A 72,089-nucleotide genomic window follows, 5' to 3' on the forward strand; every position below is an offset into this window, starting at 1 on the left:
TACTGTAATTGCTTCTTATTCCAAAAATACCGTTCGTAACAACTATCCCTTGTGTATAGACATTCATTATCCCTTCTGTATTGCCAAAATTAGTTTTTATGACGTAGCCCGTCTCGTTGTACTTGGGCACTATCATAATATCAAACAGCCTACGTGACAGCCCACGTACCTCCTGAAATTAACTTATGAAGGGGTTAAACAAGGTATAAAATTCAAAGGACAAAAACTTTAGCTGAACTTTTAATTTCTGAATGGTTTCTCTTGCTATTAATAACATCACAAGTTATGCTTTCTTTTTGCATGTTCATTTGTATGCATGCCGCTTCAATAAGAAATAGTGTTTGGTATTTATGCATATAAATCTATACTATACTGCGAACAAAATGAGAGTTAAGTTTACTCAAAATACATAATGGTACCATGACTTTTGTCAACTAGTTCGACAAGAATTGCTCAGGCTTGTCTGTATCAAGGGGATTGTTGGTTTTAATGCTAGAGATAAGATTAAAGAGTCTTTATGACATAAAAATCAAATCGTTTTCATATTTTTGTAACGTTTAATCAGAAGACAATTTGGAAGAGAATGGAATCTTCCCAATTATCACTTTCAATGAATTAGATAAAACTGTTTTACATCATCAAAAACAAACAAACAGGCGTTGCTATAGAGGCTGGGCTGAAATTTCAATGCATCCATACATCTTCTGTTACATGGCGTCAAGAAATGAATTAAAAATTCAAAATAAAGTCATTCAAATAAACATGGAGAGCAGACAAAATAACATAGACGTGGTATTTGGCATGCCCTGAAATCTCTTCCTCCACAAGCTTGTTTCTACTCATCTACAAGCTTGCCTTTTGTGTGGGCCTCTCTATTCCAATGATACAATGATTTTGAATAAATATTTTTACATAATGTTTGTATATTTGTATGACATTTATTTTTCGTTATTTTTGTATAGACAAAAAAGTGATATTGGAAATAAAAAGTTGGATAGATTTGAATTGAAATAATCCCCGATCCTCCTCCAATATAATCTTATCAGATAACCTGCAATGAATGATTCTTACATCGGTCACGACAGTGCATATCGAGGACTCACCTTGTGGACACTCTGTGGGGCTATCAACACCATCAAGAGGACAGTTTCCCATCGGAGTTTGATCAGCGAAGAGGTCGGGCGATGGGGAATTGAAGCTTTGCAGGGCAAAAGCGTTTTTGAAGGGAAAGAGGTTGGGCGCATTTTGGGCCCTCCTGGCTTGTTCGGCAGCATCAGGTGAGAGACACTGCGTACTGTCTGGCTGATTAGGGGGCAGGGGAATACTGGGCAGACCCCCTAATGGGGTCGAGGCGGCTAGCCCTGCGATGACGATCAGAAAGACGATAGTACACTGGAATCTCTGCGAAATACGGAGACCAAAACATTACGACAGATTAGCATTGTGATTCTTTCATTACTTGCATATTGATATTATCCGCGTTTTGCAAAATTTCTCAGTTGTGTAGTTTGCCTTTTGCAAACTAAACATCATAATTCATGATCAACCCTTACTGTGCCAGGAACTTTGAACCAGGTGTTTGAACAGTGCACATAATGCTATGGGGCTTTCTGTTGAAATCGACACTCTAAACAAACAAATAGTTAATTTTGAATTATAACAGACACATTTATCAAAACGTGGAATATCCATAAGTAAATTAGCATTAGATTGTATCTCCTCATATTACCAAATGAATCAACATCCCTGTTCTTCGTCATCTGACACTCATTTTGAACAAAAAAACAACAACAACAAAGACCAAAACAAAACACGCGCAACATCGACAATTCGAAGTCAAAGTACTAATCTACATGAGTTAATGCAGTGGGAACGAGAGACGGAGTCTTCATGAAAACACTTTTGTATCGGTCTTGGTGAATATTGATGAACATCACTTGTAGCATAAACCGTTGGGAAAAGAAAGGTGTGCAAATGATTCATGGATGTAGTAAGAAGCAGAAGTATCAAGAGGTAAAAATACTAGAGGTCAAATTCAATAAGTCAAAATGCATGAAGTATTATTGTAGTACTCCACAGTAGCCAATGGAGTCGCTAGTAAACATCGTAATAGGCAGAGCCATTTGAGTACAATGTTTTGACTGATAATCATGTGAAATTTCCGACGACGCTTTACCTCTGACATCTTATTCTGATTACGAGTATTCTATCTGGCATCACAGAGAACGAATAGCATATAAAGCTGGAGAAAACGCCTTACCACGATACGAAAGACACTTTGCAAAATGATCAAGCCACTTCATCTTCAACCCTGGACACATACATTCTGCTGGCGATTGTTCATAAATCTAATAGACTTCAAGTGTGTGGGTGTCTTTTTTTTACTCTCATTTGACAAGAATAGGTGGAGATGAGATAACAAATCAACAGTGGCCTTTTAAGACTCATACTTTTCGGAACCAAAATTCTATTAAAAAATTAAGGGTAATAAAAGTATGAAAATTCTTAGTAAGTAATATAAAAAAAAGTAGAGAAGACGAAAAACAACAACATTGTTTCTTCTCTCTCTCGAAAAAAAAAAGAGAGCATCCCTGTAAACTGATAAGAGAGGATCAAGAGAGTAAAAAAAAAAAAATCGAAAACAGAGAGAATAGGGATCTATAACGCGCTGCCAGCCTTACCTGTGCCATTTTGATACTCTCTTCTTTTTATTGGATACGATGAAATAAGTAGATGGAGATGAAAAAAAAACCCGAGAATATAGACTGCTTGGTTGTCAAACGATGTCAGGGCTTGATAGATGACCAGGTCGCCGCTCACTCCGGTTCGTTCCTCCGCGCAATGAGATTTCCTCTAGGAGTTCTTTCCTCGGTCCTGGATTTGCTGTCTGTGGAGATTTATTACAGAACGGTCTGGTTATATAGACCAGATTAGTAACGTGAGATTGGACTGGAGACCAGGAGGACTGTAACCTAGGTCTTCTTTCATCAAGAACTGGTATGTGTTCTTCCCAACAGCGTCATGTGATCAATTTAACATGGGGAATTCCCGTTTTCGGCGCAGTCGAAAAAAATCGGTGTTGGATTATGATGCGCTTGGCTAACTCGGCCTTCTACACACATGCAGTCCAGTGTGTACCCAAGCGTCCTCTGGAACCACTTCCTCAACAACATCTCAGGTTCTGCTGGAAAAGTTTCCAGTTTGCAATTGAAAACTAAGATAAGATTTTCCATATGATTAAAACGTAGATTGGAACTGTCTTCTCTGTATATTTGATGGAAATGCAAATAAGTTTGAATCTTGAATCTTGAAACTGAAAGCAACAACTTGTTCTTTTTGGCACTCTTAGTGATATGAATTAATTTTATTGAGTTTTGACAAGAAACAAACTAGTAAAAGAACCTAGTGAAGTTTAAAGCACAATGAGGATAAAATCTTGGAAATGTAGAGTCTGTGAGACTTTTACATTGGATTTTTAGGTCATTGTCAGAAGCAGAAAGACAGCATGAACAACGTTTCTAAAGACAAATCAAACAAAACACCAACAAGTAATGAGAAATCGGGTGCAAGACTAGCATAACATTCAAAACTCGTTATTATTTTTCAGATGGATTACACATTGTGATGGTTGTCATTTTCTGTAGATGGATCGACTACTTACTTTTTAACAATTTGTCAAACTCTCCGGCCATTAACAAGAATAGAAGAAGCATCAACTTTTTTTTTCTGGATAGATCACATTCTAAGATCATAAGATTATAGTGATGTAAGTTAATAAAAAATGATTTAATTTCTCTTAAAATCGATAATTAAATGGCCTCAATTCGTTCATCAGCTAGTATAAACTTTGCTCAAATGTCATGCACTTTTACCCTTGTGTTCCTGGAACTGGTATTCATTTTTAACTTTCCCACAGGAGTTCGAACGCAATGAGTCATATTCCCAAAGTCGAATAGCCCATCAGAAGGACGGTTTGTCCCTCCGACAGGTTTTACACGGGATTAAACCCCTTGCAGTTCCGGTTTGTAACATCATCAGCTACTGAAATCTCACACTTCTCCCCCGAGGGATGGATAAAGGGTGGGCGGTTATGTACCCGCTGGAAAGTGAAAAGCGGAAGAACAAACACTGGCCGGTTATGATTTCTGAATACATTAACTATTTCTATATCCACGTAGAAACGAGTCAACTTTGAACACAAACAAAATAGTACTGCGTTCCCTTTTTGCCAGCTACAGAGCCGAGCTTTCGCATTTTGCAACACCCTGTATGCCACTGCACTGTTTCAGAATTAAAATAACCTGCTTCGTTGTTGAGACTGTACGCTCCACTGCCTCACAACACACACAACAACCGCTTTCAGAGTGATCAATTATATTGGTAACAATGAGCTGCGAGAGAATACAGGTGGTTCCACCCTTTTACTAGTTTCTAGCCAGCTAAGTCGAAAAGTCGGACAGTCAAAATGCTGTGTGAATCTGTTCAGCAAAGTGTTTTCCGAAGCTCAAGACCATGATATCCCCTTAGTGAAGAAATAGAAGAGGAAGAAGAGCTAGAGGGGGGAAGTACTTGAACATTTTCTGGACATTCACAACAGAATCAAACCAGAGTAGATTCACATACAATTTGTTTATAGAACAGCATTTTCTCGTAATGGGCAGATGAGAAGTTGTCATCCCCCAACCCATTCCCTTCTTCCGTTAAGATGCTATGCGATACAACAGTCATTGGACTTTTCTTCTTTTAATGTTTTTTGCTCAATTTTCTTTTCAAAAAATGAAAGAAGAAGAAAAGAGAGAAAAATAACTTTGTACACAATTTGAAGAAAATGCCAATTAGATGTTATCGGCGCTATTAGATAACGTGTTGTGAGCCAGAATAAATTAGAATGATGTTTATGTCAGCTCTTTGTCTGTCTGTGTCTGCGTACGATAGAAAGGATGATGTTATACATCAGTCTATTGATTAAAGTTAGCAAATTGTGAATAAATACAAAGCGCACGAGGATACGATACCAGGATTCCCTCCTGCTCATTCAAAGAAATGTCATAGGAGACGTAATTTAACAAGCAAAATAAAAAATAAGTACCACCCATCACTGGGAATATTTTGCAATTGCTTTCATGGTCATGGTATTCCTGTTCATAACCAGCAACCATAGATATTGCTTCTGGTAATTTTTATTTTGTTGAACATTTATTGAAACAAATGAAGTTGAAATAATTTGTCTACAGCTATTAAGCTGCAACTATTAGAGTTTCAGTTTGATACAAATGACTTTACTAGATGAATACATAATCATTACGTACATGTAGTGTCGTGGAGTACAAGTTAAACAAGTAAAACAAACACGAGATAATGGTTAAACTCATGCATTACCAGGGGATCATGAGTTGTTTTTCACCAGTCACATAGAGTAACCATTGTAGAATCATGGAGCTATGGTGGAATGTTAATCATATATCACAGCGACTACTGCATCGATCATGCACGTGTCTACGACTATTCATTTCTTATTCTTCAGCGGTTGTTGACAGATTTGACTGTAATGATTGGCATATGTACGTAATATACTATGTGTGCATTGGTACTAGCGAAAAATTTTGATGGAATATTATACATTCACTCTAAACGCCAAAGAACATCACGACGTCAGTAAGAATGGTGATTATATATATCAAAGTTACTGTGCACTTATGAAAGTCAAAACCAGTAAGAAGAATAGCTGTATAGGTGTGCTATTTTGCATGTACAGAAATCAAAATCAGTAAATGTAAAGGTATTCTGAGTGATATTCTGATGCCAAAGAATCTGTGAATAGGTTTCTGAAATACAAAATGAGAAAGAAATGTCAATAATAAACGAATGAATATTGAAACTACTTTACAGTTGAACAGGTTTAGCCTTAGAAAAGGTGTTTATGTGGTTTTTCTTCTCAAGACCGATCGAATGCGAAAGCGGACGATATGCAATGACAAAAAGAAGTGTGTTGATTAGTACCTGTCAAATTTTTCAAAGAGATTATTCCCTGATGTCGTAATGCGCATACGAACAAGTGTTTGTCGATTATTCCCTCTTATTCTAGAGCCGTTCTGGAAATCGCACCCAGCGTGAAAGAGGACGGAAATGCGCGGAATTGTTTCGCTAGGGTCTAAGTCGGGAATTCACACTTCTAAAAACTTGTTGACAACGCCGATCCGTGTGTTTGGCGCCAGCCGTTATAGAGCTTGTCATGCATTTACTGTTTGAATCCGGTTTCACATTAGACTTAAGACACGCTTTGCAGAAAGCATGCAGATAGGCTGCACATCACAAGCGAGGTGACAGTATTAGCATTCCAACTATACGCAATATTCGAACGGCTGTGCATCGAAATGAAATAAAAAATATATTTGTAGCCCATATGGCTACTAGCACAAATAATAAAGAATAGAATAGAAGAAGATAGAAAGTTAAAGAAAACAGAAGCATTACAGTTGTTTTCCAAGTCACCCTGTGACATCAATATGAATCAGTCTTTTCCCTTCTTGGAGTTTATGAAACCCATTATTTTGCTTCCTGCTAGACTTCCTTTGTTTTGTCAATTCTCCTCTCCCATGAAAAGTTATTGGTCCTAGGAATTTATGAGTTTGGCATTGGCTATACTTTCTCCAGCTAGTGGTCAGTTCCCCGCACTCTCCATCCCCAAAGCCCCAATCCAAATTATGGGAATGACGTGTTTTTGCCCTCTGATCCCTAAAACATGAATGACCCTCGCTGGTCTAGAAGGTCGTTCTCCAGCAGAACTTCTCCTTTATTTTGACGTACTTTAGTGCATTAGGTCAGACAAGAATTCCAAAGACAAATTCAGGGACAACAACCCAGAAAAATGATGACGATCACGTTGGACGTCATAAGGACACTAACATTCATTTGTTTTATGATTTTATTATCCAAGAAACAATAAGTCTTGACCAGTAGTTACAGAGAAGAAGGAAATAAAGAAACCAAAAGACCGTGGGCGAGTTAATCAGAAATTGAGATGAATCAGAGAAAACGGAGTTCCACAGAAACGAATGGGAGGAGCTAATGGAATATCTGACCAATAAGAAATTAATTTCCAGTGAAGATCACACCCCCAAAATAAGATTTAGCCAATGTAATAATTTTAGGGAAAGGATGCCAATAGTAAATTTGTTATAAAAGACCATGTTTGAGGAGAGTTAGATTATTGATAGAAGAGAGGTGACACAACAGAGGAGCTGCGTGATTAGAGAGACCGGCACATAGAGAAGGGCCATGAATAGTTGGAGACCACATCTGAGATAGAGTCAGGAGATCCCCTTTCCTTGTACATCATGCTCCCCTCCATATTAATTAACTAAACTCTATCGACGCTGTGAATGTGACGAGGATCTCGATTGGACTGCCCAAGAGTTAACGAGTTAACTGGCGGACAACGACAAGTTGAGAAACTGTACATCACGAGAGTGCAGAATTTTGGTTTACACCAATCTGGGGTGTAAAGAACGCCGAATACAGAAGTCAACTGATGTCATTAGAGATGCTGAAGCGTCCTGTCAGGTTGCCACAACGTGGACAGCAATGGTAACGAACTGTTTAAAGAAGCAGTGAAAGCAGACCGGTTAACAGACGCCCCAGCCCCGTGGACGAGCCCGACATGCAGGCGAGAACCTCATCCCGCGACCATGCCGACGTCGAGATAAGTGGCCACACCCATTAACATCATTATATCCCTACTAACAAAACCCCTCCCCTTCCCTTGAGAAGTGTTAAAGAAGTAAAGGTCTCCACAGGTGTAGAAGAGTTAAGTGATAAGTGATGTGTTCAATTGTGTAATAAGAAAAGGAATTTGTTTGTAATCAGTATCTATATTTCAGACCTACGAGAAGGCAGGTCGGTGAATAAATGTGCTGTTCGCAGCATTGACATTTTTGAACGTAAATTCTATCCTTCTCCCGCATTTTATATTCACTGTTGTTGTGAAGCAATAATTAGTCTCTTTCTGACGTTTGGAAATTTGTTGATGATTGGTGTCTATGTGATTAGCTAACCCCCGACCAGTACAGAGAGAAGCTAACAGACCAGACCAAAATTTATCCGCCTCTGTACAACATTGGTCGCCCCCTTGAGACAGTATAAGGGGTGTGGGGGTTGCATATTGATATATATATAGTTATGTATATATTTGCTGACAAAATAATGTCTTAAAAACTCGACATAACGTCAAATACAGATATCATTGCGGGTTGCATAATGCGGGCAGCTTATAATTATTCATTATTCAAAAATGATACAAACAGGAAGTAAAATTGTCTTTTTTTAATTCAATTCCGTTTATTTGATTTCAAGCAAAATATAATCGCAATAAAGCATTTGAATACACGTAATGACACACACAGAAAAAATATATGTAGGGAGGTAATTAAGAAAAATTGGCTATTGTGAACTGAAATAAATTAAATGTTGTGACTTGTCTGTCTAATACCGACTGTAAGTTGTTGGAAATGGACTGGAGTACCAAAAAGCAGGGCTTTTAGTTTACAATCTCTCCTCATAAAAATAACTAATTGCCAAACTACCAAAACTAGGCAAACTGCCTATGGAAAAAAAAGGAAAAGAAAGAGAAAAAGAAATGCATACACATCCAGCAATATACACAAATAACGATGGAGGTGATCATAATGATACACATACGCACTCCCATTCACACCAAGTATCCAGATGCAAAATAGATAAATAATTATTAGACATTAAAAGAGCGTTTTTCTTACATATTCAATATTGAACGTAACTTGAGAGAATTTTCAATTTTGTAATTAAACTACCAGACAAGTATACTGCATTATGACACTTTGTCAAGTAAGCCTACACACTGTTCTTTTTCCACGGTCATTTTTTTTTTAATAATTTTGTTTTTGTTTTCATTATCAGATTATGCACCGGCCTCTTCTGATAATCTCACAAAAAGCGATACATCTATGGCGATATAAGACTATGAAATACCACTCAGTCATACTATTTATTTCCCCCTTTCATGATAAGGTTTTTTCTTTAATTTTTCATTCTGCTTCTCCGTTGTAATTGCAGCGGCCATTGATCAGATACAAGCGCTTAACGTTAATGGGCACACAGTAACCGTTCGTTAAGTTTTTCTTTTCTTGACCGACATAATGGAAGAGTCTAACATCGCTCGCATAGTCTTTTGTATTAGTCAGTATGAATCAGCGACAGGCTAAAGAGACATGATGAAGAGATGAAGAAAAAAAAAAACACCCTTGGAGCCCTTCGAGGGTGAATCGGTGAAATTCTTTGTAAAAAGGGACAACATAGTTAAAAAAAAGAATTGCATCGTGTCTTCGCTCTTTTAGGGACAAGTTTACCAAAATAATGTGACGTGGATTAAATGAATGCGGCAGCATTACTATAACACATCAGTGAAACTTTGTAAAAACATGGACAATCTGTATGAAGGTTATGAATCTTTAAAGATTTGTTGCCGCCATCTTTAAATGAAAGACTACTTCAGTTTGTGTACAACGATATAAAGGAAAATTACAGACAATTTCACGATATGTCACTTTTCATGAAAGTACACATTCCCTCGACTTATTACTGGCACATATTAAGGGTCATATTGTCTCTTGCTTTCTGAAAGAGGTAAGTCTTTCTTTTCGCTAGAAATATGAAAATATGTTAAATTTTGTTTATGTCTACTTTGCATTGTTTTCTTACAGTGACGTTTCAAACTGTTGTAGTCTTTCCAACCAGTGATGATGGCAGTGAAACTTTAAATATTCATAACTTTTAAACTGGCTGCACAGTATATACAACAGGTGGTCCTTTAACCATATTTATTCGATGGGATCTTACAAAATAACTATTATTCAAAAGGACTGTACGACGGCACGATTTACTCCAATACGTAAAGGGGATCTTCTGATATTGATAATTTTAGACCAATATCTGTGCTACCTACTTTGTCAAAAATATTGGAGAGAGCAATAGGCCTACATGATCAACTTAATACGTATCTGAATGTTTAATAGACTCCTTGCAATTTATTAATCAAGGTTCAAACCATCTTATTCTACTGCTACATGTTTAACTGCAATTACATATTATTTTTGCTATGAAATTAACTAAAAACACGTAATCGGAGGTATATTCTTAGATCTGCGCAAAGCCTTCGCTGTTATTCCACACAATTTTATTCTTGCAAAGCTTTAAGTACTGTAGTATTGAAGGGAAAGAATACAACAGGATGGAAACCTATTTAAAGGACCGGAGACATATGTTACAGTGAATAATAATTATTGCTTTCGTGGTTTTTTTTTTTTATAGATCAAATCAGGTGTCCCGAATTGGTCTATATTAGGACCGTTGATATTTTAATTATGTGTAATGTTAATTTGCGTTTAAATTCTAAAATGTCACTTTATGCTGGTGATAAAGCCTTGTTTTATCATGGAAGAACAATTAAGGAGGTACAAAAAAAATGCAAGATTATTTTGTTAAAATATGCAAACGCTTAAACATGAATAATATTCACTTTACCCACAAAAGATTTGGTAATGAGAAAAAATTGGGGAATGATGTTTTGTTAATAAAATTCAGAAACTCACCTTTAGAAAATATGAATAAGATCAAATAATTGGGTGTTTTGCTTGCTCCGGTTTGACGTGGTGTGAACGGGTTTTTACTATTGTCTGTAAAATCTATCAAGCAATATGTTTTATACGGAGGGTTAAACATATGACAAGTTGGTTATTTTTAAAGCAGATCTATGCAACATTCAATACAATTTGACTTTTCTATTGTAAAGATGATAGCTCAAATGGTATTACAACACGTATGAGACATTTCTCTCTTTCTCTCTCCTTCTTAAATACTAGTAGGTATAAACCTCGCAAATACTGCCTGTCATGGACACCTGTTGCGACACGGATTGTCGCCCCTACACGGATTGTCGCCTCCTGCTCGGGGCGACAATCCGTGACGAGGGCTGGCGGCACGGATTGTCGCCCGCCCTCGAAGCACATTTTGCTGGGTAATATCGTTCTGGACATAATCATTGAAATACTAACACATAACTTACATGGCTACATCCATGCAAACATGCCATGTAAAAAGTCATGGTGAGGTTTCAAGGAAGTGTGTATGTGCGCGTGCACATGATAATTTAGTGTCCGTTTGTGCGTGTGTGTGTGTGTGTGTGTGTGCGTGTGTGTGTGTGTGTGTGTGTGTGTGTGTGTGTGTGTGTGTATGTGGGTGTAGGGAGAGGGGGCGAGAAGGTGTGCGGTAATTCCGGCCACCACCGTTATCGGGGACAGCCCCGGATAACGACTGGTATGATGACCGCGATTGTTAATACACGTATACATGTATTTGATGTGTAGATGTATGTTTGTACAGCACAATTTTGATTTGTAGAAAACATAATGAATAGATTGAAATCAAATGAAATGAGACGCCTCGGCACAGAAAGAAAAAAAAAAGACGATATCCACAAAAGATATAGAACCTTTTTTGAACCATCCGGTAAAAGTATCGAAAATCTCCGAGAAATTGAATTTAATTGTTGGGAATATGAGACACAGTAATGATATATTTCATCAGATTTTGAATTTTACAGTTTCTGCGTCATTATTTCGCCTTAGAAAAAAGAAGGGAGACACAGTCTGGTGTGCATGATGCATGGATCAGCCAGAAAACACGTTTTTAAATCCATCGTCACACATATTAAGCTTAATTATTTCATGTATCTACTTGAAGCACCCGTTTGAATGAAAGCACATAGCAATATGTTCACTCTTCTGCTTACCGGTAGGGATAGAATTAAAAAAAAAAAAGAAGAAGAAAAAGAAGAAAGAATACATGTACAACTGTTCATCAAGACCCTTTATTATTTTTTCTGCAGGAAAAGTTTGAATAATATTGATTCTAAATCATTGAAAAAATACATCCTTCAAAATAAAACGTGTAATTATCAACTAAAAATGCATTAAGACACTGCAGTGTATAGTTTCAAACGGTGACGGAGACACTAACCAAATATATCAAAATTTTCCCTCCTTATATCCGGTCATATACTCTTGATTGATAAAACTTACATCATAGATATTACAATTATGCTTCATTACTAAAAAGAAAAATGCGAAATTTTCCTTAAAGAAAACTTAAGAAATATGAATATATGATACATTCTAAATGACATTATAGCATGCACACAAACATTATCAATAGACTTCATGGATCATACGGAAGAGTGTAGCTTGAAAAGTTCAGTCCGAAAAAAAAAGAACAGAAAAGATGGAGGCAGAAGGCAGGAAGAACGCCCAAGATAACACATATACAGATAGGGGAAGTACAAAGAACAAAAAAGGCAACATGCTATGAGGTTCTATAAAACTTAATTTTCATAAACCGCATATTAATACTGATTTCGAAAACACAAAGGGAATGGGGAAAAAGAGGAAGCCAAAAAGAATTCAACGTATGACTGAAAGGTAGTCAAGGACAAGCTTTTCAACTGTCATGTAGGACAAGTGCAGTAAAATTACGAATCTAAATAGAATATAAAAGTTATTGTTTATTGAAAAGGGGGACTACAGATGGAATAGTTTATCTGTTCGGGGTTTCCCGCAGATTTTGCTCATGTCGCATATCGATAAAACGAGGTCTTCAAGACATTTTCAAATCACCAGCCAGTGCGCGGAAAACGTTCGCAAAAAAAATTTCAACATTTATGAAATTACCGCCGAACTTAAAACGACACCCATGAACAGTTGCCAACGCTTCCGAACCCCCGCGCCGGTTTTTCCAATCTATCGCAGACTTAAATAAATGAACTTTGGATTTTGCCATTTTTATACCCTTGAAGGACAAGCGACTTTATGCGAACAACGCAAATTTTCCAATAACCATGGGCAAAATGTTTCTAAAAAGACTTAATAGATGTAAGTTGAAGTCTTATGTGATCTCCTCTCTTTCTCTTCTCTCTATTTCATTTCTCTCGTTGTTGTTTGTCAGTTTGTGCACGCATGCCTGTTAATTGCGTGTGTGTGCCGATTTCTTTTTCGAGGACTTACGCCTGCAAGCATCTGCTCGTCATACCCCTTACAATATCTTCATTTTCAAATATAGATATGGTACTCTGAAATGATTTTAAGTGTATCTGATACACAATAAACTTCAGTGCAATGTCTACACGGTTTTTTTCTTTTTCTTGATGTGTAGATGGATGTTACGATTTTTATGTGAAGAACATGTAATAAATGTAAAGAAATGAAATAAAGGCATGATTGATATTAAGTCAGATATCTCTGCCGTGCGCAAACAAACCATTTTTGTCATTACGTGTGCAAAATGTGAACCCGTGCCATCATTATTATTCATATAGAGATATCATTCAAAGATTGTTATGCTATGTGTGTACCACCCCCCCCCCCCCCCCTCCTAAACGCGCACATGAGCATGTGCATCCACAGGCACATGTAATAACTTTTTGGTGATAGTTTTACCCGCTATTACAGCTACTTTGGGGATTTATTTCAAACATATATACCCATATGACCTAATCATGTTGTAATGCATATCATGATTGGGTCAGCATCTTCTAAAAATGATTACCAAAACGGATACAAAGAAAACACTTTCCTTTAAAGGCTGCCTTGAATGTTTCTTACGTGGATGGTGTTCTTCTTTGCTGTGGGCAACTTAAGTCTCATGTTTAAGACTAAAAGCGCCTCGCTAGCTTCTCTCATTCTTGCAACCAGTCATTACAAGGGCTGGCCGGAACTTCCGTTTCACGATTCGTGCTTCACAAAAGACTATAGTGAATGGCTCAGCACCGCGGATTCGCTTCATTGGATGTGAGCATAGTTTTACCATGCTCGCGGAAGTTGATGTACGTAAAAATTCCCGATTTCCAGGCGGGTAAAGCATACTAGAAGCAGTAATCTTGCTATTTGGGGTACATCAAAATCTAGCACTTCTCGGTGATCATTCGTCTCCCCCCCCCCCCTCTCTCTCTCTCTCTCTCTCTCTCGCCATTGAATTTTATGCATTCGCTTCCCGTATTTTATTTGCGGTATCCCTTTTTGTCCGTCTCCATTAAATTTGATGCAATCATTTCCGGCATAATAGAACACGCGACAGAGGGAATGGAACAAACATCCATTGTTAAACAAAAACAAAACAAAACAAAACAAAATAGATAGAAAACCCCCTAAACTATTCTAAGCCCAAGATTTAATAAGTTGGCAAACATGGTACCTGTTGCAATTATCTCTATCTGCGTTCCTTTCGTTTTTATTTTCTTTTCCCGCATCTATTTGTCAACTGAACCCGCATTCTTTAGGTCGATTGGATGCAGGGGGTAGACGTTGAAGCATAAGTGCATTGAATTAAGAATAGAAGAACGGAAAGCGAGAAAAAGAACAGGATTTCCTGAAAATACCTCGAAATGCACGTCACTGTAGATTAAAATGAAAGCCAAGTGGGGATCGATGCTTATCGATATTGAAAGGAGTTTAAAACAATTACTACGAAGATGAGCAAGAGAAAGAACGAAAACACGTAAAGCAAAGTCATGAAAGGAAGACGAACAAAAGTGAAAGTCAGATGAACTTTGTCTAAAAAAAGTTAAGAAAGAGGAAGTTAAAATGTAGGAAGAACGAGTAGAGGAGAATGATAAGAAAATGAACAAAAAGAAGACAAAAGTCGAGAAACAGATTCTTCAAACAGGCACGACATTTACAGCAAACTGTGGACAGATATGATTACAACAAACAAAAAATTAGAGCATTCACTCTCAAGACTTTTTGAAGAACCTTTAAAAAACAGAACATCTAAATTATGGGCGCGATTAAGTAATTATCCGAGAGAAAGCAGCATCAGATAGGGATTACTGTGTAATCCACTGCCCATGTATGCTTCCTCAGGAGACAAGATGGTGAGGTGTCTGTTGCGACACGGATTGTCGCCCCTACACGGATTGTCGCCTCCTGCTCGGGGCGACAATCCGTGACGGGCGTTGGCGGCACGGATTGTCGCCCCCGTCACGGATTGTCGCCTGGCGACAATCCGTGACGCTTGTGCAGTTCCCAGTTTTTGACCTCGAAGGCGACAATCCGTGTTGGCAAAAAATTTGTTGCGACACGGATTGTCGCCCCGTCACGGATTGTCGCCCCGGGCTCGGGGTGGTTCCTCCGGTGTTAAGCTTTGGTGGGATGGGTATGACTGGTATTAAGTTATGCGTATGTGTGTGTGTGTGTGTGTGTGTGTGTGTGTGCGTGTGTGTGTGTGTATGTGTGTGTGTTTGGAGTATAATAATACTCCAAGTTCAGAGTTAAGTTCAGAGATAAGTATTGTGTATATAAAATATATATGCAGGTATGTGGATATGTATATTGTGTGTATGATATGTGTATGTGCATGCATGTATTGTGTGTATGCAGCATATATCCTAAGCATAATTAGCATAATTATGTTCTGAATGCGAGCAGAAATAACTGTGTGTTGTGGTGAGTGAATGTGTGTGCAGGGGGTGTGGAAGTGTGTTTAAGTGGATGTGTGTGTGTGTGTGTGTGTGTGTGTGTGTGTGTGTGTGTTAAGCGGATGTGTGTGCAGGGTGGGTGTGTAAATGGGTTGGTGGATGAAAGGTGGATGAGATGAGAGGTGGATGAGAGGGAGTGTGTCTGTCTCGGGTAAGGAGGTGGATGTGGTGTAGAGGGTGGGGAGGTGGTTTAGAGATGAGAAGGACGTTTTTGTTTTTTTTTTGTTTTTTTTTTTTGGGGGGGGGGGGTTAAAGTTTAAAGTTATGAGTAGTTGAGGGTTGGGTATGGTGGAAAGGTGGGAATGAGGGTGGTTTATGTTGTTGTTGTTGTCATCGTTCTTTTGATATAATAGAAATTTCATTTCCTGTTTTTTTTTTAGTGTTTGGCTAAATTGCTCACAATTGCATATATGAATTCTGCTTGTTTGTTTTGTAGTTAAAAAGGAATGATCGGATAATTCATTCTATTTCCTCTCTTCTGTTTGATATCTGCCTTAAAATGAATTGAATGATTATTCTTGTTTTATGGATTATGGATTATGTCTCATAACTGTAGGAATATCTACATGATTTATGACAGATGTTATGTTGAATGTGTGTAATTTTTTTTGAATTGTTATATTCTCAAAGGAAATGGAATTAATAAAAAGATCACTGAAAACAAAAAAAAAAATACAATATGTAGAAACTGTGCATGTGTGGTGGTTGTATAGTGGTAGTGGTTTGTCTGTGTGTATACGTGTGCCTGTATGCTTACGTGTGTATGTGGAATATAGTGGCGCTACTGTGGCAATACAAACGCCTTCAGAGTGTATGAGCACGTGTTTAAAGAATTCACACCAGCGTTGATCTAAAAGTGTAGTATGGGTGTGACAACCAATATCAGCGGTGAGGCGGGCTAGACGAGAGAGAGACCGAGAGAAAATACATACGAGGGAGGTACCCTCCCCAAATGTTATTTGTCTTTGTTCATTTTTCACTGCAGTCATTTTCTTCCATCAGTCTTATAAACTAAAACGTCCATACCACTATCCTTTGTCCCAGAATAGGTTTGGCATGCTTTATGCATGAGCGAATAATTTCCACACGCCGTAAAAAATTTGTCAATCGTTAGTTGATTTTAGCACAAACGAACTGCCATTGCACACCGCTAATACATACGTAATACAAACAAACACCAACAAACACTCAAACAAATCCTCATATGCAAATAAACCAACTCAACACTTTTTTCCCTTGATATTTATTGATTTCATTCAAATCATTCATAAATCGACCCATTCTGGGTGTAACATGAACAAAAAAAGTTACAAATGGCAATTCGAAACACAAACAAATCCATTTGTCAATTTATGCCACAAATAATCTCACTTCAACATAGATAACTCGATTATAGACCAACCCTACTAATAATTTCTTCACGAGAAAGTTTTGACATGTAGGGCCCTACCAAACCTATATTCCTTGAATATATTGGTTTTGATCATGTAACACCTTCTTACTTACAAGGGCATATACATAAAAAGAACATTACACAAATCTAGAATGAAATCAGTCTTAAAAAAAAACCCGACCACCCCTCCCCTCCCCAACCGAAACAAATCTAGGGCCTACATCTATCCTAAATATTAAATCCTACCAACATCTGTCATACCATTTATAACTATCCTTCTTCAAATCCAATCCCCAACCCACCAACCCCTGATTAAACAAAACCTAAATCATCCCACACCCACATTCACCAACCCAAATACACACACACACACACACACACACATATATATATATATATATATATATATATATATATATATATATATATATATATATATATTAAATGCTTATGCTTTATCACCTTCGTATTGAAACAGGCCATCATATCTTGTTTATTTTTACACGTCACCCTGAAGACATATAATTACGTCGAAAATTTGGTTTTAATAAACATTTCTGCTAGACATATAATGCGTTATGGAACCTTCTCTACTTTTTCTTTTATACACAAACACACACACACACACATACATATGTTTATATATCATATATTCATATATATTGAGGTATCCGCCTTCAAAAGGCGTAGGACAAAGAAAATTTGAGTCGAATATACTCATGCTTTATTGGCCGAAAATGCACTACTACAATTGTAGTTTGTTTTTTCATATGTATAATATATATATATATATATATATATATATATATATATATATATATATATATACATATATACATATATATGTTGCGAATTCACATGTTAGCTCCAATATAACGAAGAATCATGAAATAAACTAGTAATACATTATTTCGCCAATAAGAATGAGTTTATTGTACTCAAATTTTTGGTGGCCTCCACCTTCTTGTTTCCCCGTCGAGACTCCTGAAGAAGGTGGAGGCCACCGAAAATTTGAGTACAATAAACTCATTCTTCAAATTCATGAAATTCTTCCGTCGAGTTCTTTTCATTGCAATTGATTGACAAATTGCACTACATCGATGTAGGGCAATTTGTCAATCAGTTGTAAACTCATTCTTTTTGGCGAAATAATGCATTACTAGTTTATTTCTTGATTCTTCGTTTTATAATATATATATATATATATATATATATATATATATATATATGTGTGTGTATGTGTGTGTGTGTGTGTGTGTGCACGTTTGGGTTTCATTTTTTTTTTAGAGCCAGAATTTTTCATTTTTTGCACACGCGCACACACACACACACACACACACACACACACACACACAGGCTATTTAAGGTAGCCATCTCGGTTGTTATGGCTTGACAGAGATGGATGGATAGACAACCCTGAGGCAGAACCCTAAGCAGCAGAAAATACATACAATGTAATTAACAGGCAAAGTACCAACTCCACCACCACCAAAACAAGCACACAAGAGACAGGCCTTTTTTCTTGAAAAAAATATTTACAATTGTACATTGTTTAATCATGGAATACCATGAATACAGTGTATATGAACACATGAGAAATTTCACACTAAAGCAGACATTCACTGGTACAGTTTGAAGTTGTACTGACATTCACAAACATACTGGTGCAAACAAACATAAAGATCTCGCTAGCTGACTCTGTAGATACGTGTAGGCAGTGCTGCAAAGTACAGCATACTGTACGATAGAAGGCATCAGAAGTAAAATGGATACTTGAAAACAAGAAGCATTCAAGCTTCAGTTTCAATATTTTCACATTCATCACAATGCATGAGGGTGATGGGGTGTTCAAGTTGATGTCATTATATGCCTGGCAAAGACAAATCTCTGAACAAAATTTGGTCACACTAGAGCAACAAATCCCAAGTCATCTGTCATACAAGAATCTCGAGATGCCATGACTTTTATAGCCTTTGACCTCAGTATGTAAACTTGCTCACTTCACACGTATTGGATGACCCCTTGAGAGTATCTCTGATCCTAGTTTTGTTACATGCAGAGAAACTGTAGCAAAGTAATTTGTCACAAAAAAGTCTTTAAGCAAATATCGAACTGTTAGGCATTTCAATGGCCTTTCAATGACATGACAAATTACTTCTGCTGAAGAGAGATGTGGCTTCATACTAATGACATCAGAAAAATACAAGCTAACGAAAATATGACAAGTTACTCCCAAATGGGCATTTACATTTAGACATTAAATAATGTACACTCTACTACCATACACATAATTCAAGACGTGTGGGATGAAAATTTTATGACTTGACATTTTTGGTATACTCAGTTTCCCATCCCACTCTAATGGCTTGTTAAGAGGCTGTGTATACCCCCTCTAGTCTCCACATCATGGGATTAAAGTAAAAGCAAGCAAAGCAATTTCATTTATTTACATCATACAATGTGGTTGACATGTGCTTAAGAGCACTTGAGACCATCTAAGCTGACACACAAGTAATCAATAACAACATCATCCATTTGGCTGGAAAAGAAAAATGTCAGTGTCAGTGTCAGTGTGCTGACTGATGCAAGCTGCAGCATCTATTTACAAATCTGCTCGATAGTGGCCGTGTATGAAGTGACTGGCTGCCACCTTGACTCAGCCAACTTCTGGTAGAAATCTTGATTGGCTTGGATGAAGGCTAGGTTTGTGGCAACCATGTTGACAGGTGTACTGTGTTCTGTGCGTAGGAAGAGGAGACAGGCAAAATGATGAAATTAGGTTACAAATACATTACTACATTGTATATATACAAAAAGAGAAAAATGTGTCTTTTGTGAGGCTGTAGGATACTGAGTCATCAACATGTATTTCAGAGTTTCCACACAGTCCCACAAGACATTTGTACGTGTATGAGATCATTGTTTATTATGAACATGTTGCACACCATAAATCTAATTTCATCACATCTCTTCTTCACACAATTTTCATAGTACAACGAATTTGGTATGTACATGTATACAGCAAAGGCCATGTCACAACCCAAACTAGAACCAAATCTACCTGTCTAATTGAGAGAGTTCCTTTACAGGATCCCCTTTATGTATGCTACAAATGTCTTTCCATCATCTTTCTATCACAAACCAGCAGATGTTAAGAAATAATTCTGGCACAAATAGGCATGGCAGATGTGGAGTTTCTGTTCAAATCTTTCATGAGGTCTTGCAATGACAGTTGGCAACCTACAATAACAGGGACATAATGTGAGTCCTCATAGCAGCTAACTTGGTGAAAGAACAATAAAACACATGTACTGAAAAACAAAAAACAAACAAACACGCATACAAGTATACCACTGCCTAGAAAGGTCACAATTCATTTGGATTCTAAAAACTCAAGGGCTCCTGGAACTCTGATGGAAACTTTATCACATAACAATAAAATACATACTTAATAAAAAGTCTCCCATGTAATTGCTGAGGGAATTTACCCTTTACCTGGATTCTAAATCAAGAGCTCCTGGAATTATGAGGAAAACTTTATCAAGTAATAATCACCAAAAATATATACACAAAGCCATAATTATTATTAAAACAAAAATGAAATTTGTAATATTCATTGAAGGAAAAGTTTGTTAGTACCTTTCAGGGACACAGTACTTACACATTTTGCCTTGTGCTCTGGTTAAATATTACGAACAAAGTATCCATCACAGCCTGTGGTGGAAACTAAATTCATTTTGTTCAGCTGAAATTTTGTATGATGATTGTGCAATGTGTTACCTGTGCCATTTAAAAATAGATTGCTTTTAACTGGCGAAGCCAACAACCACACTGCATCTTGGACATACAGTAATTCAGCTAGTGTAGTATAATTACAATGCATCAAATTCAGATTTTAAGAGGTACACACTGTGGCTGTGCAGGCAGCCAACTTTTAACAGGCCCTACGAAAACAGCCGAGATGGCCAAATATATCCAATAAAAGATTTCAAATTCTAGATTTATAAATTCATACTGTTTGCTCAGTGTACATGTTTACAAGCATAAACATGAAAGGTTTCATAGAGGTCTGCATCCATAAGACCCCAGGGCAATATACATGATTATGTTCCAAGTGTCTCTTATGTTTTCAACTAATGAGGTTCTGCCATGCACGTCATTCAGAGGTACTCCAGAACTAAAATGTCAAAAAGTCAGCCATGTAGAATCACTTACAGGAAGGATTCACTTACCTTCTAGAGCCTCATCATCCTCTTCCTGCTGTTGAAATGAAGAGGGAAAGAGACAAAGACAATCATCTCTACAATCTCATTGCCTATTAAAGGCTTTGCAAGTAAGCCTCATCAACAGAATCTCATGAGATTCCATACAGATATTGATGGAAAGCAACCTAGCTATTTGCCTGTACAAATATTTCAGCAATCCACTTACACAACAACCAAAAAATTATTACAAGAATTTGAGCAGGGTGCAATGCACATCATTTTTAACCATCCCTGTTTCTGTGGTCCCATTAAATGTATCCATAATAATCATTAGATAGACAAACTTTCTCCAGACAGACTTGGAATTTCTCGTGTGGGCATTTGTCTAGACAAGTGGGCAATTCAAGTTTGTTTTCTCAGGTTAGGAGGTGGCATGATCATTTCTGTGACGTTATGAACTCGTAAAATGTTTTTACTTCTGGAAATATCCGCTCACGTGATCCTCATACAAAGGATGACATAAAAAAAAAGATGGAAAGAAAGAAAAGGGAAAAAAATCCCACATGTTAAGAATATGAAAGGAAATGCACACAAAGGATGCTTAATGCAAATACCACTGAGAGATTACCTTTAAAATATTACCCTTAAATTGCTTTCTTACAGGATCATTGGACTGGACCAATGATATAACTGCACATTCATTGGATCATTGGGTTAGACCAACGATATAACCTCGCACATTCATTGGCTCATTGCATTAAACCAATGATACACACTGTAACTGTACATTCTTGCTGCCCACAAATATCTCAGATACAATATCTGTGTGTAGGCCCTATTTCCAAGTATTGACATCGGTGAACTCAGATTAGTCATACATTGTGTATCAAAAAAAAAGAAAAAGAAAAAGGTAATCCAACTTTGGAGGTTACTATTTTATAATTGTCAGCTATGGAGAGTGCAAAGTTGGTTGTGAGGAAAGAAGAAGTCTTCCTCTTTCCATTGGTACCTAATTATGTTGACAAATGTTATGCATGACTGAGCACATGAACTTTAAAGACAACAATGACAATGTGTACTTCTTCCAAGTTTGCGTGTTATTGTGAAGGAACAATGCATGTCTCACTGCACGGATGAGCTCTGTCAATGAAACTGGTCAAATCATCAGGCCAGCCTGCACGACTGCAGGTTCGTGTTTAAGGTTTTTTCTAACATTTTATGGTTCATAACCTTCAACATGGCCCTGTTGTCAATAGCTTGGTCCTTCCCATAAAGGCCAAACCACTACCCACTTTTCAAGACATGGTTTGCTCCTGCAAGAGATGTGTTGAATATGAACATCTGGGAAAAATGGACTGTGTGGGTGGGCCTCTTGTGGGAGTGACAAGTTATCAGACAGGTGGCCATGTTAAAGGTTACGGACCATAAAATGTTAGGAGAAACCCTAAACACAAACTCTTAACATAAACCTGCATTCATACAGGCTGGCCTTCTTGGCCACTTTCATTGACAAATCTCATCCATGCAATGAGACTTGCATTGCTCCTTTACAATACAGTACTCTCCGCGTAATCAGGTATCGCTTAAACGGGTACTCCGTTTAATAGGGTAGTTATGTCAGAGTCAGTTGCAATGCACATTAAAATTACCTGATAATCGGGTTGCCTCTCCGCATAAATGGGTAAATAATATTCTTCTAATCTAATTTTTACCCACATTCTATCGCAGATATAACACTTTAAGGATTCATGCATGTCAAATTTTCCACGGCTAATCGCATTCTCTGCTTAATTTGCTAAGAAGACCGACCATTTTGGGAGTAATTAAACATGAAAACACATGTACACGTACCGACTTGTCACACGAAAACGAACATTACACATGTAGCTTGGCACTCACAATTGCATAGACAGACAGGAGTTGAACACACTTGCGCTCCTCCCTTGCTCCGCAACAACATTCATCATACGAGAAGTTTAAAACGAAAATCAGGCCATGTACCAGCTCCATGCATAATCTTGCTTTTCCCCAGTCACTTCTCAAATTAACCCGACGTTCTACGTGACTAGTGCATGCAAAGAGACGTGTTCATTTCGGAAAACGCCTGCGTGTTAACGAGGAGTCTATACGTCAAACGACAAAGTTTTCTGAATAAATATTTGTCCATAAATAGGCCTAGAGTGTAAATTAGTGCTCGTGACTGAGCAAGTGTAAGGTATGTATAATGTGCCGTGCAAGCACGCGTGTTAAGCATACAGTGGTGTTTGGTGCAGTGTACAACGCATGTAAATACACAATGTGTGTGTCAATTGTGAATGAGACGTGATCTTCTGTTAATCGGGTACTCCGCTTAATCGGGTAAGAAACGCTCTGCCCGAGCCTACCCGATTATGCGGAGAGTACTGTAACAAGCAAACTTGGAAAAAATGCAATTTGCCATTGTTGTCTTTAAAGTTCATGTGCTCAGTCGTGCATAACATTTGTCAAACCTAATCAGGTACCAATAGAAAGAGGAAGAGTTCTTCTTTCCTCACAACCAACATGCTCTTCATACCTGACAAGTATGATATAGTAGCCCTCCAAAGTTGGATTACCTTTTTTTAATATGCACTGAAGTTCATAAATCAGTGAAAACTGGTAGTTTGCTATTACATATACTTCTGGTTGGCTGAGAATAATGTTTCTGTCTTTAGAATCATCAAAGCTTTTAAAATCATGAAGAGTCTGCACATCTCTTGTAGCATCCAACAAACAAAATAACCCTGCCAAAATAGAAACTGGTTTGGAAAGAATTAGATGTTAAATTTCTTGACCATCAACTGGGATGCCTCTGTCTTCCAGCACAAATTACAAATACAACCAGTTTTCTACTACAGAATTAAATGGATATGCTTTGTTTTAGACACCTATCACAAAATGACAAGATGACTAGATGTCAAGCCAAACATTATGTCTGACCTTCAATTATATTTTGTCATGTACTGCCCCCAGCCCCCAGTTGGGGCATGGTGCCCATTTGATGGAATTGAGATTCTATCCCCCTAGGGATGCTACCTGCCAAGTTTGGTGAAAAATTGTTTTAGGGTTTTCAAGAAAAAGACAAAAATTTACAATTTCGGGCCAAATTTAGCCTCCCCCCCCCCCCCCCCCCCCCCCCCCCCCCCCGGCCCCCCCAGGTGAGGCATGGTGCCCATTTGATGGAATTGAGATTCTTTCCCCCTAGGGATGCAACCTGCCAAATTTGGTGAAAATTCATAATGGCATTTTCAAGAAAAAGATGAAAATGTACAATTTGGGTCCCAGTATGACCCCTCCCCACCCCCTCCCCTGGGTCCCACAAGGGCCTAACTTTGAGTTAGGGGGCACCCCTGATTCCGCCATGAACAAACTTGAAACTAGAGTCATCAATGTACTAATTCATAGTACTAACTTAGCTCTATCACTTCTGGTTCTAGAGAAGAAGATTTTTTAAGATTTCTTAATTTGGGGGGGGGGGGGGGGGGGGGTTTGGGGCCCCTCTGGGGGCCCCCAGGTGGGGCATGGTGCCCACTTGAACAAATTGAAATCCTATCCCCCTAGGGATGCTACCTGCCAAGTTTGGTGAAAATCGGTCAAGGGGATCTCAAGAAGAAGATGAAAATGTAAAAAGTTTACGCATGACGCACGACGCACGATGGACACCGGACGAAGAGCGATCGCAATAGCTCACTTGAGCCTTTGGCTCAGGTGAGCTATTAAAAATGTACATATACAATACATACATGTAGGCGATGCACACAGAAGTCCGATAACCTGTCTAAAGCAGCCACCTGCCTATAACTGTCACTCTTTTTGTCTCCCTTGGAAGGCCCCTATAGACAGGTTTGTCTGTATACTTATCTAAACTGGGAATAGGAGGGATCTACATGACACTGTGACACCTCAACAGCATTTTCTCTCCATAAATCGGTAATTAATTCAACCACCTCCATATTTCAGTTGCTTTGTTGATCATGGAATTCAAGATTGGGGTCATGTTTTCTAGTTCCATGAAAAGTGAACAAAATTACAACTAATCTGAACCTCTTTTCTCTTACTTTACTCCCTTAGATACATAATACAGTGTTACTTTTCGCGACATGAAACTTTCACGAGTTGGAGCCGATGGTCTTTTTTCGTTGTACGAATCTTCCGCGAATTGCCACTGGGATTCAATGTATTGTTGAGAATCGTGCGCATTTTGATTTCACGAATCTTAGCTCCTCATACAATTTGCAAAAGTTTCATGCCCCAAAAGTTTTCTGCGAAATTAAATTTTATGCAAAAAGAAATTCAGCATCCATACCATGAAAATAAAAATTTACCAGAGGGCTCTTACTATGAGTAGGTTCTGAGGGGTCACCTCTCTAAAGTTGGTGCGTTTATCCACTGTGTAACGGTAATTTCACTAAGCGACCTGACTATTGGGAAATTAAGCTTTTTTGATGACCTCTATCACCCCCTATGACATTTTGGCCCTTGAAATCATGACCCCGGGATTTTAATCTTTCCTTTCTTACCTAATTATGAACACACCCTATAAATTTTGTGAAAATTCGTCCATCTGGTCTCGAGTTGTCTTGCACAAATCAAAAAGCAGACAGAAAAGCATAAGGAAAACAAAAACATCTGCCACCTGCGGTAAGTTTCACCTGATGGCAAAAGTAACAAAAAATCTTGTTCTCAAACTAACAAAAAAAAAATGTCAAAGATGAGATTTTGGAGGAAACTCTTACTTTACGTGATTGCTGATTGCTCTTGTCATCTTGGTTCTGAGTAGAAGGGTACTGGTTGTACTGCTGCCCATGTGTTTGGCCATAAGGCTCTGTGCCTTGCTGGTATGGATACTGGCCAGGGTAACCCTGTTGCTGAGCACCCACTGCAGCTGTTGAGCCGGATGAAAGGGATGCTGTGCCTGCACCATACTCTCTTATTTCCCTTTATAGACATATATACGAATCAAATCAAATTATCTTACCATAGACATAAATGAAGCATTTAATTCAGCTTTAATACAGCTGAGGAATCATCAATTGCAAAAATAACATCACACATGCCCAGTTTTGCAAGTCACAGTTCTCATGACCCTCTCCTCAGAATAATATAATGTCCAACAATGCTCTTGATGTAGTCTACAGCTGACACATCACAGTTCATTGAATGCTAGCTCTCACAAAATGTACCCAGATACTGTCACCACCTAGAAAAGCAACAAGATTTCAAGGTACAATTTGTAAAGAAATATTCAAGAGAGACATTTTAGCCCATAGATATTAGGATAAGAATTTCATTTATGAATTGGCACTAAAGAAAACTGACATTGATAGAAGAAACTCTAATCTTTCTATTAAAGCTGCTTTCCTGGGCAGCATAATGCAAATAAACATGAATTTAGGCCACAAATGCACATTTTTGTCGACATTTAGGAAACTGGTATACCAGGTTAATGTAAGGAACGGGTTACGTACCTATCAGTACGTACATATCAATGGGGTCTAGAAAGGGATCTTGAAGAGTAACATGATACCACAACAATGTTCTACACTGATACATAGAGAAAGCAAGAGAGTGTACAATGATTACAGGGTCTCAAAGGCTGTGAGAATGGAAGGGTTAAAAGGAGGAAGATGAACAACAAAAAAAAAAAAAAAAAAGACAGAAAAAAAAAACCAAGAATGAAAAAATCTTAACCCTAAAAGGGCCGGGGGGGTGGGGGGGGGGGGGGGGGGCAGAATCCACCTCCCCCCTCGATGTTCGGGCTATAATTCTGTAACTCGAGAAGGCCTCGTCTTTCTTTGTTCAAGGCTCATGCAACTTTTGAGACCAAATTTGCAATGTCTGCGCGCACTTTTTCGAAGCCATGCCCATTTTTGTAACGGCATGTTGCTCCACAAAATGGGCAGAATTTTGTGATTTTGTGTTTATTTCCTAAAGAAAACAGTGCTCTGTCATGAAAGTCATAAAAACCTGATTATCTTTACAATTAGTCACTTTCATTTATCAATTTTATGCTACAGTAGAAAAGTGGTCAGTGACAATTTCCAATAAAAAAGAAAGAAAAAACAAAAACTGAAAAACATAAAATTACACAAGAAATTCCAAAAACAATAAAATACATAAGAATTGAAATGATTCGGACTAAGATTACCGTAGACACTAGCATCTAAATCATCCACTAAAATTCATGAGAATGAAGTCATATGTATTGTGATGCATTCTGTGAATTTTCATAAGTAATTGTTCTACAAAACATATCATTGCTACGGAGTCTATGTAGGCAGTATTTTCCACCCCATAAGGCAGACAATCTTGGCACAAAAGAGAAAAAAAGAGCGAACTTTGATAGTGATTTTCTCTGTATTTTGTTGTCAAGAAATTCCCATGCACGCCACATTCGATTTGAAGTATCTCTGGATATAATTGTAAAGCCACTAAGCGCATCTTTTCATAAGCTATACATCAAATTAAAGCTTAGAGACTGAACTAACTAGATATCTTGTTAACATAAAATTTGAAGAATCCGACTTATGGCTGCTTTGGACTTGACGCATCACATATATGTCCTCCACTCGAACTGGCTCGAGCCTCACTTGGGTAATGGAGCTGACATAGGGATTCCTATGGATGGTCAAAGGACACTGGAATATGAAGTGCCTACAACTCAAGTCAAAGCTTCATCTCAGTCAGGACTGAAGAACCCAAGATGATGACAAGTGAAACTGGCCACAAATCATTCACTCAAACAATGCCAGTACAAAGTCATCAGGCCTACAAAATATGAGTAAAACACTTTAAACTTTACACCCTTCTTATGCTTCACATGTCCTTGTCAACTCAGGAGCACGTAAGTGCAATATCAGAGTAAGGTTTGCCTGTAGAACAGCATACATACTCTATGTAGTGAGCTTATATAATCTTATGACACTTGAACTGACCTTTTAGGCATGGCTTTGTCCACCTTGAGGGTGACACCAAGAGGACCAACAGCTCCATTCATTTGCAAGATGGCAGCCTCCTGGTCCATTTCCGTGTAAAACCGCACAAAGCCAAACCCCTTTGACTTCTGATTGTCATCCCTGACAACTGGATAATTTCATCAAGTTTGTCATGATATTTATAGGGAGGGGGAAGAAGAAAAAAAGAATAAAAGCACATTGTAAAACAAAAGATTAAACATTGCTACTAGCCAGTATGGAATTAGAGTGGCAAAATTTAAACAACAGCTAAACTTGTCAATGGAAGATGTTTGCTACCTATGACTAATCAGACATTCATACCAAAACTGATGAACTGTTTATCCCACACCTTAAGGAATGAATAAGGAATGATTCTCCCATGAACAAACTTGAAACAACAGTCATCAATGTATGGACTCCTCATTGTATTAACTTACTTCAGTCACTTCTGGTTCTAGAGAAAATCGGTAAAGATTCCTTACAAGGGGGGTTGGGACTCCTGCCCCCCCCCCAGGTGGGGAATGGTGCCCTTTTGATGGAATTAAGATTCTGTCCCCCTAGGGACGCTACCTGCCAAGTTTGGTGAAAAATTTGTGATGGGGTTATCAAGAAAAAGATGAAAACTGACAATTTAGGTCCAAATTCAGGCCCCCTAGGGCCCCCAGGTTGGGCATGGTGCCTATTTGATGGGATTGAGACTCTTTCCCCCCAAGGGATTCTACCTGCCAAGTTTGGTGAAAATTCACAATGGCATTTTAAAGAAAACTAGAAATATCACTTAAGGTGATTAATACCCCCGCCCCGTGACAGTCTTACCCAAGGAATGATCTTTCCTTGATCTTCTGCCATTTAAATGCCGTTACCATGGCAACGCAGCTTCCGACACGTCCGAAAAATATGTCTTGCACATCTTCCCACCAAGACTATTGTGTGTGCCACATTTCATAAGCTTTTGTCAAAAACTGAGGAAGTAGTTCAATCCACAAGATCTTTCCTTGATCTTCCGCCATTAATATGCCGTTACCATGGCAACGCAGCTTCCGACACGTCCAAAAAATATGTCTTGCACATCTTCCCACCAAGACTATTGTGTGTGCCACATTTCATAAGCTTTTGTCAAAAACTGAGGAAGTAGTTCAATCCACAAGATCTTTCCTTGATCTTCCGCCATTAATATGCCGTTACCATGGCAACGCAGCTTCCGACACGTCCAAAAAATATGTCTTCCACATCTTCCCACCAAGACTATTGTGTGTGCCACATTTCATGAGCTTCAGTCGAATACAGAGGAAGTAGTTAAATCCGCAAGATCTTTCCTTGATCTTCTGCCATTTATATGCCGTTACCATGGCAACGCAGCTTCCGACACGTCCGAAAAATATGTTTTGCACATCTTCCCACCAAGACTATTGTGTGTGCCACATTTCATAAGCTTTTGTCAAAAACTGAGGAAGTAGTTCAATCCACAAGATCTTTCCTTGATCTTCCGCCATTAATATGCCGTTACCATGGCAACGCAGCTTCCGACACGTCCAAAAAATATGTCTTGCACATCTTCCCACCAAGACCAATGTGTGTGCCACATTTCATGAGCTTCAGTCGAATACAGAGGAAGTAGTTCAATCCGCAAGATCTTTCCTTGATCTTCTGCCATTTATATGCCGTTACCATGGCAACGCAGCTTCCGACATGTCCGAAAAATATGTCTTCCACATCTTCCCACCAAGATCAAGGTGTGTGCCACATTTCATAAGCTTTGGTCAAAAAACTGAGGAAGTAGTTAAATCCGCAAGATCTTTCCTTGATCTTCTGCCATTAATATGCCGTTACCATGGCAACGTACTTTCGGGTACTGTCGAAAAATGCGCCTTGCACATCTACAACCAAAGGCACACATCTGTACCAAGTTTCATAGAAATTGGGCAAAAACTGAGGAAGTAGTTTGCAACACAAAATTTTCCATCATTTTGGCTCATAATATGTGAGCTGTTACCATGGCAACATACTTTTTGTCACTGTCAAGAAATGTGTCATGCTGACCTATATCCTAAGACAAACATTCAATATGAATTCCATGAGAATTGGAAGAACACTGATGAAGCAGTTTTGCCATGAACCATTTTGCCCTATATTTTACCAATAACATGCCGTTACCATGGCAACGCACTTTTTGCCACTGCGGAAATATGTGTCTTGCACATTAACATATTCAGATGAACATCTGTACCTAATTTCATAAAAATTGATCAAAAACTGTGGGAGGAGTTCGCGACGCAAGATTTGTACCCATTTTTGCCCATAATATGCCGTTACCATGGCAACGTACTTTTGGGTACTGTCAAAAAATATGTCTTGCACATCTACAACCCAAGGCACACATCTGTGCCAAGTTTTATGGGAATCGGTTGAAAACTGAGGAAGTAGTTCGCGACGCAAGATTTGCAACGGACCGACCGCCCGACCGCCCGACCGACCGCCCGACCGCCCGACCGCCCGACCGCCCGACCGCCCGACCGTCCGCTGATTCCTATATACCCCCTTCAAACTTCGTTTGGCGGGGGTATAAAGACGAAAATGTACAATTTGGGTCCCATTAGGACCATTCCCTACCCCCTTCCCTTCGGTCCAAAAGGGGACACCCCTGATTCTGCCATGAACAAACTTGAAACTACAGTCATCAATGTACTAACTCATAGTATTAACTTAGTTCTATCACTTCTGGTTCTAGAGAAGAAGATTTTTTAAAATTCCTTAATTTTGGGGGATTTGGGCTCTTCTGGGGGCCCCCCAGGTGGGGTATGGTGCCCACTTGAATAAATTGAGATCCTATCCCCCTAGGGATACTACCTGCCAAGTTTGGTAAAAATCGGTCAAGGGGTTCTCAAGAAGAAGATGAAAATGTAAAAAGTTTACGGAGGACGGACGCCGGACGAAGCGCGATCGCAATAGCTCAATTGAGCCTTTGGCTTAGGTGAGCTAAAAACTAATGTGTAAAAAGTTTACTGACAAAGCATGACAGGCATGCACAACAGATGCAAACCCAAAAGAAACAACTCATTTAATAAATATGTCTCAGGTGAGCTAAAAATAAGATAATGACTTCTGACATTGTTTTTTCTTGTGTGTGTGAAAGCACAAACTTTCAGTACCAAAAAACCCCTCACATAAATATTATACAACATACAGTTGTATATATATGGGCCATGATGCGAGAAAAGGGCCCTTAGGGCATTAAATACTGAAAATGAGTTTTCACTTCCACATTGTAGAAGGAACTCTGACATATTTAGATATGCAAACCTTTTTCTGAAATTCCACTCCTCAATGGCCATGTTTTGTTTAAATCCTGCCACTTTTTGATGTATCTATGCATGTGCGCGCAGTTAGCTAGTTGATCTTTTTTTTTTTTTGCGCGTATTGCTTTGTCAAACTTCCGTGCCATTTTCTGGTGTTTGTGCGCAGCGGCGCTAAGGGCCCTTTTCTCGCGTCATGGCCCACATATTTATATATATATCAGGTCCGTGAAGCGTGAAAAGGGCCCCTAGGGCATAAAATACTGAAAATGAGTTTTAATTGTAGAATGAACTTTGATGTATTTAGATATACAAACAGTTTTCTGAAATTCCACTCCTAAATGGCCAAATTATGACATGAAAAAAAAGCATGTTTGATCCAAATTCTACCTCTTTTTGATGCATCTATGCATGCGCGCACAGCTAGCTAGATGATCTTAGTTTGCACATGGGTAATTCCATGAAGTTGGGGCAGTGTCCATGTAGCATCGTGATATTTGAAAAATACATTTCAGCATAACTCAATATTAATTATGCTATACATTTATTGTTTGTAGGCTTTACATCTGCATTGAGGCCACATATTTTCCAGGAAATTTTGTGCCATTCAGACTCAATTTTGATGAAGTTATAAAACAATATGTAACGGCGTCCTGTAGCATCGTGACGTGTCCATGTAGCATCATGAAATTTTAAAATTGGTCCTAAGAGACAAATTATAGCAATTAGCTTGACCAAAATTTGATGCAATATGCATATTTACTAAATTAGTCAGATAGCTAAATATCTCAAATTTCCTGTACACAGTTTTAATTTTAAAAGAAAATTACAAAATGTATCACGATGCTATGCGGTGTCCTTTTTTGTGACAATTGGTGGACACCGTGTAGCATAGTGACACATTGTGTAATTTTCTTGTAAAAGTAAAACTGTGGAAAGGAGAGTTAAGATATTTAGCTATCTGACTAATCTAGTAATTTTGCATATTATATCAAATTTTGGTCAAGCTAATTGCATTACTTTGTCTTTCAGGACCAGATTTTAACTATCACGATATTACATGGACACGTCATGATGCTACAGGACACCGTTACATTTTTTTTTTATAACTTCATCAAAATTGAGTCTGAATGGCACAAAATTTCCAGGAAAATGTATGGTCTCAATACAAATGTAAAGCCTATAAAGAATATATGTATAGCATAATTAGTATTGAGTTATGCTAAAATGTCACACTTTGTGCCCCAACTTCACGGAATTACCCACGTATTGGTTTGTCAATTATCCACTCTGTTTTATGGCATTTGTGCGCGACAGCGCCAAGGGCTCTTTCTTGCGTCAAGTCTCATTACTTCAAGACATATTATAGTCATAACACAACAAGGGGTTATCCTGGGTCATCAAATACTAAATGAACTTGTGTCTAATCAATGGACACATTACTGAATTATGACTGCTAACAATATGTTGATGTGTCTCTAAAATTAGGATATTATTCCACACAAGACAACAGAATTGTTGCACTTTGTGCCAATACTCACTTTTTGCTTCTTTGATTGATTTATAGTGACGGAACACGGAAAGCAGCTCTTCGTCAGTTGTAGATGTAGACAGGTTTCCAACATAGACAGAATACTCTCGTCTAAATGATGAATATGAGAGTAGAGACATTTTGGATGTAGAATCTTTGATTTCCTTCTGGCACATGAGCAAAGATTTTTCTTCTGTAGTTTTCTCATTCTTATAATCTGACACAATCATTCCTTGCTCAGAAAGACTACTGAGCTTTTCTTAAAGACCATAGTTCAAAAAAGAATATGCAGCTCGATTGAGTGTGGTTTTGAATGTAAATTCAAAAGGAACATTCAAGTATCAAGTGAATTCAGAATTTGCAGGAATTTTACCTGTGTTTTCTCCTCAAAAACAAGGAAGAAAAAACTAGAACTATCACTGATGGTGATTAATACTCCCGCCCCTAGTGTTGCCCTATAGTATGTGATGTCATGAGGGCAATGACGTTAATACCAAGTTTGTGCACTTGTTGAATTAAAAACAGTATAATTTTAGTTTACTGTACAATTACAGAGTTGACACTGAGTTCCACAAGGTTTGGGTAAAAAGTGTGGTTACCATGCCAATGCATTTTCTGATACAAACGCAAGGGACATTTTGCATAACTACACTTAAAGACCACCATACACACCAAATTTGACCTTCATATAGCCTGAATGGTTTATTTTGATACAAAAATGAGTGGTTACCATGGCAATACATTTTCCTTAAACTAACACATCGGTGTCTTGCAAAACTACACTTCTAGATCATGATACAATCGTACATACTAAATTTGACTTTAATTGCTTGAATAATGGACAAGTTATTCAATCTGCAAGGTTTTGGTAAAATTGTGGTTACCATGGCAATGGTTTGTGTGACAAACACAAAAATTATGTGTTCCACATCTATACCTCAGGGCCATAATGCCTACCAAATTTGGTTTCAATTGCTCGAAAACTGTGGAAGAAGTTCACTCCACAGGATTAAAAAAAAAACATGCGGTTACCACGGCAATTGATGCATTGTCCGATACAAATACAAAGGACATTTTGCAAAACTACACTGAAAGAGCATCATACACACCAAATTTCACCTTCATAGATTAAATGGTTCAATTTGATACAAAAATGAGTGGTTACCATGGCAACACATTTTTCTTACATTAACATATTGGTGTCTTGCATAACTACACCTCCCGATCATCATACATACATACTAAATTTGACCTTAATTGCTTGAATGATGTGGAAGTTATTCAATCCAAGTTACCATGGCAATGCTTTGTCCGATACAAATTCAAAGGACATTTTGCAAAACTACACTGAAAGAGCACCATACACACCAAATTTCACCTTCATAGATTAAATGGTTCAATTTGATACAAAAATGAGTGGTTACCATGGCAACATATTTTTCTTACATTAACATATTGGTGTCTTGCATAACTACACCTCCCGATCATCATACATACTAAATTTGACCTTAATTGCTTGAATGATGTAGAAGTTATTCAATCCACAAGGTTTTTGTAAAATTATGGTTACCATGGCAATGCTTTGTGCAACAAACACAAAAAGTATGTGTTCCACATCTATGCCTCAAGGCCATGCCTAACAAATTTGATTTCAATTGCTTCAAAACTGTAGAAGTTGTTCACTCCACAAGATTCGAAGGAAACATGCTGTTACCATGGCAACTCTTTGTCAAGTACAAAAACAAAGAGTGTCTTGCATAACTGCACCTATAGATCATCATAGATACCAATTTTGAAATTGATTGCTTAAATACTATGGAAGTTTTTCAATCCACAAGGTTTTGGTAAAATTATGGTTACCATGGCAACGCATTGTCCGACAAACACAAAAAAACATGTCTTGCACATCTATACCTTAATATCATCATTTACAATAAGTATCATTTAAATTGCTTCAAAACTGTAGAGGGAGTTTGCGACGCAAGATTTGCAACAGACCGCCCGACCCGACCGCCCGACCAACATCACGGTGATTCCTATTACCCCCTTCACACTATGTGTGGCGGGGGTGTAAAAATCCCGCGATAAATACTAGTGTGGCTATGCAAAACTACATTTCACCTAAGTGATACATGAGTTTATGGAAACTGTCGGCTCATTTGTCTCTTTTAGGCACCACATTCTCTTCAAGTCAAAAATCATCCCCTCAAAGCAAAATTTGAAGCAACACCAACTTCTTTTTGAGTTAAAAATTCAAGCTCCCCAACCCCCTTGGTGCAGAAGTGATGGACGGGAAGTACTCACCCATATGGTGATGGTGTGGAGCCTGCATCTGCTTGCATTTGAGTTTGAGCGGCATTGTGATCACGTAATGAATAGTTAAGCTTGAACCGTTTCTGTAACAAAATACAAAACACATGCACACACACACACACACACACACACACATAGAGAACATAAGGATATTACAATGTATGAGGCAAATGTTCGTACAAGGTAAATGCTCATTAAGAGAAACACAACACCAAAGACTTTCTGGCAACAGGGCATGTGTAGGGAAGGCACAGGGGCAGATCTAGTTTTATGCCAGGAGGTGGGGGGGGGGGGGGGGGGTAAGCCCGACGAACCCTCCCTGTACATTCGCCACTGAGGGAAAAGAATTCATGAAACATGCAAGATGTGACCAATGAAATCTTCATCAGACTACGAGTAATTATCCATATTTGGAAAGCATGATGGTTGATTTTTTTAAAGGATTTGTAAGCAGTAATGCTATCTGACCGACTATACAAGGCTGGTATCAACAATATGTTTTAATTTCAATAATAGAATCCATCAGTCATCTAATTAAGCTGCGTTCTACTGCTCTACCCTTGTTTATATGCGATTACTATGTGAAACAGATCAGGAAATCCTACAACCTCTGATGGTATGACATGGGAAGATCTAATCTTGTCATCATGTAAAGATATTCATACCAAAGGAGCACATTTCATTCTGTGCATCCACCAAAAACAGAAACAACAAATACCATCTCTCATTTGTTGAAAAATGATTAAATACACAATGGAATATCATCAACAATTTTCAAAATTGAAATCAGATGCATACACAGTAGCCTCTATTAAAGTGTGGTTACCATTTATGAAGGCAATGATACAATGAATTTGAAGGGGAGTAGTTACAAGTTTGTCTCACTGGCATTATTTCAATTTCTTTTGAAGAAGATGACATGTTTACTTACAGCTGGGTAATTGGGGAGTGGGAGACCATTGAGTCTCCTGAGAGCCAAATTCACTGCTTCCTTTGATGTCAGCTCAACAAAACAGTAGTTCCTGTTCTGCCTATAAAACAAGTTAAGAAAAAAAGCAAGAGAGAAATCTTCATTCATGCTATTGATGATACAAACTATTGCTATGGCATTGCATCCAAAAACATGAATAATGAATTAGTATGTTGTAACCATATGCACTCCACACCAGTCCACTAACCTCTGCCTAACAGAAAAGTAAAAACAAACAAACAAATAAACAAACAAACAAACAAACAAACAAACAACGAAACAAGCACAAAACTAGCCATTATGCAAGCCAGACAAACCTACTAAAATGTAATGATGGGAAACTTTTACACCAATGCCATTCATTAAGGGAATAGTCAGATTGCATGACTGTATATCTCGTATTCACTACCAATCTGGATCCTAACTCTAGTGCAAATCAGAGATTAAATCTCATCCTGTAAAAGTGGAAATTTTAGTGCATTTCGTGCAACCACACAATAGCGCGAAAATAAAAACAAGCAAATATTTTTGCTTGCCATATGTTCCGGTACTTGGTGTCTTGATTCCGCTGAATTAAAAACATGCGAAACTCTTCTTAACTGGCTAAGTACGAAAAATTAGTCACGCGAAAATATCCACTTTTACAGTATTGGGTAGATTGCAGACTTAATGTTTGTGCTTGCTGATAAGATCAAGTACATGTCACACTCATTAGAATATATACTAGTACTCAATATTCAATTTTGAGAGAACACCTAAACCAAACAGTTACTGCAATATTGATCTTGTATAGATTTCTTGTTAGATAAGTCAGCACTTTCTTGGCTGCATGCATTCATTCATCTCTGCAAATGTAGCAACAGGAAGAGGAGTGCAGAACTTCCACAGCAATTGGAAGGAAGCTCCTGTGAAATGACTAAAGTGAACAATGGTTATTTTCATGGGCAGCTATCATAAATAATCTTGTCCACATTCTTGTTTTTTTTTTCTCTGACATACAAACCTACCTACAACATCCTCAGAACAAGTTGAGTTTTGATTAATGTGAGTCCCCTACAGAGTGATTGGACCCTGATAAGCCAGCAGTCACAGGCTACACTGTTATGATTCTTTTCTGAATGACCAGACAAACTATAAGGAAAGTGTTCGATGTGGACTTGGGACAAAATTCATTGCAGAATTGAAGTATGCTAATGACAATAAACATTCTTTGATATGATTGCTCAATGCTCATACAAAAGACGAGCTGAGCTCCATTTAGTAACCTACTAATCGTCATCTGAAATGATTGAGTTCAGATCAATTTGCACATTCCATTTCCAGTGTTCTGAGGGTGATTCTATAGTAAGAAATACCATCCTGCTAGCAACAGGAATTGTACATAGTGTGGTTTGGAAGCTGTAATGTCGATAACACCCTCACCCTGTCTTGTGGTCCTTGAGAAGCTTGACAGCCATGACATGCTCTCCCATCATACTGAAGGCCTCGTTGATGACTCGTTCATCCATGTAGGCATCAATCTGGATAGAGGAATAAGAATGCATAATGTGATTTTTTTTTTGGGGGGGGGGGAGGGCACATAAAACATGTGATAAAATATGAAAAATAAGAATGGCTCCACCATTTCACATGACTCTCCCAATAGTTCTAGAGTCTTGACAATGTGAGAGGACAGTATCCCATGGTTGGCCTTCAAAACATGCATAATTAACACACTCGCCTTAAATGTCTACTTTCCTTGAATTAGGCATCATTTGGATAGATGGCTAAATTGTTTAATAGAGCACATACAGTACATGTATCCAGGAATTTGAGCATTTTCACTTGATCTTTGACCATATGAGACCCACATTTTTTCATAAAATCACTAACTCGAAACATCCAGTTTTAATGACAATACTTTGAGATATTCTAATAGGAAATACTGTAACTTTCTAAACTATTCACTTGACCTTTGACAGCATGACCAAAATCTTTCAATACAGAATCATTGTGCAGTAGTGCATGTGTCCTAGTTTGATTTAGCCCTACCAGGTACCAGATGCCATGTGACACTTCTGTACAGTGACAAGGCTGTGTATATACATTGTAGTCAGGTCGCTTAACATCAAATTTTGAGATTACTGTTACACGGCGGATAAAAGCACCAAATTTGGAGAGATGACCCATCAGGACCTACTCGTTGATATTTGAGGAGGAGCCCTCTGTAAAATTTTTATTTTCATGGTATAAATGCTGAATTCTTTTTTGCAGAAAATTTCGCGGGCATGAAACTTTTACAAATTTCGAGAGGAGCTAACATTCGCGGAAGAAAAATGTGCACTATTCTTAACAGTGCATTTAATGCCAGTGGCAATTCATGGAAGTTTCATGCTGCTAAAAAGACTGTCGCCTCCAATTCGCGAAAATTTCATTTCGCGAAAATAAAACTGAATCTATGTATCTGAGGAGGTAAAGTAACAAAAGAGAGGTTTAGATTTGTTGCATTTTTAAAATTTTTCATGGAACTAGAAAACATGAATTTCAATCTTAAATTCCGTGATCAACAAAGGATACGAAACATGTAGGTGGTTGAATTAATTACTGATTTATGAACAGAAAATGCTGTTTAGGTGTCACAGTGTGATGTACTATTGCCAGTTCAGGATTACATGTACATGTATACATAAAACATAGACCTGATATAAAAGGGGCTGCAGAACGTTTTCTACTAGGGATCTTTAGATTTTAGATGTGCGGACGTTCAAAGGGAAAAAAACATGGTCTGAGCATGCGCAGAAGCGTGGGTCAACTTGACCCGTGCTTCTGCGCACGCTCAGACCATGTTTTTTTCCCTCTGAACGTCCGCGCGTCTAAAATCCAAAGGTCCCTACTATTGGGGGAGGGGGGCCGCAACCATTGAGGGGATGTTCAAGGGTCAGTGATCTCTCCCCCCCCCCCCCCCCAACATTAGAAAACGTTCCAAGCCCCTTTGATGTTACTACTATACGTTACTTAACTGGAAACAGTAGGGGCCTTCATCACACTGTGACACCTCAACAGCATTTTCTCTTCATAAATCGGTAATTAATTCAACCACCTCCATGTTTCAAATGCTTTGTTGGTCATGAAATTAAAGATTGGGTTCATGTCATCCAATTCCATGAAAAATGAAAGAAGTACAACAAATGTGAACCTCTTTTTTGTTATTTTACCTCCTCAGATACATAAATACAGTGTTATTTTCGCGACATGAAATTTTCCCGAATTGGAGGCGACATTCTTTTTCGCAGCATGTAACTTCCGCAAATTGTCACTGGCATTAAATGCATTGTTAAGCATCGCGCATATTTTGCTTAGACTGCCAATATTAGCTCCCCAAGAAATTTGCGAAAGTTTAACGCCCGCGAAATTTTCTGGAAAATGAAATTCAGCATTTATACCATGAAAATAAAAATGTTACAGAGGTCTCCTACAAAAATAGCAATGAGTAGGTCCTGAGGGGTCATCTCTCCAAATTTGGTGCTTTTATCCACCTTGTAACGGTAATTTTGCTAAGCGACCTGAAGTGTATGCATTAACTATTGCATCTCCGAGGTATGGCTTTGTTTGTAAGAAATTATGTATATCATTAGCCTGACCAGACGCTGTGCGAAGCACGGTGTCAGACGTTCTGTGATACACCAATCTACTGAAGACCCTAAAACACAGTCACACAACAACAAAACTGTTAAAAATTTCTTATCACATTACGAATCACTGAAGTGAATTGAAATGCTTGGACTATGAGCATGGTATATAGTGAGCCCTCTTGCAACTGAGCAAAAAGTCCAATCTTAACCCGGAATGCTGTGATCATCGCTGGGCGATTAGAAAAAAAAATCTTTCCCAGCTTTGAACCAGGCAAATTGCGCTGCTAGAGTTTGTACGCCCACACGGTCGACAGTGCCCCCTTTGCCCACCATTTTGCAGAGCTGCACTGACATTTCGAATCATTTCTGTGATTTCTATGATTTCTGCGGCGTATACAATTAAAAAAGGCTTCACTTTTGGTAAGTTGTGATATCTGTACATGTAGGCCTATGTCAATATCGATAGCTAAAGACGGAAGCTAAATAGATAAAATTTTCATTTTACATAGTCTGAGTAACAAATATGGTGTAGTAAATTCAGAATAGTGTCTGGGCCAAGAATTTAAAGATTACGTGGCCTCCAGTCGGTACAGCCCTGTTGCGACACTTGTGTACAGCAGCAGGGCTGTGCATAGCTGATAGTAAGTACATATATCATAAAAGTAAGCTTTTTGCTGGTAAAATATGAAATTTAGGTTCTATACTACAGGTGCGAAAATTTGTTTCTTTTTCACCGTACAGAGATAGCATTCTTTTGAATCAGGGCGATCCCACAGTATAACTGTGTTAAGGAGCTCCCTGGGGCAGGGTTAGTATTTTATAGGTCATGAATAGATAGAACGATCCGTCTGTCCGGAGGAGTCTTTGTTGTATTTTTTTGACGTTATCGCTCTCCTCCAGAGGGAATCAGTGAAGCCAGACTCAGTCTCTGCGGAACATATCCCTGACGACCAGATACAGACTGATCTTTCAGTCAAGGTCATGAAAGGAGCCTACAGCTGTAGCTACATGTACAGTTGTAAAAAAAAAAAAAAATATATATATATATATACATTGTATATAGACTAGTGCTAGGTGTTCTAGATCTATATAGAGTAAAAGTCCTGGTTTGCGGCCGCATAAGGGTTTTTCCACTCTGAAACGCAAACGTGCTAATTGCTTTAACCCAAGTTACAGTTGTATATCATGTAGCGGTTGACCACTTACCAGTTTACAATATTGAGAAAATCGCAAGACTAATGTTCATCGCGATAGAAAAAAAAGACCACGGCCGCGATCCGGTACAGCGTCCGCCGGTTCGCGACTGTGGTAGTTCGGTTCGTGGCCTGATGAACAATTCCTATGCGATACCCGCGTGCTCCGCGATCTGCTGAACGGCTTCATTTTGGCTCGCGAACGTTGCGTAAGCGCCAAGTCCTATTGCGAAAGCACATGAAAAGGGCTCGCGCGCTTGCACTGACTGCGAACAGGCATGGCGGTGTTATTGTTGTCTTTCTCATGTTTTTCCTATTTTTTCTATCGTAACATCCACTTCCGGAAAAAAAGGGCGGCCCACATCGGCTCGCGAAAGTTCTATTTCTATGTGAGGACATGTATTCAAAATCCACAAACATCGGGAAAACGACAAAATATCCTATTTCTTAGACCCTTGATCCTTAACTGTGATGTTAAGAAGTACTGAAAATGAAGTTTTTGATGCGAGATGTCATCATTTAAGTGAGAAAATTTCATTTTTGTTGGAGATTTTTTCCATGTTATCGGCTGATTTTTGTAGAATGACAGTATGTTTAATAGTGAATGTGTGGTATACATGTATAAAGTGCGTGGCTGGGTTCAGCGTTATAATAATACCAAATATGCTGTAGTGGCCGCAAACTGCAACAATTACTCTAACGTTAGGCCTATAACGTTCGAACGCGCATCTATAAGTTTAATAATAATTTTGAAGTAATTTTATGAAGTTTATTTTTTGAGAAATCAATTATATGTAAAATAATGATATAAATTACGTAAATTTAGATGAAGGCGCAAATATTCATATCTGAATGACGAGCCTCAAACACAACAACAACGACAACAACAATAGGGGTTGACACTACTCTACACAACTCAGACACAACATAAAATTTACAGGACTCTCACAGCTCCAAAGCTCCAATATTATGGCATCTCAGGTGATACACTAAACTGGATAATGGCATTCCTCTCAGACAGAACACAGTGTGTGGTTGTTGATGGTTCTAAGTCATCATGGCAGAACGTCCCATCTGGAGTCCCCCAAGGCTCAGTCATTGGTCCGACTCTCTTCCTCATTTTCATAAATGACATCCAAGAAAACATCAAGTCTTCACTTCGGCTGTTTGCAGATGACTGTGTCATCTACAAAGAAATCTTGTCTGATGATGACCATCACATTCTGCAGCAAGATCTCCTGCAGCTGTCATCCTGGTCTACTACATGGCAAACGAAGTTTAATGTTGAAAAATGTGCTGTCCTCTCCATCACATGTAAACGCACTCCTCACACCTACACGTACCGTCTTGGCAAAGATGTAATACCTAGGGCCAAAGAATACAAATACCTAGGAGGGACAGTGACTACAGACCTGCGATGGAATCAACATTGCCAGAACATCAGGAATAAGGCAAGTCGTACACTTGGCCTCGTTCGCAGAACTCTGTCACCATGCTCTAAAGAGGTTAAATCCAGAGCCTACACTGCGTTAGTCCGTCCTGAACTGGAGTACGCTTCAGAGGCATGGAACCCTCACACTGTCACAGCTGTTAACTTACTTGAGCAGGTACAAAGATCAGCGGCTCGGTTCGTTTACTGTGACTACAGGAGAACAACATCCTCCTCAACCTTGGTTTCAGGCCTAGGATGGGACAGCCTCCATTCTCGCTGGCTCCTCTCTCAGTGCTCTCTTTTCCATCGATTACATCATCAACTCGTTTGCATGCCTTTTCCTCACGGAATCATACCAGCAACCTACTTCGGAAGACATGACCACCCAGCCAAATATGTCATACCCAAAGCTACAATAGACGCATTCAAATTTGCAACTTTCCCAAGGTCAATTCGACTATGGAATAATTTACCAGGATCTGTGGTACTCACTCCAAACCCAGCCACGTTCAGAGAGGTTGCGCTGCCCTTCATCAACAAGATGCAACCTCCTGCTGGGTCCCACATGCTGTAAAAAGGGACCAATGTTTTTACTTGCACAGACACTCTCACTTTTATTGTACATAAGAGAGACACACACAACCTTGTCACTTTGGCACCTCCACTGGCACATGACACGATTTGCATCCCGGTATAGCTTCCTTGGAGCTGCGAATGGGATTACTGCAACAAGTAAAGGAGGCCATGTCTCAAAAAGTTGAATTTAGGCCTACACACAAAAGGTCGAGTCTACATCATGGTCTCCAGGATATTTCAAGAAGCTTCAAACCAATTGTGAAGCTGTCTATGAAGAAAGGGAAAGAGAAACTAGTGTGAAGTGTGAAAGACCAGGTCAAGTTAACTGCGACCAGCAGCCCCAACGTACAACATACAGTGTTGGGGCTGCGCCGTTTTGGCATTGAGATTTTAATGTTGTACCAAACGGGTGCCGTTCCGGCGCTGTATTTCCCTAATTTTTCAACAAAAACTACTAGGAATACTTATGTGATCCTGGGAATGAGATGGAAATTGCCCCCCCCCCCCCATTTTTTCAATTACTTACCTTAAAGGGTTATAACACATGCTTGCTTCACACTTTGATAAGAGGCATCCCTCCCAGATTACATAACCCCTCCCTATTAGAGAATGGAAGAGTCTAAGGAGTTTGGGTGAGGAGAGGTAGTGGCAGGCAGTGACAGCAGCCTTTGTGCCATTCCATGCATAGATGCTGCTACCACAACCAACGACTTGTTTCTCCTCATTCTTTCATCATTCTAGGTAAGTCTCTTCTCATTATGATTTCATATATTTGTAATGTTATTGCAATAAGGAATGTTATTCATTTAACATTGAAATGTGTATTCTTGGGAATACACTGACATATGTTCATTTCAAGGATAAGATTTATTTTGAGAGAACACTTCAGTCAGAAAGCATTGTATGGCATAGTAACTATGTGGGTATATGTATTATTGAGTTTGAGTGTTGCTACTATGCTAATTCTGATTTACCAGTGATGAATGAATATGTATCTGGGGGTGGTTTGTTGCACATGAGATATATACATTCTGAATGTGTAAATTGTATATAATTTGTACATGGTTTTTGAGGATGTCTAGTTTGTAGTTAATGTATAGAGACCTAGAAGCAAGTTTTGGATGTGAATGTACATTGCACCCTGCAATACAGGTGTACACATATGGTTTATACCATAGGGCACTGGCTTGAGAACTGGTCCTTTGTTTCATGCCTAGATGCAGCATTTAGAGTACCAGTACATTTATTACGCTGCCCATGGATGGGGTCTAGGCTATTGTTCTGTGTGAGAGACTGAATAGATGCAGTCACTGACTAGGCAGAGATTAAGAGTTTTATGGTCAGTAGATGGGACTGCCAACCTGTGTAGCTAGTCTGAATTATTCAGACCCGCTACAAGTGAGGAAATATTTAACTACTATGCATGTATATAATTTGTATGCCATTTGTGTCTTTAGGCCAAGTAAAAAAAGAAACCAGTTTCTCGTCCTCGCGCGCATCGATTTTGGCCGCCGCATCGATTTTTTTACTATTTACTATTTTCAAAATGGCGCTGAAAATACCAAGAAATTCATAATTCTCGTCCCAGCCCGCTCCCCGCCCGCATCGATTTTCAGTTGCCGCATCGACATTTTTGATATTTACTATTTTTTCGGCCGCCGAAAAAAAAAAAAGAATCGACAATTCACCTACCAATCGTGATTTGCCTTCTGGCAATACGCATTGCGTCCTCTACTTAGCTGGAGTACAGTTGTAGCTAGCTTCTGTAGTGCGTATGTACTAACGCATACATGTCACACTGCGAGCTCGGCAAGAAGGAATGACCCACAAAGCAGTCGAACTGTAGTTGGATGGGCGCGCGGGCCGCGTGTTTTTTTTTAGACGGCACATCAAACTCTAACCCTAACCCTAACCCTAACCCTAACCCCAACCCCAACCCTAACCCTAACCCTAACCATAACCATAACCAAAAACCCTAACCCAACGTTTTTCCCATAGGTTTAACACGCGCCATGCCCCAATCTGTGCCGTCTTAAAAAAAAACGCGCGCGGCGCGGGCCTGGCGGGCTGTGATGTACAGCGCACTCGGTACGTCGTGAACGCGATAGCGGCAACATTTTTTGCGAACAATCGCTGATATTCCACGCATATTTCGCGCATTGTTCGTATTTTTCCCCGTTTCTCATATTTTAAGCGGATGAATTGTACTGTACAAATGCTTGTGAGGATTGTATCGAGTATGTATGTATACATTTTCATGTCATTGTGACTATAATCATTTTGTGCATGTGTGTGCAGTGTCGGAATTTACGGTGCCAGTGCAGTGGCCGTGCCGGCCGCGTATGCGTGTCTGTAGATGTCAGGGTCCCCATCCCCTGGCTGTCTGCACGCGACGCACGCATGAACACATTAGAATGTGTAGAGGCTCAAACACTCGAACTCTGCTCTGTAACGTTGCATCTGACGGCGATGTAGTATTGTTCTGAGTATTTGAGAAAATGAATGCGCTTTTCCAGCAAATGTAGAATTATTAAATGGGTTATCTACAAAATAAATAACTTTTCCACGGATTCTGGTTTGTCTCGTATTCCTGCGGGATACTTTTCTTTACGATGTAAATTCACGGACACGGCCGTGAGTCGTATAATGCCATATCTGTATCATTTTGACATCCATCTGCAATTGTACCAGCCAGTTTCCAGTTGAATGTGCTACAATTGTGCTGTGAAGAGATGCAGATACATACCAGCTGTGCCACGGGACACAAAAAGTCACAAACACCAATGATAAATAAAGCAGTGTTTTGAATATCATGGAATTTCAGTCGTACATTTGTTGATAGAATGTTTTATACCTGTTTCAATTAATAGCACAATACATCAGAATTGCAAGTACACTGGTATCAGAAATGCCATTTTACAACGCTATAAATACCAGTACTAAGATGGTCATTTTCCCTTGACATCTGTAGTGGAAAGAAAAAGCAAATGTATAAAAATTCTGCATGCATGGAGTTTCATTTCAAGTATGGTACATATTATATATCTATTTGTTTGAAAATGCACAGAGTGCAGGCAAGACATACACTTGGGACCTGGTCTCTCATAACACAGCTACCAGAGTGATATTTAATTTCATGAATTGGATATAGAAAATAGTAAAGCCCTCTTTCGTTACCGGACGAGAAACACATATTACTTTCATTTTGACAATCCTCGAAAAAATAGTAAGATATCAAATAGTAAGGACCTCCCTCATTGCCTTGCTCAAAAAACCCGGACGAGAAACTACTTTCTTTTTTTACTTGGCCTTATCTGTAAGGATCTTCAGGCACGTTATGTAGATATGTTATTGATGTTAATTCACAGAAGCATATAGGAGTAGGTTTTGTTAGTAGGGATACATTGATAGAAAGAAAGACTAGAGTGTACATATAGCTGTGTGGTCTGCGTCATAGACATCAAGGGGACAGGAAGTGCTGTATGTTAGCACAGTCTCCAGCGAGTCCCTCCAGCTCACAGAGAAGAGCAAACTTACAGGTAGGAGGATAAGGGAAGTTTGATGTCTACATGAAGGCAAGGGCCGTGGTGCTCTTTGTTAAGAAAAGAGTTTATAGACTTCCTCCCTCTGTTTATGCTTGCTGGCTCTGTACTAGTGAGTGAGTTATTGTAGAAATTTATCTGAAGAAAGAGTATTAAGCAGAAAAGTTAGTTATTCTCAATGTTCCCTTTATGGGAAAAACGTTAGATGAACTAGTTAGGAGAAATATTGGTTAATGGTTGTGGAATAAATATAATTGTTTGAATCATAGTTTAGCTTCATACTTTAGTATGAAGACTCATACTAAAGGGGTAATATCATTGGGAATTATTATATGGGAAGACTGTTTGTTTAGGCAAACTATACAATTAATATTTAGAATTATCTCACTCATGTAAGGAAAAGGCCAGATTTGAACAGATGTGAGACTTGTATTGTAATGAGAATTCAGCACAGGCGGGAATCACTAGTTATTTGTATAAAGAAGATATTAGAATATATTATGAATATATCATTGATGAAAAGAGAAGGAGAATGAAATCAGATAAGAGTTTGTTAGAATTACAGTCATTGACATTAAAATATACTGATTATTGATTACGAGTGTCAGTAAGCTCATGTACTACGTGGAAACACTGTTTATGACAGATTTGGATACAGTTACATCGAGCTCTTGTGAAGTTATGTGTTAAACTGAGGACTGATTATTATTGTTTTGTTACACATTGATTGCTCAGGGGGGCGTTTCATCAACGAGTTCGTCGGTGTTTTCACCGACAAATTTGCTATCAGCCAATCAGACCAAGGATTTCATTAGCTTTGAACAGTTGTCAGTGTGAATCCTTGCGTCTGATTGGCTGATAGCAAATTTGTCGGTGAAAACTCCGACGAACTCGTTGATGAAACGCCCCCCTGAAGTGTTTGTCGATACTTAATTGTCTGATTGTGACTTCTTCTGAGAGCAATAAATGTGCCATTCCATGCATAGATGCTGCTACCACAACCAACGACTTGTTTCTCCTCATTCTTTCATCATTCTAGCCCCTATACCCTTTTAGGGGTGTTACACTTACATGGGTCGATTAAACCTAAATGATTCACATCGGCGACTGTTTGATGCATTTCATTGCTTATGATGCAGAAAATGCTGTCTTATAAGGCAAATATCTTCAGCTCACCGATGCTCACTAAAACTCACAATCACTTGCACATGCGCACAGCATGCATTCAGTCGGTCCATTGACAGCTGTATCGCTCGCTACATGATGCATATTCATTTCACCTTATATGCACCGTGCGATGATGCATTATTCATATCCTTGAGCATCCGTAACGGTGACGTCACTGTTCACGCATGCGTAGATGCGTACAAATGGATATACACGTTCAAAATAGCAGCAAAGCTCTCCACTAGGGCAGGCCGCTTACTCCTAAAAAATGTGGAAAATTTTACAGTTTCCAGATAAATTGGTGAGAAGAAACAAGGCAATGGGGTAGCTATATTATAGTGTATATTTCATTTTTTATTGTCACTGTGTTTATGATAGAAATTTAGCCATGGTTTATTTGTGAAGTTGCCGTATATGTGGCAATAGGGAGTTGTTCGTGATTCTCACTTGAACGAAACTGCTAGGTAGCCGCCAGGACCCCGCCGCTGAGCGGCGGGTCTCCGGGGCTAAGGTCAAGTGTGAAGCTGTGACTCTGTGAGCCTGCGCCTGTGTATGAAGAAAGGGAAAGTGCCATGAGGTGGTATAAAGCTTTCATTAATGGTAATTCAAATACTTTTAATTCGATCTAGGTCTAGGCCTAGATCTGTATATGACATTCGATGAGATATGGACTTGACTAGACTCTAGCCCGACCAGACGCTGTGTGTAAGTAACAGCGACTGGGCTGTGTATAGTTAGGACCCACCCTTAGGACTTGACAGGAATATTCACGCATGGGACTGAACAACGCTCCCATTTTAGTCTCCTGCGCACTCTGCGCTGCTACCTGCGGCGATAACGACACGACAAAGACACTAGAACCTAGTCCAAAATACTCACATCACCCATCCACAACGATGAAGCACCTCTTCCTGACATTTTCTCCTCTTTCCCCCTCGATATGGACTGAAAGTTAAAAGGGTTTTGCTTAGGCTCGTACGGGCGCAAATGAACAGATAACATAACAGCATGCACAGTTGCACCTCGTTGTTTTACACAGTCGACAGTCATGTATTAACAACACATGCAGCAATCGATCGGATCGGCGCGCGTGTTTTGTATTTAGTGCTGCGTGCGCGTGTTCTAGCACTTTAGAGCTCACACGGGTAAATAATTCCCCATAGAGACGTGTCTTAAAATTCAAATTTCAAAAAATTCTGTAAAATAGCTGGGAGAAATGAGGTGTTTCATCTTCACTAACCTGAATAAGTGAGATATTACCTTTCATCCATCAGATTTCCAGGGTGGGTTGTTCTGCTCTAATTCTGTCCAGGGGTCCGCAAAGCCAGACTACGAGTTCTTGTCACTCAAAAAATCACCTATTTTCTGTACACGTACCCAATGAAATGTAGTCCCCTCAAATTCCATCAGAAAAGCTTTCCTCTTCCAACCAAAATGCAGTTTGTAGAGGAATTCATACTCAATATCTACAGCTATTCAGTTTTTTGCCAAACCGCATCATTGATTTTTTAATTAATTTTTTTTCTTCATTTATTTTGGTATCTTTGGTACGAATTTGTGAAGGGGTCTAGGACAGTCCATTTTATCTACAGGTGTGAGCCCTTTACACCCATAAATATTTCCCCATAGGGATGTGTGTTAGAAATCAAATTTCAAAAAATTCTGTAAAATAGCCGGGAGAAATAAGGTGTTTCATTCTCCCGCCAAAAACCCATTTTTGCAAAATCTCCCGTTCTTCTGCTTGAGATTTAATTTCTCCCGCCCTGGTTCTGTGTCTCCCGTTGGAAAGGATTTCTTACTTATTGCTATCGTATGTGGAAAAAATAAGCCTTAGGTAGTACCAGAGAGCATCTAGAAACCTTGGAACTTCGCGCTTCGTACACATCAAAATGGAGTCTCCCGTTTGCTAGGGGTTTCAGGCGGGAGAATCTCCAGATCAGAAGGTGCTTTGGGTTGGAGTCTCTGCATTAATTTTTTTTTTTTTTTTTTGGCCAAACTGCATCATTGATTTTTAATCAATTTTTTTTCTTCATTTATTGTGGTATCTTTGGTACGAATTTGTGAAGGGGTCAGGGACATTCCATTTTATTTACAGGTGTGAGCCCTATAGCGCGGTCCTACCAAAGAGATTATCTCTTTGGGTCCTACTAATTGACGCAAACTAATATATATTAATGCGAATTCAGGGGCGTCACCAGCTTTTTTTTTCAAGGGGGGTGCGTTTTGACACTAATGTAACGAGATTTTTTGACAGACATTTGGAATTCAGGAAGCTCTCAATCCCCAGACTTTTAGGTTTTTTTAGGAAAGCCGAGTGGGGAAAGGGCACCAGCGTAGCTAGGATTTTATTTTATTTATTTATTTATTTATTTATTTATTTATTTATTTATTTATTTATTTTTTATTTTTTATTTATTTATTTTTTTTTTTGGGGGGGGGGGGGGGGCTGTTATAGTATGCGACGGAGCGAAGCGACCGAGCCTGAGCGAACGGAGCGAGCAATAAGGGAGGGGGGAGGGTGTGGGAGGGGGTTGTCCCCCTCCCATGGTGAGAACTTTTTGCATTTTGATGTTGTAAATGGTGCAGTTTGATGCATGTTTTTGCTTGTTTTATCGACTTGAAACAGCAGTATATATTGATGCCGATTATTATTGAATGATTCGTCTATAAAATTGTATCATCCATAGAAACTTTTCTGTTTTGATATTATATTTACACTGAATATCATGAACGCGACCAAGCAAGAGCGAGTGGAGGGAGCAGGGGGGGGGGGGAGGGCGTGGGAGGGGGTTTCCCCATCCCATCACACGGTGAGAAGTTTTTGCACATTGATGTTGTAAATGGTGCAATTTGATGCATGTTTTTGCTTGTTTTATCGACTTGAAACAGTCCCACTTGTTTAAGGTAGCAGTATATTATGTTAAAGTCGATTATTATTGAACAATTTGTCTATAAAATAGTATCATCCAAATAAACTTTATGTTTTAATATTTACACTGAATTTTCTGAATTTTGAAAGCAATTTTTTTTTTTTACACAGAGAGCGTTGTGTCTTGGAGTTTGCGTTGAGTTTGCATGAATTAGTATTTCGACTTTTAATGATCGATCATTAAAATCCGTATTTCTGTGCCTCATTCTGTCCTATATTTTCTGAATTTTGAAAGCAAAATAAAATGTAAACGACATCTGTTTAGTCAAAAGAATATGAATCTAATGATTTTTCTGAGTTTTTGTTGACTGTTGAGGTGAGATGCTTGAAGTAGTAAGTACTGAAGTAAACGTGACGTTAGTCATTCTTCAAAAGGATATTTTGTTTCAAACACGTGGTTGGAGTTACTTGATCGATATCTGTTTCGAGACGACAAAGTGGCCTACGAAGAGCCAGGTCCAGGTGCTGTAATTCACCCTAGTTTTCACCGCTAACGGTCACTGTATTAATGTGCATTAATTATAGTATTTTGCGTTTATAGTTTGCATTAATTAGTATACAAAGTAGTTCGCATTGAGTTTGAATTAGTTTAATGCGTCTATGAACATGTACTACTGCTACAGAGGAGGCTCGGTATATTGTGCCAGACATCTTGTCATCAGTTGTTCTTTTCTTTAAAAAAAAAAAAAAGGTACAAAACCGCCCTTGGAAGTGTATTTGATTGGGACTGATAAAATCAGTTTGTTTTTACCAGGCTCTGTTACAAGTGTATATTGGATCTATTTACAGTAGGCCTATATTGATTTTTCTCTGTGTGTTTGAAGTTCCTTGATAGTGTCGACGAATCACTCTGTGTGTGTGTGTGTGTGTGTGTGTGTGTGTGTGTCTGTCTGTCTGTCTGTGTCTGTGTGTCTGTGTGTGTGTGTGTACGTGTGTGTGTATTTGTGTGTGTGTGACCAATTGATGCTCTAGCACATTTCAAATACCACTATGGGGGGGGGGGGGACTTACGTTATGTTATCTTCGATGTTTGAGGTGTTTTTTTTTCTTTTTCTTGTACATCTGTGTATAAATCATGTTATAAATGTTATAAATGTTTATATAGGCCAATGTTTTAAATGTTTTGAATGTCATAACTGTTATAAATGTTATAAATGTTGTGAATGTTATCAATGTTATGAATATTTTTATATGTTACAACGGTTTATATGTTATATATGTTACAGTAGGCCCCACTCACAAGCTGTGCTTCTTGGGGACTATGTTTGGTTTGGTTTTCAATAAATTGAATTGAATTGAATTGAATTGAATTTTGTATAACTTGAATTGAATTGAATTAGTAGGACCCGCTAAAACTACACATCGCTGTAACCCTATAAAGCCCAAGGGGGGGGGGGGGGGCACATTGTGCCCACCCCTACCAGATTTTCATTTGCCACTCCTTCGCCCTTTATCCGATTTCAACCAAATTTGGTGACTTATCCTAAAATCTTATTGCAAACATTTTGACATATAATTTAGCTATATTTGATGTTGCTGGTTGCCATGGCAACCATAAACTGACAACCATGTCAGTCAGATTTTGCATCTTTTTTCTGTTCCCATTTTATTTAACAGCATTACAGTGGATGAAATGGGTGTTTCTTGGCTGAAATTTGTTGAAGGAGCAAAATTTGAAATAATTATGATCCTGGAAAGTTTTTCTTATTATTTCCCTTGTTTTTATGTGACAAAGGCATAAAACAATAGATATAATATAGATAGTTGAAAACAATAATACTTTGTAAAGATTGCCCTTCTATTTTGTGTTATTTTGATTCCCTCACCCAGGCTATGCCTCTAATATCATTAGTTTATCATATTTTCAATTTGCAATCTTGAAATTCCACTATTATACAAATATGAAATGTCATAACTGTACATGTACCCATCCCAAGTTCATCTCAGGTCTCATAATGTATTATTATGTTGACACGAATAGCGCCCCATGTGGTGACCTTGAGAAATTTCAACCATAACAAATAATAAGATTCCACTTGCTTATCATTTGAAAATGATTGGTCTATAATAAGACATATATAATGGGGATAAAGTAATTATGCAGAAAAATCATGTTTTTAGCATATTTCCTATGTATTTCTTTATATTTTGGAAAATAGCGCCCTCCATGGGTGATAATAATGGATGATTATAATACAGTGCATATTCCTTTATCTAAAAACAACAACAACAAAAGTAATTCCTCGTGAATTTTACCGTATTTTTCAATTATCTATCATTTTCCGGTGAAAATGCTACCGTGAAAATGCTACTACCACGCCAATGTCGCTTTAGTTCCATCCAACAATGAAAGATAATGCAAAAACAATGTACTGATACACTACAATACATTATGATAGATGATATTGCAAATGAACAGAGTGATTTTTGTTTAAAACTGATGTATTTGTTGAGAGGGTAGCATAAAAACAGTGTAGATAATCCCTTTTATTAGGAACTTTACGTATGATAACGGTACATTGTTCTAGCTAGATAAAGACTAAGTGCACCGCGTGACAGCTGTGGACATCACAACCCTTTGGATATTCCCTTCGCTGCCTTGAATTAAGACTAAGCGCACCGCGACTGGCCAGAAAATACACAAAAACGACCAATGATGGGTGGTGACAGTCTGTTTAAAGAATCTCCACAATTGCGGCAGTATGCAGCGGAATTAATTTGAATTTGTGTTAAATAATGATAATAACAAAAAAGATAATTGTATAAATTTTAGTAGACATTATAAGGCGTAAATATTCATGAATGAATGATGTACGCCTCAAATTTAAAACAACAACAACGGAATACCTGTGGGCATACAGAAGACAGTGCTCTTTTTTGTATAGTGGTTACTAGTAGTTTCGATTCAGAAGTATAGGGATATAAAAACGAGACCAAAATGGTTAAATATTCATTTATTATGACTATAGCTACTCATTTGGAAATGCTATCGTATCTTGATAAGCATATCTATGTCCGACAAACAAAATGACACCAAAAAGGTTTTGCCACCTCAAGTGGTACCAATAACCCATTTTTCGGGTCTTGACCCATGGACTACAAATAATAAAAAAGTTATATGGGGGGCACAATGTGCCCCCCCCCCCCCCCTCCCCCCTTGTGCCTGCGATCCCGCGAGGGGTCAAAATAGCTTGGGCTTAATAGGGTTAATACACAATCATGTATTCACACACCGCGTGCTATCGATCGGATCGGCGTGTTTTTTGTATTTAGTGCTGCGTGTGCGTGCACGCGTACAAGCATATCTGCGTGATGCTCCCTCTGTCTGCTGACACGTGAAATGTGAATGAAGTCTGTATCATAATTATCATTCTTGTGCAAGGTCTATGAATAGAATACTAGTATTAGTATTACTACGTGGTACTGTGGCTTGCCGTGAGTGTAAATTCACCTATGGCCACTTTAAATGCAAATGACCACAGTAAGCGCAAGAAACTGGGGAAAGGAGCGATTATACTTGGTGTTACGGGGGCTGTTGTGGGCGGCCTATACGCTGTTGCGACGCCGTTCGTGCTTCCAGCGTTCAGACGGGTCTGTCTTCCCTATGTCCCCGCAACCACGGATCAAGTTGCCAATGTCTTCTCCATACTTCGAAGGACCGCAGTATATCAACAAACACATAGCACAGTAGATGGGACTAGCGGAAAAGGCTTACTGGTCGATCTTGGAAGTGGGGACGGAAGAATCGTGAGTAGATTTAGCATATGGTATACAAAATGTATATGTACAAGAAATTTAGCAGGCCTTTGATGATATGACAATAATTTAAATGATTTCGTAGGAGAAAAACAGTGTCCTGGTTTTGATTATAAATAAATAAGCTAGACCTAGGTCGACCGTCTATTAAAACGTTGTTTATAGCCGCCAGGTCTAACGTCACGAGTAACGTTGACTTTGAGCCTTCACAGTGTAACGTGTAGGAGGTGTGCCTAGCTAGCTCAGTTCGGGAAACCCACTCACAAGGGGGGCCCCTCCTTATAAGTAACCCGTCCCCCTTATAAGTAACCCCGTCCCCCTGTAACCCCCGGGCACCCCTTATAAGGAGTCTCCACGCTTTTTTGCAATGCAACGCGAAAATGAAAGGACTGCGGCAATTCGCTTGATTATGTCCATAAAGCTTCATAAGTTTCCTAGTTACTCACGAAATTTGAGCAAAATCGGTTTGAGGCATCATATCTAAAATCATGGATTTAAATGCGATGTCCAACGACCCATGCGAATGCTGAAATGCGAGCGATTACTGGCGCGAGTGTCGCCAGGCGCGGCGGCGCGGCAATGCTTGAGTGCAGACGTGGCGACTGAGTACGAGTCTCCGTACTCAGTCGCCACGTCTGCACTCAAGCATTGCCGCGCCGCCGCGCCTGGCGACACTCGCGCCAGTAATCGCTCGCATTTCAGCATTCGCATGGGTCGTTTGACATCGCATTTAAATCCATGATTTTAGATATGATGCCTCAAACCGATTTTGCTCAATTTCGTGAGTAACTAGGAAACTTGTGAAGCTTTATGGACATAATCAAGCGAATTGCCGCAGTCCTTTCATTTTCGCGTTGCATTGCAAAAAAGCGTGGAGACTCCTTATAAGGGGTGCCCCGGGGGTTACTTATAAGGGGGACGGGGTTACTTATAAGGGGGACGGGTTACTTATAAGGAGAGGCCCCCCTTGTGAGTGGGTTTCCCGAACTGAGCTGGTACGTAGAAGCTCCATGTTGTATAATTGTATGCTGCTGTAATTACAGTATGCTGTTATTGACAATACGTCAAAAGCTAAGAACATGTTAACGTAAATTTACTGTAAGACTAGAACTATAGATCAATACAGTGATAAGTACTATCTAGTACCAGTGCCAGTGGCAGTAGTGCACTATCAGGGGTGGTATTCTGAGGTTGTAATTACATTGTAAGTCTAATTAACTTCATGATTAAGATGTGAAGTTAATAGGCCCTTAATCATGGGCAAAATCGGTATTCTGAGGACGTAATTAAGTCCCCTGTAATTATCTTGGGTCCCTCCCATCTAATTGTTATTCCATCCAATCAGACGCGTTGTTAGAAGCCAAAATGATGATTACACGCGCAAATATGCCCTCAATGCGCGCTCCTCCACGCCCCCTGTAATTACAACCTAAGAGCTCTGTGCGCACACTCTGGTATTTGATTACAACCCCTCACCTACGCACGCGAAGTTCTCAACCTCTTTGCTCACATAAAATGACAAAATTCCTCAAAGATCGGCTATATTTCTTTTTTTATCTGAATTCTACGGATACCATGATAACAAGATTCAACCGCTCCTCGGTTACCGAAGACGGTAAGCATCATTGTGGCGGAGAAAACACGATGTAATGCATGATATCGGAGTAGTTCATGACACTCTTTGGTATCATTAAGTTTTCCATTAACTTTCATACTTAATTACACCCTCAGAATACCGATTCGTAATTAACTCTGTGATTAAGTCCTCTCAGAGGTGCACGCGCATTGATACGCGCGCAAACGCGTAGGTCCTTCCCGCCAAAATGCTTGTTGCTATGGTAGTTGATATACCCCCTACTTAATCATGCTCTCAGAATACCAATTCGGTAATTAAGTGCTAATCAGACACTTTACATGTAATATTAATAAGCTCTCAGAATATGGCCCCTGATCGATCTATGGTCAGGGCTCAAGTTAGTTGATGGCCAGCGACCGCAATGCATAGGCATGGCTGTCAATGGAATGCCTCTTTTTTGGTTGGCTGTGATGCCCCTGATTATTCTAAAAGCCATTCATTTACCTTCCCTTTTTCTTTTGTTCATTGTGCCCCTGTGCGTGGTCAAAGATGCTAGTTGTGCCGTTTTTCTTTTGGCCATCATGCCCCTCTCTTCATTTTGGGGTTCTGTTTTCTGTGACTGTGGTGACAAAAGTTGAGTTTTTTTGGCAGTATTAACAAGTAATGGTACAACACTGGTACTGTAAAAGTGAACATTTTCGCAGTGTTCAAATTTGTGCGCAGTTTACACATCTAGAAACTAGCGCAAAAACAAAAGCACCTGGGATTTTTTTTTTTTTTTTGCTTGCCATATAATCCAGTAGTAGTACAATAGATGATGTTTTGATTTCATGGAATCAAAAACCTGTGATACTCAAAGCTACCAAGTCTCACGCATTCTGCGTGAGACTCAAGCATTTAGGGGTCGTCTCACGATCTCACACACGGCACCCATTTTTCTCACTCATTGGGCGAAGTCTGTAACTTGGGCCTATAATAATGAGCAGAGCTCAAAAGATTAAAGTAATAGTTGCAATTGAAGGTATATTTCCCTTTTGTCTTTCAAAATAAGTAAAAAAAAGATGGTCACTTAAAGGACAAGTTCACTTTCATAAACATAAGGATTGAGAAAATGCAACAATATTAGTAGAACACATCAGTGAAAGTTTGAGGAAAATTGGACAATCGATGCAAAAGTTATGAATTTTTTAAATTTTTGTGTTGGAACCGCTGGATGAGGAGACTACTACAGCTTGTGAATCATATGCGTACAACAGCATAAAGAAAATATAAAAGAAAATTCAACATATTTTCATTTTTTTCGCATAATAAAAGAGCAATTGACTTGCCTCTTTCTAAAGGCAGGGGGAATAATATTACCCATAACATTTATCGGTAACGAGTCAGGGGAATGTGTACTTTTTTCAAAAGATGGAATTTTGTGAAATTCTCTTTATATTTTCCTTATATTGTTGTACGCATGTGACATCTAAGTTATTCATACACTGCAGTAGTCTTCTCATCCAGCGGGTACTGCAAAAAAACTTCAAAAATTCATAACTTTTGAACGGATTGTCTGATTTTCCTCAAACTTTCAATGATGTGTGCTACTAATATTGCTACATTCTCTCAATTCTTATGTTTATGAAGGTGAACTTGTCCTTTAAGTATGCACCTGATCCCATCATTGAGCTAAAAATTGAAAAAGCTCCCTACCGTGGGAGGCCACAGGAGGGAAAAACCCCTCCCACACCATCGCTCGCGCGCACATTCGCGTGCCGAGATGCTGAGTCATGAAAATCTCACTCATACAAATTTTTTGAACTTGGCATCCCTGGATACTCTCCTTAATGGGCCCAACAAAAAAATCAGTTGCGCAAAAATATTCACTTTAAAATGTGAAAAGCAACAAAGAAAATTGCCTGCTGTTTTCTGCTAGCAGTAAGCTGCCTTTAGGTGACTCTGCATGCTCCACGTGTAGATGATAGAGGATTGTGATCATTCAGGATTAAAAAATAAACCCATTTAAACTAAACAAAACGTGCACTCGTGTGGAGGTACAGCGTAGTTTGACTGTGTGTGAACATCGTCTTGAAGAAAAAAAAAGAAAAAAAAAGAAAAATCCCACAATAGGGAGGTGCCAGACTTGGGGATGGGGGAGTAGAGAGCAGAAACCATGCACTGTGTGCATTCCTGGAGGTCATAAACAACTCTGGGGCTTTGGGGAATAAACAAGGAAAGAATGTTTCGAAGCTAGCACAAGTCGAAGGTCCGGGGCAAGACCACTGGCAGGATTTCAAATGTTATGATTCTATTTCTTTCTTTTAATTGGCCTAAAATAAGGCTATTTCTCTTCTTTTCTTTATTTCTTAATTCTTAATTATCTCCCACTGCCCAAGAAGAAAGTAAGTAAGAATTAGCTTCCCTTTAAAAATGGCCTTTAATGCTCTTTCAAATGGCCATGATGCCCCTTAAAATTTTGGGGGTATCCATGGCTACTTTGCCCCCAAGCTAAAAAGTGCCCTTTTAATGTATTTAAAAGTAAAAGTTGCTTTGACCTTCATAGATTTTATTTCCAGCCCTGTATGAAATGCGTGTGTGTGTGTGTGTCATACTAAGTATTGCAGTTCTGGTCCCAAAGTGCCTTACATTGCCCTAGTTGTTATTTTAGAAAAAAAAATGCCTTGGTGCACATTTGACCAACATTAGCTGCCCTTTAAAAGTGGTCTTAATGCCCTTGCTAATGCCTTGATGTCCCTTGAAATTTTGGGGTATTCAAGGCCACTTTGCCCCAGCTAAAAAGCACCCTTTTAAATGTGGCCTTGTCCATCAAAAAACCTTATTTCATGCCCTGTGTTTGTCTTTCAAGGTCATTGAGGCAGCAAAGCAAGGCTACCATGGCATAGGCTATGAACTCAACCCCTGGCTTGTCTGGTATTCTCGGATCGCAGCTCGACAAGCTGGCATCCAGCAGAGAACCTCATTTCATCGTACAAATCTTTGGAATGTTGACCTGGGGAAATTTGATGTCATTGTCATATTTGGTGTGTCACAAATGGTAAGAACAACATTGATGTTATTGTCCCCGCCGAACGAGTTCGAGCAGGGGACTATGAAACGGGCTCCGTACGTGTGTGTGTCCGTGTGTCCGTCCGTCCGTCCGTCCGTCCGTCCGTGTGTGCGTCCGTGTGTGATCAAAATCTTCAATTTGCTACTTCTCTGTCATTTATGAGCCAATTTTGATTCTGTTTGCTTTATATGATAGCACTACATGGGAGCTTTGAAACTTCTACACAGAATTTCAGTCGTGACCTTTGACCTTGACCTTTGACCTATATTGTACATTTTGCTACAAAATGCTACTCCTTCGCCATTTCTAACCCGATTTCGATTCCGTTTGCTTTATGTGATGGCACTAGGTGAGGGCTTCAAAACTTCTACACAGAATTTTGACCTTTGACTTCTTTGACCTTTGACCTTGATTTTTGACCTGTATTATTGTACATTTGGCTACAAAATGCTACTCCTTCGCCATTTCTAGCCCGATTTCGATTCCGTTTGCTTTATGTGATGGCACTAGGTGAGGGCTTCAAAACTTCTACACAGAATTTTGACCTTTGACTTCTTTGACCTTTGACCTTGATTTTTTGACCTATATTGTACATTTTGCTACAAAATGCTACTCCTTCGCCATTTCTAACCCTATTTCGATTCCGTTTGCTTTATGTGATGGCACTAGGTGAGGGCTTCAACACTTCTACACAGAATTTTGACCTTTGACTTCTTTGACCTTTGACCTTGATTTTTGGACCTGTATTGTACATTTTGCTACAAAATGCTACTCCTTCGCCATTTCTAACCCGATTTCGATTCCGTTTGCTTTATGTGATGGCACTAGGTGAGGGCTTCAACACTTCTACACAGAATTTTGACCTTTGACTTCTTTGACCTTTGACCTTGATTTTTTGACCTGTATTGTACATTTTGTTACAAAATGCTACTTCCGGCGGGGACATATATTACGCACCGCGTAATTTCTACTTTTCCTTGTTTAAGTAATTCAAATGTGAGTTTTGGTGAGAAACCAGTAACAAGTACATTTGTAACACTTATTTCTCATTACAGAACCATTAGGGTTGATTAATTTTTAACGTGCAGTATTTCTGTGCTGTTAATGACCATGCAATTCTGGAAATTTGATACATTTTATTTCTTGCTTGTGAATTATGAAGCAGTTTGATTAAAAAATTGATACATTCCATAATGTCTATTGCCATTAGACATAAGAAAAGATTAATGGGCCTGCAGAAGAGAGAGACACAACTGCTTTATTTTCAGGAACTTCCTCCATCACTGATTATGAGTTGTAAGAATTCATTGAAATCTTATTTGATTGACTATGCACATTGTAGTCAGTCATGTGAAAGTCCTGTTAAAGCAACCTCCCAAATGAAATCATACATTAGTTTGGTAATGACATTTTTCCTCTTTTTTTAAATGAATTTCATTTGTAATCAGCCATTGGGCGATTTCAAGTTAGGTGCTATTGCTGGTGCTGGTGTGATAAACAGCTGCCTTGCAAGTGATCCCAGTCATGCTGTAACTGTCAATTCTCAACACGAGTGTTTCTTCTCACTACAGCTGTACTTTGAATTTCAACAGGAATTGCCTGGCAAAAAAAAAGAAAAAAAAAGATGATTGTACTTAAGTTAGATTTCAAACTAATTATCATCTGTTTATAGTTCTAAAGCATGTGATGATGTAACATGTACTGTATGTTTAGTTTCAGAAAAAAATATTGTGAATGCGTTAGCATGTAGTCACAAGGTTTTGTTGTGCATAGGCTGAGGGATGTCAACATCCTTTGCCATGCACAATCAGCAGTAGTTTATTGCTCACTGGCTGGTAGTGCTGAAATAGTATTCACAGTTTTCATCAAGAAAATAAAGGTACATATTTGTAATGTCATAAAGAATGCAACAGAAGCAAACTTCTGAAATGTTGATTACATCATCAGACAAATTACAAGATTTTTATCTGAGCCAATGAGAGACTTTATATGTTCAAGAAGCAACTTTTGGAAGAGTGAAAACAATCTCAATTTTTATATGTGTCTTTATTTGTTTCACTAGAGCCAGCATGCATGGTGTTGACTGTGTTCTCATTACTTTGTTATGTTTGTTTGCTTTCTCTGCCAGATGAATGCCTTAGAGGAGAAGATCTCACAGGAGATGAAGCCAACAGCATCTGTTGTTGCATGCCGCTTCCCTGTGCCAAATTGGGAGCCTTTGACTTCAAAAGGAGAGGGAGTTGATGAGGTTTGGCTCTATGGTGCCACCAGCAATCCAAACAATAAGACTGACTCAAAGCCATATCCTGGATGTGATCATGTTGGAGATTCATGACAGGATTGTGTTTACTAAATTAATCATGACTGTGTGTGATACACTATGCATAGAGAGGTATATCACCTTGTGTCCGTGTTATGCTATGAAAAGATGGAACTGATTGTTGTGGTTTTGTGGATAGAAATGAATTGGTGACTACACTTCAACATAGATTTGTATCTTTCCAAAAGTGGTACCTTTGGAATTACAGGAGAACTTAATTACTGTGACAGAAGAGTCTTTGCAGTATAGGTGAAAATTTGGTAAATACATGCATGTACTTGTCTGCCTAAAAAGTTAATGTCAAAGTACAACTGTTCTATTTTCATCAGCCATATGATATCCACCCATTTGTTTCGCTCCTTTCCCCTCATCCTCTTTCAGCATGTATAAATGATATTTTAGAATGCAGGAGGAAGCATATGCAGTTCTGGTATCATGCATCCCATCTTGGTTCATCTCTTTTGCAACTGCAGATGCCACTTTTTCTTCTTGAACTGCACTTGCTTCTAGAGTAGTATAATTTTCCTCGTTTGTTATTCATCAGCTACATTTTTGGTTTTCCGCTCTATGAACTTAATTAGTTGTCAAAATTGTGCAACATACATCCACTTTGTACAAGTTAAGTGACAGTTTAATTGAGGTTAAATAAGACATACAACGCTGGTTAGCATATTGAATGAACTAGCTGTGCCCATAATTGTTTAGATTATTAGGTGATCTGAGTATCCTCTGAGTACCTTCTGTATAATTATGTACTGATTCTGTATTTCTTTCCCACCAAATGCTGTGCAAAGGTAAACTCAAAAAGTCCTCCAACTATCAATTTCAAACTTACACCATACATGTTATATATATGCATCATGTCATAAGGACAACAGATCTAATGTATCATTGTAATTAGTCAATCATGACGTCACTATGACATCATTATCTGAAATCTCTTTCTCATTGATATCTCCTAGATGGAATGGAATTTTTCAATGAAATTGACATCACATATATTTCAGATTAAAGTCTTTCAACTCATGTCTTCAAAATTCATCTCTACACTTTAACACTAACTTACCGGGGCTATATCGTGAGCTTAAAATCTTGGGGGGGGGGGGGGGGGGGGGGGGGCATGATGACCCCCCCCCCCCTATGATCTCAGCCGTGATTCGTGCGTTCGTTACAAAAATTGGCACACACGTCACTCATGACGCAATCTATAGGGCTGTGTTGTTAAATTTCAATAAGTCGCTTTATTTTATTTTATATGAGTTAATTATGTTAATTCATGCATAAAATTAGAATTTGGCTGGAAATCATTAAATAAAGCCCCCAAACTTCAAATTTTTTTGCTTGAGGACTCTTTGGTGAATTCTGATTAAATATAGGTCCAAAAAAAATTGGTGTCAATTTTGATATCTTATGTATTTTAGTGTTTTTATAATTTCTTATGCATTTCTCTTTTTTTACTTTCTTTATTGTTTTTTTCAATGGGAATCATTGGCAACACTATTTCAATCATGAGAAACAAAATGAATTGTTTTTAATCACTAAAAGTAAAAATAATGATACAATTACGAATTTCAGATAGAAACCTGATTTGCATTAGTTTTGTACACAAAATCACGGTTTTGAGCAATTTTCAGTCTGGCATGCACTTACATAATGTTGCGTAACTTCGAAAGCGCGTAGCCGGACATCGCAAATTTGGTCTTAAAAGTTGCGCAAGGCTTCAAGGTAAATTGTCATGAATCGTCATGTGGATGCGTTCTCGTGTTGCGGAGATGTCGCGCGAAGTGTCGGGGGGGGGGGGGCATTATGGCCCTCCCCTTCCCCGGTAAGTTAGGGTTAATCGTACGCGTACGCGCGCGTTGAAATTTTCACATGCTCCAATCGAGCTCAAAATTGTTTTGCACCTGTTTCAGGTCATTTAGAGCGTACACGCGCGGGCATGTATGCACATGCAGCTCATATGGCATGGAAATTTCCTGGGTTTTTTTATGCCTTCGCCATGAAGTGCCAGAGGCATTATGTTTTCGGGTTGTCCATCCGTCCGTACGTCCGTCCGCTTTCGTTTACGCGATAACTTTAGTAATATTTACTGGAATTTTACCAAACTTGGCCCAAGTATGAAGTATGATGGGGCAATTATCTAATTAGATTTTGGGTGAAATCGGCTAAAGGTCAAAGGTCAAGGTCAAATCATGAAATTTTATCCATTTGCGCGATAACTCAAGACTGGATGAGCAAATTTCACCAAATTTTGTTGGAGGATGATGTATTATGGGACAATTACTTGATTCGTTTTTCAGTGAAATCGGACAGAGGTCAAAGGTCAAAGATCTAGGTCAAATCCTAAAATTTATCTGTTTACGTGATAACTCAAAACTGGATGAAGCAGCTTTCACCAAACTTGGTCCAAGGATGATGTATGATGGGACAATTAGTTGAGTAGATTTTAGTGACATTGGCAGGAGGTCAAAGGTCAAAAGGTCAAGGTCAAATGCCACAAATGTTGCAATTTCCCCCATATCTATGCAATGCCCAAAGGTATTTTCTTGAAACTTGGTGTGGACATGTACTACTGCATAAAGATTCTCCAGAGAGAAATTCATGTCAAAAGGTCAAAGGTCAAAAGGTCAAAGGTTAGGTGAAAATATTGCAATATCACTTTTCTCGCAAATGGTTCAATGTATCTTCATGGAACTTGGTACATACGCATGTACTGACTGGCAGGGATTATCTAGGGAATTTAGGGGTCATGGGTCAATAGTTCGGGGTCAAAGGTCAAGGTCAACTCCACAAATATTGTACTATTTTCCTCATATACTAATATATGCAATGATTGCATTATTAGTTTTAAAACTTAATATATACATGCATTACCTAATGGAGATACTCCGGCAAAATTTTCAGCCAGAAGGTCAAAGGTCAAAGGTTGAGAGGTCAAAGGCCAGGTTTCAATGCCCCCCCCCCAAAAAAAAAACAAACAAACAAAAACAAAAACAAAAATAAATCTATTTTGTACCGTCATTACACTCTTTCTTCATACCTTGGAAATTACTCAATGCATAAACTCGTCAGAATTCAAGTAAAAATTCTCAATTTCCCAAAATATGTGTACCTGCACTCTTAGCAAAATTATAGCAAACCCAGTTCGAGACATTTCTGACAAACCTGTCATTTCAATATTTTGCCAGTCATGTGAAACTCTGTGGATCACACATTGTGAAGACATTGTACTATACGCCTATTGGGAGAATCATGCATTATGGCGGAGGCATCAGTCGCCATAGCAACATTTCTAGTTTTACATGTATCGGATGTCTAAAATATCAAGAAATAATTCTACCGAGTTTCAAGTCAATCAGGCTCAATATGACGTCATACGGGCCCGTCAAAGTTGAAATTCCGCACGCGCGTTAATGGCGATATACAGTGTAACTATGCCAAAAAACCGCCAATTTTAAATCCGATTTTACTCGTCAGGATGGACGACGACCCCCCCCCCCCCTCCATTTTCTTTACATATTCTGAAAGCTGATGAGTTGTCCGTGTCATTTTATGGGTTGCCGATGCTGGAAAAATGATTAAAAGATATCAAATTTCTCAATGAATTTAAAAAGGCAAATTTTCAAAATGACGTCATCAAATTTCAAGTTTATTCAAGCGTATCCCACTTGACCATGGCCAATTTTCACCCAGATTTCAGTATGTTGTAGCTTATTGAACGCTCTTTCAGTAATGTAATATCAAAATTTTGATTTGATGACGTCATCACCTCGTAAAAATGGATTGAAAGTAAGCTTAACAAATTTGACGAGTTTACGTGTTATCTCTATGGGAGTGCAGTTTTTCTGGAAATGAAAATTGACATGACTGTCTTCATCGAGCACTAGCTCACTTTTAATACCCTTCAGTGAATTTCTCCCAGATTTTAATATGTTGTAGCTGAGACTTTGGGCTATCGTATATGTAATGTACCCTCCGTTTTTTCATTAGACGTTAGGATCACGTCGAAAAACATGGTTGAAATTGGCACTTGGCTTCGATGTAGCATCATTTTCCTTAATACGCAGAGCCTATTGGGGGGGGGGGGGGGGATGAAATAGGTCAGTGGATAGTGCATCTGACTTTAAACCAAAGGTCCCGTGTTCGAGGCTCACCCCAAGCAATTCTTTTGCTTTTTTAAAAACCCTTATGCTTTTTCTTTTTCTTCAGTAAGTCTTATTCTCCTTTCCTAACTTTTTCTGATCCTTTTTTTCTTCTTTAAATTTCTATACAATACTTCAACTTTTTCTTTATTTTTCTGCCTTTCTTTCACTTTCTGTGCAATAGATCAAGAACAATAAGTCCTATCAACCCCATATTTTGCACATGTTTAGTTCATGTCACATACATCATTTCATAAATACATGTATCAAATACTTCCTCCGACACCATCTTGGGTAGGAAATCTTGGTAGATACATGTCATATCTTTCCCACATTTTGCACACGTAAGGACCATGTTGCAAGAATCATTTCAATAAACAACAACTTTTTGCTCAGATGCCATCTTGGCTGTGTAAAGTGGGGTCAAAGGTCAAATATACACATGTACTTAATTCGGTAACCTCAGTGTAGGTATCATCGCCATATTGACCGCACGGCAGTGACAGTCGAATCGGTGCAGTTTACATCAACGCTTTCTGATGGCCTGCCCTCTACTGCTGTGATGTATTAATTTGCTCAGTTGTGATGTGACCGTACGAGTGCATGTATCAAACGATTATCAAAGGTGGATCGAGTCAAATAAATCGGCCATTCGTTGTAACTTTGTGAATGACTGATTTTTGTCTCGCAGCATTGTCTGCATACTTACCAGCAATGACAACATTTTTGAAGAATACATGGAGATACATCTCGTTACATGCTGCATGCCATGAAAAATTATATACAAGAGCGTTCTAGAGACCATCCATGAAGGAATGATAATTATGTGACGTGATTATTGTCTCTGATTTTCTGTTTATTCACGTTTTCATCTACATTGAAAGATTACTTGATTTATTAATACAATATTCTGCTATGTAATGTTTGTTTCTACAGGGACGCAATGACTTTGTTGACGGCGTTGAGAAAGTAGAGAGAATATTGTGATACGATATACATGCATATACATGTACTTGATAAAGGGCGAGGAGCCCGAAAATTTGTGTGTCAAAAAGAAACAAACTTGGTATTGACAGCTTGAGCTCGAGTTCTGTTCTGTTTTGTTTTTAATATTATTGTACCATCAAGTTGACTACGAATTACTCAACATGTATATAACATATATATATATATATATATATATATATACATATTATATGAGTCTCAAATACGCCATCTGTAGATCCGACAAGGTTTTTATTCACAAAATTTTCAACCCGCGTAGGACCTTCGTCAGTGTAGTGAATAATATATTATAAGTGTGTGTGTGTGTGTGTGTGTGTGTGTGTGTTTTAGAAGTCTAAAGGACAAATCAGGTATCTGAAGAAAGTTCTTCAAAGTCGTGGCACATCGGCCTGTAATGTAAAACTGTTAGTAATTCAAAGCAGGATAGAGTTTGTCCATTTTTTATTGTTTTCAGTTGAGCCACTCTTGGAAAAGAGCGCTGCTATACTTTCCGTGGTGAATAAAGGCAAAATACGGAGACATCACTGGGGTAAACTAAAAGATGCTGATACATCCAATTCTCAACTCGGCCAAAGGCTAACAGCAATGATACCAGCGGTTTCTTAAAAAGTGCACTTTCCATCGACTGGCGTTAAACTGGACTGTCACAATATTGTAACTAACACAGAATAATACAGGGATATTATCGTAAATGAAAAAAGGTGTCCGTGCCACAGATGGAGCCTGAATATATAAATGCGCGACTCGAAATCTCGAAATTCTCGAAATCTGTGGAACAAAGTGTTGAAAAGGCAAAGGCTGCGTTATGGCTTTTGCAGGGTCACGTTATTCTACTAATGAAAGCTAGCTGACGAATAAGTGCATAATACAAGCAGGAGCATTACCAATCACAGTGAACGCGTTTGTAACCTTGGAATCAGTCGAGAGAAGGCAGGAGAAGTGTAATGTGGCTAAATTACTTGTTAGTGGGTTAAGTTGCAATTTGAAGACGTTGCATCATATTTTTTTTAAAGGAATGCTGCTAAAGGTATTGTGAAATCCATGCGAGATGAAATGAGAGAAATATTTTGTGAGGTAAAACCTGTAGGCCTAGGTGGTGTATATTCTTGATTGGAAAGACCAAATGCCGTATTATACATCGTACACTGTAATTCCTGATTGCTCTTTCCCCGTCCGGCAACTTAGGGAAGCACATCAGGGGAAGCCTGATTTCTTATACTACGCTTGTTCTGTTTGTTTGTTTGTTTTGATTTTTCACGTGCCCCCTACAAATGCTGAATAGATAGTAATAATGCAGATTCAAACTGACGTTGCTAACTGGCATTGCACACATAGTGATACAGAGGCCTATCTATGCGCCATTAAATATAGATCATTGACAAGTTTCAATCTAAGATACTTAGTTAATCAGTTGAGAATTGAATTTAAGGTTCCTTATCATTACTGCAACAAGTACAAATGCCACATGTTCGTATCTCACTCTTTCACAGCTGAAGATGTAAGCAGCCTCTCAAGATAGCCACGTTTAACAGCCAAACTCTGACGATGCCAAAGATCGCGGATGGTGACTCGGAGTTAAAGACCGATGAACTGGCCTGGAATATGAAGAAGCAGAGTGTAGAAATATGTGGGATCCAGGAGCACAGACAGGTGCATGAGACAGACAGGATAGATGACATCAACTGCTATAAAGTTGGTCTGGGGTATGAACTCTACACTGCATCAGCATGGAGGAATACAATGCAAGCGGCAACAGGAGGAGTTGGTATTGTTATCGGCAAGATAGCTCAAAGGGCTCTTATTGGTGTAGATCGTATTTCAGACAGGCTGATTAAAGCAACCTTCCAGGGAAATCCTGCATTAACCGTAATTGTTGCATATGCACCATGTGAATATGCAGCTAGCACTGACAAAACTGACTTCAATGACAATCTTCGTCAAGCAATTGAAGCTGTTCCTCGCCATCACTTCTTGGTGGTGCTTGGCGATCTCAACGCACGACTCGGTCCAGATGATGTCCTGTTCACATGCAATGACCAGACGAATGACAATGGCAGACGACTACTTGATGTGATGGAAGAATATCAGTTATTGGCCACACACACGCTCTTTCAGAAACGAAAGGGAAAGCTATGGACATGATTGTCACCAAACAAGACCACCCATCAGTTAGATTATATTCTGACACGTAAGAAGTGGCGTAAAAGCATCGTTAACAGTGAAGCATATGGGTCGTTTTCCTCTCTAATTGGATCTGATCACAGGGTTGTGACTGCAACAATAAGACTTAGTCTTAGGGCGCCGAAAAAGCAGAAAGTGAAAAGAGTGAAATATGCTTGGGAGGATCTAACAACCGACCGTCAATTACAGGAGCAATATGCAGTGGAAATAAGAAACAGATTTCATGTACTCCAGGAGGAGAATGAGTCTGCCACAGAAACGTACCAACGCTTTATTGATGCAAATCAACAAGCAGCAGAAACATGTCTCAAGCAGATCAAAAAGGTTCGGAGGGTGGTTTTACTGTTGCCAGGACGAAGACGAAAGCTGCATATAGGGCGTTCGTCGCAGACAAGGGTGAAGATGGCTAGAGGAGAGAAGAGTATGCAAGGACAAAGGAAAACTTGTACAGAACATATGCAATTCTGAATCAGGAAAAATTGAGTAGGCAAATAGCTGAAGTAGAGCAAGCACATGAAAATAGAAAATATGGACTGAGCTGGAAGCTCATCAATGACATCTCCGGACGAAAGGCATCTCAGTCTGTCAGGATTCGAGATGAAAGTGCAGAAAAGAGAGTTGCGACCTGGTACTCACACTTCAAGAACCTCATGGGCAACCCTCCTGAGCTTCTAGAAAGTAGTGAACCAATAGCACCTATTTTTAGTGACCTTCCCATACCAGATGGTCCGTTTACGATGACTTAGTACACGAAAGCTAAAGCAGACATGAAGAACAACAAAAGCAGTGGGGAGGATGGGGTAGCCCCTAAAGTTCTGGAATAGGTTCCTGTGGATGATATTATCTTAGAATTTATCAACCGCTCATATGAGGATAGGGACCAGCCGGAACAGTGGTCTACACTTAACATCATCACAGTACCAAAGTCAGGGGATCTCTCCAAGACTGACAACTACCGTGGGATTTGTCTGAGCTCAGTAGTAGCCAAAACATATAACAGAATGATCTTGAACCGTATCAGACCCTACATTGATCCACTGTGGGTGTCTGACAAAGTGCGTGAGAGAAGGATGCGATTAGCGGGACACTGTGCGCGACACCCTGAGCTATCTGCGAATTCCCTCGTACTCTCGGAACCTAAACAGGGAACTTCAAAACGAGGAAGACTTAAGGCCACTTTAATCAGTGTCCTGAAGAAGGACGCAGGCCTTGATAGCATTAATGACCTAAGGACAGTCATGTTAGATAGAGAGGTTTGGAGGCGCAACTTTGTTTATGGAACCCGAATTGGCATCGGCTGAAGCTAATACATGCCCTCGAAATAGTAGTAGTAGTACAGCTTCTGTTTAAAACCAAAGATCTGAAAGTCTGATTTGCTTTCATTCATTTAGAGACCATTGCACTCTATCCATGATTTAACCTAGATGCGCAAATCGAAATATTGGTGTAGAAGATTGCTTTAACAGACGGTATAGAAATGAGACCCAATTCTTTGCTGTGATACTGTGATTCTGCAGGATATTTTGATTCTGGAAAAGGTTACTAATTGGATTTGGACATAATCTATGGGAAAGGGAGAGGTCCACTTGATAAACCAGTGCAAGACAATGGCCATTGTACATTGTAAGGATAAGACAGTGCAAACTAAAGAGCGTATAAGTGGCTAAATTCCAAACATCTTCTATTTCAAGAGGTAAGAATGCAAAATGGTTCATGTTATTTTCGTCCGTTCCCATCGAGAAGAGGAAGGTCATCGCTTTCCGGGCTATTGACATACAGAGCGTATCAAAAAAAAAAGGTAATCCAACTTTGGAGGGTTGCCATTTCTTAATTGTCAGTTATGAAGAGAACAATGTTGGTTGTAAGGAAAGGGGAACTCTTTCTCTTTCCATTAATACCTAATTATGTTGACAATTGTCATGCATGACTGAGCACATGGACTTTGAAGACAACAATAACAAATTGCACTTTTTCCAAGTTTGTGTGTTATTGTGAAGGAAAAATTCATGTCTCACTGCATGGATGAGATCTGTCAATGAAAGTGATCAAATCATCAGGCCAGCCTGCACGACTGCAAATTCGTATTTTAGGTTTTCTTCTAACGTTTTATGGTTCATAACCTTCAACATGGCCACGTTGTCGATATTTAGTCCTTCCCTTTAAGGCGAAACCATTATCCATTTTACTATCTTCGTATTCAAGACATGGTTTGCCACTGGGAGCTATGTGTTGAATATGAACAGAGAAAAATGGATTGTGTGGGTTGGCCTCTGTGGGAGCTACCAAGTTATGGGACAAAAGGCCATGTTAAAGGTTATGGACCGTAAAATGTTAGGAGAAAACCTAAGCACAAACCCTAAACACAAACCTGCATTCGTACAGGCTGGCAACTTTCATCGGCAGATCTCATCCATGCAGTGAGACATGCATTGCTCCTTCACAATAACACACAAACTTGGAAAAAGTGCAATTTGTCATTGTTGTCTTTAAAATCCATGTGCTCAGGCATGCATAACAATTGTCAACATAATTAGGTATCAATGGAAAGAGAAAGAGTTCCCCTTTCCTTACAACCAACATTGTGCTCTTCATAACTGACAATTAAGAAATGGCAGCCCTCCAAAGTTGGATTACCTTTTTTTTTTGATACGCTCTGTATGTCAATAGACCGGAAAGCGATGACCTTCCTCTTCTCGATGGGAACGGACGAAAATAACATGAACCATTTTGCATTCTTACCTCTTGAAATAGAAGATGTCTGGAATTTAGGCACTTTAAGGCCTTTGTGACTCTGTCTTGAAGCCCTCACGAGCCACTTAAACTATTGAATCAACTTTATATTTCCTATCCTTAAGAGTTTTTCCTGTCAAAATTAGTGAAAATCTGATAACGCATTTAAAAGGGAAATATCATCATGCCAATTTAATCCCTATTTTAGGGCCCAAATATTGCTAAAACCTTTCCCATTTTACGTCATATCATCATGATAATAATGTATGTTGTAGTGAATGTCGCATTGAAATAAATTGAATTGAAATAAAGGAGGGACCAACTATCAACTCTCTATTCACTGACCCACTGTGCACCTGTAAGTAGGATGGAGCTCTATAGAACTTTCACCATTGTACTTGCTGTCACCCTTTTGATAAGTCAAAGCCAAGATTGCCAGGCATTGACTGACTGTAGCCCCCATGAAGTGCCTAGTGAACTAATGTGCAAACTCTTATGTAAATATGGGAAAGCAAGGATACAATACTACGCAAACTCTACTGCAACCCACCAGTTGCTTTTGAAATCGGGTGACATACATCCTAACCCTGGTCCCAATTCGAAAGGTAAAAGTGAACAACACGTCAGTGAACACAGTTCACA

General features: G+C 38.9%; 3 protein-coding genes across 3 annotated transcripts; 2 read left to right on the forward strand and 1 right to left on the reverse strand.

The window, feature by feature from the left end:
• Nucleotides 1–18,580: 18,580 nt before the first annotated feature.
• Nucleotides 18,581–48,758, reverse strand: LOC139731712 (tRNA selenocysteine 1-associated protein 1-like). Its single transcript, XM_071642590.1, has 9 exons — nt 48,639–48,758; nt 37,661–37,758; nt 36,200–36,299; nt 35,260–35,351; nt 32,966–33,066; nt 28,111–28,258; nt 25,912–26,113; nt 21,185–21,212; nt 18,581–19,690 (listed from the first exon to the last, which is right to left on the reverse strand). The coding sequence occupies exons 1-9, from the start codon at nt 48,675–48,677 to the stop codon at nt 19,551–19,553; spliced, it is 948 nt and encodes a 315-aa protein (XP_071498691.1). The 5' UTR covers nt 48,678–48,758; the 3' UTR covers nt 18,581–19,550.
• Nucleotides 48,759–54,128: 5,370 nt separating this feature from the next.
• Nucleotides 54,129–61,649, forward strand: LOC139731713 (ATP synthase subunit C lysine N-methyltransferase-like). Its single transcript, XM_071642591.1, has 3 exons — nt 54,129–54,435; nt 58,869–59,057; nt 61,198–61,649. The coding sequence occupies exons 1-3, from the start codon at nt 54,142–54,144 to the stop codon at nt 61,402–61,404; spliced, it is 690 nt and encodes a 229-aa protein (XP_071498692.1). The 5' UTR covers nt 54,129–54,141; the 3' UTR covers nt 61,405–61,649.
• Nucleotides 61,650–68,081: 6,432 nt separating this feature from the next.
• Nucleotides 68,082–68,678, forward strand: LOC139731729 (craniofacial development protein 2-like). Its single transcript, XM_071642609.1, has one exon. The coding sequence runs from the start codon at nt 68,082–68,084 to the stop codon at nt 68,676–68,678; it is 597 nt and encodes a 198-aa protein (XP_071498710.1).
• Nucleotides 68,679–72,089: the final 3,411 nt, after the last annotated feature.

The sequence above is a fragment of the Diadema antillarum genome, unplaced genomic scaffold (assembly GCF_040938485.1).
Source record: "Diadema antillarum isolate AM-2024a unplaced genomic scaffold, OU_Dant_1.0 seq00000383_RagTag, whole genome shotgun sequence".
Classification (NCBI taxonomy): domain Eukaryota; kingdom Metazoa; phylum Echinodermata; class Echinoidea; order Diadematoida; family Diadematidae; genus Diadema; species Diadema antillarum.

Bases quoted from the DNA above. Each gene is read 5' to 3' on its own strand.
- LOC139731712 (XM_071642590.1), bottom strand. From the start codon at position 48,677: ATGTCAGGAAGAGGTGCTTCATCGTTGTGGATGGGTGAT. The intron at 37,759-48,638 runs GTGAGTATTTTG...TCCTCTATCCAG, and splicing joins CATCGTTGTGGATGGGTGAT to ATTGATGCCTACATGGATGA. The intron at 21,213-25,911 runs GTAAGAGTTTCC...TCATTTCAACAG, and splicing joins GCAATCAGCAATCACGTAAA to CAGGAAGAGGATGATGAGGC.
- LOC139731713 (XM_071642591.1), top strand. From the start codon at position 54,142: ATGGCCACTTTAAATGCAAATGACCACAGTAAGCGCAAGAAACTGGGG. The intron at 54,436-58,868 runs GTGAGTAGATTT...TTGTCTTTCAAG, and splicing joins GAAGTGGGGACGGAAGAATC to GTCATTGAGGCAGCAAAGCA. The intron at 59,058-61,197 runs GTAAGAACAACA...TTTCTCTGCCAG, and splicing joins TATTTGGTGTGTCACAAATG to ATGAATGCCTTAGAGGAGAA.
- LOC139731729 (XM_071642609.1), top strand. From the start codon at position 68,082: ATGCCAAAGATCGCGGATGGTGACTCGGAGTTAAAGACCGATGAACTG.